This window comes from Cherax quadricarinatus, chromosome 1 (genome assembly GCF_038502225.1).
Source record: "Cherax quadricarinatus isolate ZL_2023a chromosome 1, ASM3850222v1, whole genome shotgun sequence".
Lineage (NCBI taxonomy): Eukaryota > Metazoa > Arthropoda > Malacostraca > Decapoda > Parastacidae > Cherax > Cherax quadricarinatus.
Genome location: NC_091292.1, coordinates 95,728,460 through 95,789,407, shown reverse-complemented (window position 1 = coordinate 95,789,407; position 60,948 = coordinate 95,728,460). Strand labels below are relative to the sequence as shown.

Below are 60,948 nucleotides of genomic sequence, written 5' to 3'. Positions count from 1 at the left end.
TTTTCTCATTATGCACTGTGTGCTGCAGGATTTTTTTTATACTGTGCACACTGACCACATAGACCCATTCTTTCATATGTAGGCCTACCAGCTTTCTCCCACTAGATCTGAGGGCGCTAGAATTTAGGCGTACTAGTACATCAAAAACCCTGGGTCGTAAGCCGTACTAGTACGGCCGAAACCCTCAAAGGGTTAATTAACATTTCCATGCTAATATAAAAGTGATTAGCATTTAAAATAATACATAACATTTGATTCTGACAAGACTGATGGCAGGAACATTCATTCAGAGGATAGTGATTTGCTCAGTTAAGTGCTTGTATATTGTATTTGTGACAGGAATTTGAAAACCTTTTTCTCTACATTACTCATAAATTAAAGCCCACATGGGTTCAGCACATTTTAATGTAAAAAAGCATATATTTAAAAAAAAGTGATTGGTCAAAGGTAGAGTCCAGGAGCTGTAGCTGGGCTGTTGAGTACATGTAGCTGCATTCATATATTAAGCTTCTCTGGCTTTAAACTTCATTTTGTAGAGGGATGTCATTCTAGAAAACAAAAATTTAATTACTATGTATACAAAATTCTTCTATAGGTGATAGGATTGTTTTGTTTATCCCTCAAGGAAGATTCAATTGAGGGGGCTCTTGATCCAAGGAATTGGACTTATCTTCCCTTGAACTGATCTAGGAAATTAGACCTGTCCTCCCCTTCCTTGAACCAAACAAACATCTCACATTCCCAGGTACTGTTGACCCATTTGGGCTTAGTGCATGGTTCTGAATATAATAATATATGACCCTATAGGTTTAGTCCTTTCTGAATGTAATAAAATTTCCCTTCAAGCAACACATGCATAGAGGTATGTGACTGTCATTAAGTGTAATATATAAAACTTCTTTCTTTCAACACACCGGCCGTATCCCACCGAGGCGGGGTGGCCTCTTACAACACTCATGGCTTACAGAGGAAGAATTCTGTTCCACTTTCCCATGGAGGTAAGAGGAAATAAACAAGAACTAGAAAGAAAATAGAAGAAAACCCAAAGGGGTGTGTATATGCTTGTACATGTATGTGTACTGTGACCTAAGTGTAAGTAGAAGTAGCAAGACGTACCTGAAATCTTGCATGTGTATGAGAAAAAAAAAGACCCCAGCAATCCTACCATCATGTAGAACAATTACAGGCTTCAGTTTTACACTCACTTGGCAGGACGGTAGTACCTCCCTGGGCGGTTGCTGTCTACCAACCTACCACCTAGGAATATATAAAACGTGCTTTTAAATGCAGTTAACAAAGTATTACCGTTCAATGGAGGTTCCTTGATGCTTAATCCAAGGAATAGGACTTTTTCCTTCCCTTAGATTGAACCTGTTTGCCTCCCATTCCACTGGTGCTGCATGACCATTATAATAATTTCCCTGGACATTGCTGTCAAGTTTGGGAGAATGCACTCTCCCACTTACTTATCGGATATGCACATCTCTCTCGGGCACCGCTCTGTATGAACTGCACTCTGCCATATCTTAGATTGTCCAGCCGATCAGTGAGCGTGCACAATTCACTTCTGTAATCAGCCATCCCAACACACTATCCCTGACCTTGCTAAAAGTGCCACCTTTAATTGTGTGCATGTGCACGCTCACTTTTTTTCTCACTCTCTCACTTTTTAATAGAAACTAACTACACCAACTGTGATTTTACTTTTCCTCTCGCACTCTCCCGTACCCTGACTAACCCCTACCCTTGAACACTTCTGCGCTTCACTCCCTCATCCCCTTTGCACATACCTTTCTGCAGCAATATATGACTCTCGGTTTACCTCTTAATTTTTATTCTTATTTCCTCTTGAACTTTTGCCTACCCTCACAAACCACCACTGCCCTCTCACTCCTAACTTCAACATATTTCTCCTATAGGACATCCCTCCCAGTAACACTATGATCCTTATGGGTTCAGTGCTTAATTTGATTTTATTTATGTAATCAAGCTACTGTTTATTTTATTACACACATTAAATGTTTGGAAACTTACACTGATCATGAGGGTGTCAGCATGTATGATAGTGAGAGCATAGGAGCGGACCACCAGCAGGAAGTAGATCTGTAGAGCTGACATCACAAACAAAATGAAGGCAGCAATGATGGAGGCGGTGATGAAAATGAAGACTATGCCCATCGTGATGTTGAGGGCGATACTAAGGGCCATGAGCCACACCCATACCATCACTAGTTTTGCACTTTTCTGTTGGTAGCAACACAAGAGAATCGGTTAGTAGGAGAAATAGCCAAAAGTGTACTATATATTCTCAGTAATACTGTGAAAATCTCATTAATATTACATTATACAAGATTACAAGTGCAACTAATAAACACTACTGGTGTGTGAGAGATTGTTTATGACTCTACCCTTTAAGGTGGTTTACTGGCAACAACAATGGTCTGAGTCTGACCACAGCAAATTTTCTATCAAACCACATTTAGGTTTCTGGTCATTTTCTCATTGCTGCTGTGTGGAAAACTGCTCTCCTACCTATGTATTGGACACTCAATACTCTCAGATACCACAAATGGAGAAATGCCCAGCACTGCTTTGCACGGACTTAGGCCACCATATCTAAATATATTGTCATGTTTATCAGAAGGCCCACCCAAACTGCCCCAACACATTGACATCTTTATTTTAAGTACCACCTTTGACACAAGCTCACTCTGGTAACTTGGCCTGGATACAAACTTTAAATTTTAGTATTGCATTGTCCCCCTACTTCCACACCCCTGCCCCTCCTACCATTCACACTTCCCTACCCAGTGTTGTATGAACCCTTCGGGTTTTGTGCTTAACTTGATTATGATGGTTTCCTTTGAGGCAAGGAAGTTCCTTGATCCAAGGAACTGGAACTAACCAACTTTGAATCAAACCCAATTGCCTTGCATTCCCAAATTCCTATGAGTTTAGTGCTCCCCTCATGCAATAGTAATACTTAAGACTGGGTGGATCATTGGGCTAACCTGGGGGGGAAGACATGGACCTGCTCCGCATGGGTCAGTAGGCCTGTTGCAGTGTTCCTTCTTTATGTTCTTAAATAGGTAAACAACCCTTCAGGTGAGGGGTGCCTTAATTTTGGTAAAGGGCTCTTAATCCAAGGAAGTGATTTTACTTCCCATTCTCAAGATACTGTATGATCCCCTCAGGGTCTAATGCCTGAATAAAATTAAGTCCACAATGATCCATACAGATTTAGTGCATGCTCTGAACATAACTGCCTCTTTGCTGAAAGCCCAACCTCTGATGCAGAATCTGACATTTTAATTTTAGCACTTGGTTTTGATTATAATCTGACTTTTTAAGTGGAAACTAACCTACTGCACTAACTTTGTTTAAAATTTTTCCTCTTGTACTAACCTTATTACTACTACCTTATCAAGCCCCTCCATCCTTGCTCCTAACCACTGCACATCCCTCTCTTCAGCACTATGACCCTCAGAGTTTAGTGCTTTAATTTTTTTAATATAATTATGTACACTCGTTAATAAAACTAATTTTTAGTGCGTTTTGGTGTGCAAAATGTTAATAGCCCAAGATATGCAAAGTAAAATGTGCTGTATAACCCCTATGGGTTGAATGCTTTCCTCTGCATATAATAATTTAAGCTTCAGCAAATACAGTCAAGATGCCACACAGCTAAACAAAAATAAAATGTTAGTGTATAAAGTCTCAATCCCAAGCTATTACAGGAACACCCAACAATTAAGCTTGGTCTCAAAGATAAAGACCAGTCAGACCCAGGCCTATGTTGTTAAAAGGAGAACATATCAAGTATGTCTCAGAGGAATTATTTTTCCATTGCTCCTCTGAACTGGATATATAGGTAGCTGTTCAAATCATTGGCTATTTCATAAAAAAGGTTCATATTATGGAATTGACCATCCTTACTTATGCATACATACTATATCCACCTTGTAAGCAGTGGTGATACATCACAGAAACAACAGTTCTAAAACCTAGACCCCAATGCCATTTTTTGCCTTAGTTTAAAAAATTAAATTAGTGATGAGTTACATTTTTTTTTTCAACAAGTCAGCCATGTCCCACCGAGGCAGGGTGACCCAAAAAAGAAAGAAAATCCCCAAAAAGAAAATACTTTCATCATCATTCAACACTTTCACCACACTCACACATTATCACTTTTTGCAGAGGTGCTCAGAATACAACAGTTTAGAAGCATATACATATAAAGATACACAACATATCCTTCCAAACTGCCAATATCCCAAACCCCTCCTTTAAAGTGCAGGCATTGTACTTCCCATTTCCAGGACTCAATTCCGACTATAAGAAAATAACCGGTTTCCCTGAATCCCTTCACTAAATATTACCCTGCTCACACTCCAACAGATCGTCAGGTACATATTTAGAGTAAATGAAATTGGGATATTTGGCTATAATTTTTTGATAAGATATGAGTGATTATATATTTTGACATTTTTGAACATCTGTAAAGTGAATTTGTGGGTTTAGCACTTATTATTTTATTATCACACTGGCCGATTCCCACCAAGGCAGGGTGGCCCGAAAAAGAAAAACTTTCACCATCATTCACTCCATCACTGTCTTGCCAGAAGGGTGCTTTACACTACAGTTTTTAAACTGCAACATTAACACCCCTCCTTCAGAGTGCAGGCACTGTACTTCCCATCTCCAGGACTCAAGTCCGGCCTGCCGGTTTCCCTGAATCCCTTCATAAATGTTACTTTGCTCACACTCCAACAGCACGTCAAGTATTAAAAACCATTTGTCTCCATTCACTCCTATCAAACACGCTCACGCATGCCTGCTGGAAGTCCAAGCCCCTCGCACACAAAACCTCCTTTACCCCCTCCCTCCAACCTTTCCTAGGCCGACCCCTACCCCGCCTTCCTTCCACTACAGACTGATATACTCTTGAAGTCATTCTGTTTCGCTCCATTCTCTCTACATGTCCGAACCACCTCAACAACCCTTCCTCAGCCCTCTGGACAACAGTTTTGGTAATCCCGCACCTCCTTCTAACTTCCAAACTACGAATTCTCTGCATTATATTCACACCACACTTATTTATGATTATATTATTTATTACTTGTAAAATGAATTATTTCAATAGGAGAATGTGTTGGGATATAAGCTCACACTAATAACATAACCTGTTAGTCTGTCAAATATTAAAGAGAGAAAAAAAAGGCTCGAACTGTACTGGTGTAAAGTAGGACTCCCGAAGGCCAAATACTCACCAAGGTTAATACGTATACGTTTATGAAGGCGGACATCTTTGGGTACTTAACTTGTGAATTAGGTCACATCAGGAGGCAGATACCATGCACATGAGGTTGGTTAGTTAAGTGGGCTTAAACCCTATCAGTTACACGAAGGCCAATAAGGCTGCATGTCATCTGCTCTCCACCCATCAAGAATACTTTAATTCCTAAAATAGGGATTAAACTAATTGTGTATATACTAAAACACACTACTTGGTGTACATATATTGAAGATGAGGTCACCACCGGAAGCAAGTATACTCACTATGCGGATGCCATGGATGAGAGCGATGGCCAGGATGACCGTGGCAACATTGATGACCAGATCAACCCACCCTTCAGAAGCACCTGCTGAAAAACAAGGGGAAGAGTAATACATACCTGTCTGTTTTCTATTTTATAACTTTTCAAGGGAGGTTCCTTGATAGTAATGAGGGGATCATGATCTAAGGAACCAGGCCAATGATCCAATTCCTTGAATCAAGATTGAATGCCTTCTATTTCCTCAGGCTGTGCATGATCCTTACAGATTTAGCACTCCCCCATGAATGCCATAATAATAACTATAAATTTTATAACACAATATCTGCCATTCACAGTCATATCTGCTATTATTCTAATTATCAATTATCTTTTTTACATTACTGTTTTTATTTGCCACATTCTCAAGGAAGGTTCCTTGATGCCAGTGTGGGGCTCTTGATCTAAGGAATTAGACCAACATTCTATGTGGATCAAAACTGAATGCCTCCAATTCCAGGTTCTCTATGACCCCTATGGGTTTAGAGTTATCCCATGAATATAAAACTTTTGGTGATTTTCTCCTATCCTTATCTCCACACAATATATATATATATATATATATATATATATATATATATATATATATATATATATATATATATATATATATATATATATATATATATATATATATATATATATATATATATATGCAAAACAACCACTATGATACTGAAACCTATTCTAAACTTAGGAAAAATCCCCTAGAAACCGTTAACAGCAATTTCAATAAAACAATAAAACTTCTACTGAAAGGCAAAGATGAATTAGTCAAACAATTTACTTCCACTAATCCATCTTTGCCTTACATGTATGGACTAATAAAAACACACAAACCAGGGAATCCAGTCAGACCAATTATTAGCTCCATAGGGTCAGTTTCATATAAATTATCCAAATGGCTTGTTGATATTTTGAGCCCTATTGTTGGCAAAATTTCTAACTTTAATGTTAAAAACAACATAGACTTGGTTGATAAATTAAGCTCCTTGACTGACCTAAATGATTTTAACATGGTTAGTTTTGATGTTACTTCCTTGTTTACGAAAGTTCCTGTTGATGATTTATTAAGTTTCTTATCTGAAGAACTCGTTAACTATGATTTACCATTGCCAGTTCCTACTATCATTAAACTTATTAAATTTTGCATTGTTGATGCAAAATTTGTATTTAATGATAAATTTTACACTCAGAAGTTTGGTATGGCAATGGGAAATCCTCTTTCACCTGTTCTTAGTAACCTATACATGGAATTTTTTGAAACAAGGTTACTTAACACAATCCTCCCTAATAGAGCTAAATGGTTCAGATATGTTGATGATATTTTGTGTCTTATGCCCAAAAATGTAGATATACACCATTTCCTTGGAAAATTAAATAGCTTAGCCCATTCAATAAACTTTACTGTTGAGTTTGAAGAAAATAACTCATTGCCTTTTCTAGATGTTTTAATTATTAAGGGCAATAATGAATTCAAATTTAAAATTTACAGAAAACCTACTAATAACTGTTCCTATGTCCACTATTATTCCTCGCATCAAGATAGAGTCAAACTGTCTGTTTTCTCATCAATGTTTCTGAGAGCTTTACGAATTTGTAGTCCTGAGTTCATAGATGAGGAAATATCCAAAATTTATGAAATAGGTAATGATTTAAAATACCCAAGAAATGTAATTGATAAATCTTTTAAAGTTGCCAGAAATACTTTTTACAATCCAAAAAGGGACAACCAGCCTTATTCAAATAAAAATATGTTGGTTCTCCCTTACCATGAAAACTTGGTTGATATGCCTTCTCTTCTTAAGACTTTTAATATTAAAGTTGTATTCAAAAATCTCGATACAGTAAAAAAACTTTTGATAAAGAATTCCCCCCAAAATGCTGATGGATGTGTCTATAAGATTCCTTGTAAAATTTGCGATAAAGTTTATTACGGTCAAACTGGTAAAAATCTCGAACTAAGATTAAAACAACATAAATATAGCATTAGAACTGGACAAGATTCCAATGCTCTATTTATTCATGTAAGAGATTTTAACCATCCAATTGATTTTCAAAAAGTTGAGAAAGTAGTATCAAGCAAGTCCATGGTCGACAGGAATATAATTGAATCTTGTTTCATAAAAAGCAGTTTTGACAATAATATGAATATTTCCTTTGGTTTATATAAATTAGATCCATTTATAATTAATAGAATTTGGGAAGAATTTAATAATACACTGGACAAATAATCTTTAAAATTTCTTATTTCTTGGGTAGAATAGTTTGTGGGGTGAGTTGTGCCAAGGACCTTTCCAAGTTGGCTCGCCGCGCGTCACGTGTTTAAACCGTTGTGGGATCTGATAGTGAGGTGCCGACCAGACCCCTTATATAGCTTCCTTGGATGCTTTACTTTCATAGTTCCTTGATAATGTGAGTAGTCACGAAAGCGCTTGGAATTTTTCTATTCTTTCAGAGTGGTTGTTTTGCATATTCTGAAATCACCTGTTTACTGTGATCTTATTGCATATATATATATATATATATATATATATATATATATATATATATATATATATATATATATATATATATATATATATATATATATATATATATATATATATATATATATATATATATATATATTCTTTCTTTCTTTCAACACACCGGCCGTATCCCACCGAGGCGGGGTGGCCCAAAAGGAAAAACGAAAGTTCCTTTCAAATTTAGTAATATATACAGGAGAAGGGGTTACTAGCCCCTTGCTCCCGGCATTTTAGTCGCCTCTTACAACACGCATGGCTTACGGAGGAAGAATTTTGTTCCACTTCCCCATGGACATAAGAGGAAAAAAACAAGAACTACAAAGAAAATAGAAGAAAACCCAGAGGGATGTGTATATATACGCTTGTACACGTATGTGTAGTGTGACCTAAGTGTAAGTAGAAGTAACAAGACGTACCTGAAATCTTGCATTTCCATGAGACAGAAAAAAGGACACCAGCAATCCTACCATCATGTAAAACAATTACAGGCTTTCGTTTTACACTCACTTGGCAGGACGGTAGTACCTCCCTGGGCGGTTGCTGTCTACCAACCTACTACCTAGGATATATATATATATATATATATATATGTTTATAAATTTATATATATATATATATATATATATATATATATATATATATATATATATATATATATATATATATATATATATGTATATATAGATATAGGTAGTATATATAGGTAGTAGGTTGGTAGACAGCAACCACCCAGGGAGGTACTACCGTCCTGCCAAGTGAGTGTAAAACGAAGCCTGTGATTGTTTTACATGATGGTAGGATTGCTGATGTCTTTTGTCTGTCTCATAAATATGCAAGATTACAGGCATGTCTTGCTACTTTCTACTTACACTTAGGTCACACTACACATACATGTACACATTTATTTATACACACTCATCTGAGTTTTCTTTGATTTTATCTTAATAGTTCTTGGTCTTATTAATTTTCCTTTTATATCCATGGGGAAGTGGAATAAGAATCTTTCCTCCGTAAGCCATGCGTGTTGTAAAAGTCAACTAAAATGCCGGGAACAATGGGCTAGTAACCCCTTTTCCTGTAAAGATTACTAAAAAGAATAAGAAGAAGAAAATTGTCAAAGTGGGAAGTCTGAATGTGCGTGGATGTTGTGCAGATGATAAGAAAGATGATTGTGGATGTTATGAATGAGAAGAAGCTGGATGTCCTGGCTTTAAGTGAAACAAAGCTGAAGGGGGTGGGAGAGTTTCAGTGGAGAGGAATAAATGGGATTAGGTCAGGGGTTTCAAATAGAGTTAGAGCTAAAGAAGGAGTAGCAATAATGTTGAAGGATAAGCTATGGCAGGAAAAGAGGGACTATAAATGTATTAATTCAAGGATTATGTGGAGTAAAATAAAGATTGGATGTGAAAAGTGGGTTATAATAAGCGTGTATGCACCTGGAGAAGAGAGAAGTGTAGAGGAGAGAGAGAGATTTTGGGAAATGTTGAGTGAATGCGTAGGGAGTTTTGAATCAAGTGTGAGAGTAATGGTGGTTGGGGATTTCAATGCTAAAGTGGGTAAAAATGTTATGGAAGGAGTAGTAGGTAAATTTGGGGTGCCAGGGGTAAATGTAAATGGGGAGCCTTTAATTGAGCTATGTGTAGAAAGAAATTTGGTAATAAGTAATACATATTTTATGAAAAAGAGGATAAATAAATATACAAGGTATGATGTAGCAAGTAATGAAAGTAATTTATTAGATTATGTATTGGTGGATAAAAGGTTGATGGGTAGGCTCCAGGATGTACATGTTTATAGAGGGGCAACTGATATATCGGATCATTATTTAGTTGTAGCTACAGTTAGAGTAAGAGGTAGATGGGAAAAGAGAAAGGTGGCAACAACAAGTAAAAGGGAGGTGAAAGTGTATAAACTAAGGGAGGAGGAAGTTCGGGTGAGATATAAGCGACTACTGGCAGAAAGGTGGGCTAGTGCAAAGATGAGTAGTGGGGGGGTTGAAGAGGGTTGGAATAGTTTTAAAAATGCAGTTTTAGAATGTGGGGCAGAAGTTTGTGGTTATAGGAGGGTGGGGGCAGGAGGAAAGAGGAGTGATTGGTGGAATGATGAAGTAAAGGGTGTGATAAAAGAGAAAAAGGTAGCTTATGAGAGGTTTTTACAAAGCAGAAGTGTTATAAGAAGAGCAGAGTATATGGAGAGTAAAAGAAAGGTAAAGAGAGTGGTGAGAGAGTGCAAAAGGAGAGCAGATGATAGAGTGGGAGAGGCACTGTCAAGAAATTTTAATGAAAATAAGAAAAAATTTTGGAGTGAGTTAAACAAGTTAAGAAAGCCTAGGGAAAATATGGATTTGTCAGTTAAAAACAGAGTAGGGGAGTTAGTAGATGGGGAGATGGAGGTATTGGGTAGATGGCGAGAATATTTTGAGGAACTTTTAAATGTTAAGGAAGAAACAGAGGCAGTAATTTCATGCACTGGTCAGGGAGGTATACCATCTTTTAGGAGTGAAGAAGAGCAGAATGTAAGTGTGGGGGAGGTACGTGAGGCATTACGTAAAATGAAAGGGGGTAAAGCAACTGGAACTGATGGGATCATGACAGAAATGTTAAAAGCAGGGGGGGATATAGTGTTGGAGTGGTTGGTACTTTTGTTTAATAAATGTATGAAAGAGGGGAAGGTACCTAGGGATTGGCAGAGAGCATGTATAGTCCCTTTATATAAAGGGAAAGGAGACAAAAGAGACTGTAAAAATTATAGAGGAATAAGCTTACTGAGTATACCAGGAAAAGTGTACGGTAGGGTTATAATTGAAAGAATTAGAGGTAAGACAGAATGTAGGATTGCGGATGAGCAAGGAGGTTTTAGAGTGGGTAGGGGATGTGTAGATCAGGTGTTTACATTGAAGCATATATGTGAACAGTATTTAGATAAAGATAGGGAAGTTTTTATTGCATTTATGGATTTAGAAAAGGCATATGATAGAGTGGATAGAGGAGCAATGTGGCAGATGTTGCAAGTATATGGAATAGGTGGTAAGTTATTAAATGCTGTAAAGAGTTTTTATGAGGATAGTGAGGCTCAGGTTAGGGTGTGTAGAAGAGAGGGAGACTACTTCCCGGTAAAAGTAGGTCTTAGACAGGGATGTGTAATGTCACCATGGTTGTTTAATATATTTATAGATGGGGTTGTTAAGGAAGTAAATGCTAGGGTGTTTGGGAGAGGGGTGGGATTAAATTATGGGGAATCAAATTCAAAATGGGAATTGACACAGTTACTTTTTGCTGATGATACTGTGCTTATGGGAGATTCTAAAGAAAAATTGCAAAGGTTAGTGGATGAGTTTGGGAATGTGTGTAAAGGTAGAAAGTTGAAAGTGAACATAGAAAAGAGTAAGGTGATGAGGGTGTCAAATGATTTAGATAAAGAAAAATTGGATATCAAATTGGGGAGGAGGAGTATGGAAGAAGTGAATGTTTTCAGATACTTGGGAGTTGACGTGTCGGCGGATGGATTTATGAAGGATGAGGTTAATCATAGAATTGATGAGGGAAAAAAGGTGAGTGGTGCGTTGAGGTATATGTGGAGTCAAAAAACGTTATCTATGGAGGCAAAGAAGGGAATGTATGAAAGTATAGTAGTACCAACACTCTTATATGGGTGTGAAGCTTGGGTGGTAAATGCAGCAGCGAGGAGACGGTTGGAGGCAGTGGAGATGTCCTGTTTAAGGGCAATGTGTGGTGTAAATATTATGCAGAAAATTCGGAGTGTGGAAATTAGGAGAAGGTGTGGAGTTAATAAAAGTATTAGTCAGAGGGCAGAAGAGGGGTTGTTGAGGTGGTTTGGTCATTTAGAGAGAATGGATCAAAGTAGAATGACATGGAAAGCATATAAATCTATAGGGAAAGGAAGGCGGGGTAGGGGTCGTCCTCGAAAGGGTTGGAGAGAGGGGGTAAAGGAGGTTTTGTGGGTAAGGGGCTTGGACTTCCAGCAAGCGTGCGTGAGCGTGTTAGATAGGAGTGAATGGAGACGAATGGTACTTGGGACCTGACGATCTGTTGGAGTGTGAGCAGGGTAATATTTAGTGAAGGGATTCAGGGAAACCGGTTATTTTCATATAGTCGGACTTGAGTCCTGGAAATGGGAAGTACAATGCCTGCACTTTAAAGGAGGGGTTTGGGATATTGGCAGTTTGGAGGGATATGTTGTGTATCTTTATATGTGTATGCTTCTAGACTGTTGTATTCTGAGCACCTCTGCAAAAACAGTGATAATGTGCGAGTGTGGTGAAAGTGTTGAATGATGATGAAAGTATTTTCTTTTTGGGGATTTTCTTTCTTTTTTGGGTCACCCTGCCTCGGTGGGAGACGGCCAACTTGTTGAAAAAAAAAAAAAAATATATATATATACATATATATATATATATATATATATATATATATATATATATATATATATATATATATATATATATATATATATATATATATGTATATATATATATATAAGTATATATATATATATGTATATATATATATATAAGTATATATATATATATGTATATATATATATATATAAGTATATATATATATGTATATATATATATATATATAAGTATATATATATATATATGTATATATATATATATGTATATATATATATATTACCTGGAGTTTACCTGGAGAGAGTTTCGGGGGTCAACGCCCCCGCGGCCCGGTCTGTGACCAGGCCTCCTGGTGGATCAGCGCCTGATCAACCAGGCTGTTGCTGCTGGCTGCACGCAAACCAACGTACGAGCCGCAGCCCGGCTGATCAGGAACTGTCTTTAGGTGCTTGTCCAGTGCCAGCTTGAAGACTGCCAGGGGTCTGTTGGTAATCCCCCTTATGTGTGCTGGGAGGCAGTTGAACAGTCTCGGGCCCCTGACACTTATTGTATGGTCTCTTAACGTGCTAGTGACACCCCTGCTTTTCATTGGGGGGATGGTGCATCGTCTGCCATCGTCTGCTTTCGTAGTGAGTGATTTTCGTGTGCAAGTTCGGTACTAGTCCCTCTAGGATTTTCCAGGTGTATATAATCATGTATCTCTCCCTCCTGCGTTCCAGGGAATACAGGTTTAGAAACCTCAAGCGCTCCCAGTAATTGAGGTGTTTTATCTCCGTTATGCACGCCGTGAAAGTTCTCTGTACATTTTCTAGGTCGGCAATTTCACCTGCCTTGAAAGGTGCTGTTAGAGTGCAGCAATATTCCAGCCTAGATAGAACAAGTGACCTGAAGAGTGTCATCATGGGCTTGGCCTCCCTAGTTTTGAAGGTTCTCATTATCCATCCTGTCATTTTTCTAGCAGATGCGATTGATACAATGTTATGGTCCTTGAAGGTGAGATCCTCCGACATAATCACTCCCAGGTCTTTGACGTTGGTGTTTCGCTCTATTTTGTGGCCAGAATTTGTTTTGTACTCTGATGAAGATTTAATTTCCTCATGTTTACCATATCTGAGTAATTGAAATTTCTCATCGTTGAACTTCATATTGTTTTCTGCAGCCCACTGAAAGATTTGGTTGATGTCCGCCTGGAGCCTTTAAGTGTCTGCAATGGAAGACACTGTCATGCAGATTCGGGTGTCATCTGCAAAGGAAGACACGGTGCTGTGGCTGACATCCTTGTCTATGTCGGATATGAGGATGAGGAACAAGATGGGAGCTAGTACTGTGCCTTGTGGAACAGAGCTTTTCACCGTAGCTGCCTCGGACTTTACTCTGTTGACGACTACTCTCTGTGTTCTGTTAGTGAGGAAATTATAGATCCATCGACCGACTTTTCCTGTTATTCCTTTAGCACGCATTTTGTGCGCTATTACGCCATGGTCACACTTGTCGAAGGCTTTTGCAAAGTCGGTATATATTACATCTGCATTCTTTTTGTCTTCTAGTGCATTTATATATATATATATATATATATATATATATATATATATATATATATATATATATATATATATATATATATATATATATATATATATATTCCCTGGAACGCAGGAGGGAGAGATACATGATTATATACACCTGGAAAATCCTAGAGGGACTAGTACCGAACTTGCACACGAAAATCACTCACTACGAAAGCAAAAGACTTGGCAGACGATGCACCATCCCCCCAATGAAAAGCAGGGGTGTCACTAGCACGTTAAGAGACCATACAATAAGTGTCAGGGGCCCGAGACTGTTCAACTGCCTCCCAGCACACATAAGGGGGATTACCAACAGTCCCCTGGCAGTCTTCAAGCTGGCACTGGACAAGCACTTAAAGTCAGTTCCTGATCAGCCGGGCTGTGGCTCGTACGTTGGTTTGCGTGCAGCCAGCAGCAACAGCCTGGTTGATCAGGCGCTGATCCACCAGGAGGCCTGGTCACAGACCGGGCCGCGGGGGCGGTGACCCCCGAAACTCTCTCCAGGTAAACTCCAGGTAAACACTGGCCGATTCCCACCAAGGCAGGGTGGCCCGAAAAAGAAAAACTTTCACCATCATTCACTTCATCACTGTCTTGCCAGAAGGGTGCTTTACACTACAGTTTTTAAACTGCAACATTAACACCCCTCCTTCAGAGTGCAGGCACTGTACTTCCCATCTCCAGGACTCAAGTCCGGCCTGCCAGTTTCCCTGAGCCCCGTCATAAATGTTACTTTGCTCACACTCCAACAGCACGTCAAGTATTAAAAATAATTTGTCTCCATTCACTCCTACCAAACACGCTCACGCATGCCTGCTGGAAGTCCAAGCCCCTCGCACACAAAGCCTCCTTTACCCCCTCCCTCCAACCTTTCCTAGGCCGACCCCTACCCCGCCTTCCTTCCACTACAGATACACTCTTGAAGTTATTCTGTTTCGCTCCATTCTCTCCACATGTCCGAACCACCTCAACAACCCTTTCTCAGCCCTCTGGACAACAGTTTTGGTAATCCCGCACCTCCTCCTAACTTCCAAACTACGAATTCTCTGCATTATATTCACACCACACATTGCTCTCAGACATGACATCTCCACTGCCTCCAGCCTTCTCCTCGCTGCAACATTCATCACCCATGCTTCACACCCATATAAGAGCGTTGGTAAAACTATACTCTCATACATTCCCCTCTTTGCCTCCAAGGACAAAGTTCTTTGTCTCCACAGACTCCTAAGTGCACCACTCACCCTTTTCCCCTCATCAATTCTATGATTCACCTCATCTTTCATAGACCCATCCGCTGACACGTCCACTCCCAAATACATGTATCTGAATACCTTCACCTCCTCCATACTCTCTCCCTCCAATCTGATATCCAATCTTTCATCACCTAATCTTTCTGTTATCCTCATAACCTTACTCTTTCCTGTATTCAATTCTCTTCTTTTGCACACCCTACCAAATTCATCCACCAATCTCTGCAACTTCTCTTCAGAATCTCCCAAGAGCACAGTGTCATCAGCAAAGAGCAACTGTGATAACTCCCACTTTATGTGTGATTCTTTATCTTTTAACTCCACGCCTCTTGCCAAGACCCTCACATTTACTTCTCTTACAACCCCATCTATAAATATATTAAACAACCACGGTGACATCACACATCCTTGTCTAAGGCCTACTTTTACTGGGAAAAAATTTCCCTCTTTCCTACATACTCTAACTTGAGCCTCACTATCCTCGTAAAAACTCTTCACTGCTTTCAGTAACCTACCTCCTACACCATACACCTGCAACATCTGTCACATTGCCCCCCTATCCACCCTGTCATACGCCTTTTCCAAATCCATAAATGCCACAAAGACCTCTTTAGCCTTATCTAAATACTGTTCACTTATATGTTTCACTGTAAACACCTGGTCCACACACCCCCTACCTTTCCTAAAGCCTCCTTGTTCATCTGCTATCCTATTCTCCATCTTACTCTTAATTCTTTCAATAATAACTCTACCATACACTTTGCCAGGTATACTCAACAGACTTATCCCCCTATAATTTTTGCACTCTCTTTTATCCCCTTTGCCTTTATACAAAGGAACTATGCATGCTCTCTGCCAATCCCTAGGTACCTTACCCTCTTCCATACATTTATTAAATAATTGCACCAACCACTCCAAAACTATATCCCCACCTGCTTTTAACATTTCTATCTTTATCCCATCAATCCCGGCTGCCTTACCCCCTTTCATTTTACCTACTGCCTCACGAACTTCCCCCACACTCACAACTGGCTCTTCCTCACTCCTACAAGATGTTGTTCCTCCTTGCCCTATACACGAAATCACAGCTTCCCTATCTTCATCAACATTTAACAATTCTATATATATATACGTATATATATATATATATATATATATATATATATATATATATATATATATATATATATATATATATATATATATATATATACGTATATACTATATATATATACATATATATACATATATATATATATATATATATATATATATATATATATATATATATATATATATATATATATATATATATATATATATATATATATATATATATATATATATATATATATATGTTTTGGTAATCCCGCACCTCCTCCTAATTTCCAAACTATGAATTCTCTGCATTATATTCACACTGCACATTGCCCTTAGACATGACATCTTCATTGCCTCCAGCTTTCTCTTTGTTGCAACATTCACCACCTATGCTTCACAACCATATATAAGTGTTGGTATAACTATACTCTCATACATTCTCATCTTTGCTTCTACGGACAAAGTTCTTTGTCTCCACAGACTCCTAAGTACACCACTCACCCTTTTCCCCTCATCAATTCTATCATTCACCTCATCCTTCATAGACCCATCTGCTGACATGCCCACTCGTATCTGAATACACTCACCTCCTCCATACTCTCTCCCTCCAATCTGATATCCAGTCTTTCATCACCTAATTTTTTTGATATACTCATCACCTTACTCCTTCCTATATTCACTTTTAATATTCTTCTTTTACATATCCTACCAAACTCATCCACCAAACTCTGCAACTTCTATTCAGAATCTCCCAAAAGAACAGTGTCATCACTAGCCCCTCTATCCTCCCTGCATCCCTTCACAATATATTACCCTGCTCACACTCCAACAGTTCATTAAGTCCCAAAAACCATTCGTCTCCATTCACTCCTATCTAACACTCATGCACGCTTGCTGGAAGTCCAAGCCCTTCGCCCACAAAACCTCCTTTACTCCCTCCAACCTTTCTGGGGGACTACCCCTACTTTACCTCCCTTCGCATAGAGATTTATAAACTTTCCAAGTCATGCTACTTTGTTCCATTCTCTCTAAATGAACAAACTACCTCAACATCCCCTCTTTAGACCTCTGACTAATACTTTCAATAACTCCACGCCTCCTAATTTCCACACTATAAATTCTCTGCAAAATATTTACACCACAAATTGGCCTTAAACAGGATATCTACACTGTTTCCATCCACCTCACTGCAGCATTTACAACCCATGCTTCACACCCACATAAGAGAGTTAGTACCACTATACTCTCGTACATTCCCTTCTTTGCCTCCATGGATAACATTTTTTGTCTCCACAGATACCTCTGTCACGCAGGAGACCGGGGTTCGATTCCCCACCGGGGAGGATAGTGTTTGGCCCGGTGGCCTGGTGGCTAAAGCTCCCGCTTCACACACGGAGGGCCAGGGTTCGATTCCCGGCGGGTGGAAACATTTCGACACGTTTCCTTACACCTGTTGTCCTGTTCACCTAGCAGCAAATAGGTACCTGGGTGTTAGTCGACTGGTGTGGGTCGCATCCTGGGGGACAAGATTAAGGACCCCAATGGAAATAAGTTTGACAGTCCTCGATGACGCACTGACTTTCTTGGGTTATCCTGGGTGGCTAACCCTCCGGGGTTAAAAATCCGAACGAAATCTTATCTTATCTTATCTTACCTCAACGCTCCAATCGCCTTTTTCCTTCATCAATTCTATGGTTAACATCATCCTTCATAAACCCATCTGCTGACAAGTCAACTCCCAAAAGTATGAAAACATTCACTTCTTTCATACTCCCTCTCTCCAATGTGATATCCAATTTTTCTTTATCTTATTCGTGTGATACCCTTATCACCTTACTCTTATCTATGTTCACATTCAACTTTCTACCTTCACACACCCTCCCAAACTCATCGATTAACCTTTGCAACTTTTATTTAGAATCCCCCAAGAGCACAGTATTATCAGCAAAAAGTAACTGTGTCAATTCCCATTTTGTATTTGATTCTCCATAATTTAATCCCACTCCTCTCCCCAACACCTCAACATTTACTTCTTTTACAACCCCATCTATAAATATGTTAAACAACCATGGTGACATTACACATCCCTGTCTAAGACCAACTTTTACCGGGAAGTAATCGCCCTCTCTCCTACACACCCTAACCTGAACCTCACTATCCTTATAAAAACTTTTTACAGCATTAAGTAACTTACTACCTATTCCATACTCTTGCAACATCTGCCACATCGCTCCCCTATCCACTCTATCATATGCCTTTTCTAAATCCATAAATGCAATGAAAACTTCCCCAGATTTATCTAAATACTGTTCACATATATGCTTCAATGTAAACTTGATCTACACATCCCCTACCAATTCTAAAGCCTCCTTGCTCATCTGCAATCCTGCTCTCTGTCTAACCTCTAATTTTTTTCAACAATAACCCTACCAAACACTTTACCTGGTATACTCAGTAAACTTATTCCCCTATAATTTTTAGTCTCTTCTGTCCCCCTTCAGTTTATATAAAGGAACTATACATGCTCTCTGCCAATCCCTAGGTACCTTCCCCTCTTTTATACATTTATTAAACAAAAATACCAACCACTTCAACACTATATCCTTCCCCTGTTTGTAACATTTCCATCATGATCCCAGCTCTTCTTCACTCTTAAAAGATGTTATACCTCCCTGGCCAGTGCATGAAATTACCACCTCCCTTCATTGACATTTAAAAGTTCCTCAAAATATTCCCGCCATCTACCCAATACCACCAGCTCCCCATCTACTAACTCCCCTGACAAATCCATTCATTCCCTAGGCTTTCTTAACTTGTTTATCTCGAAAAAATTTTCTTATTCTTAGCAAAATTTCCAGTGCTTCTCCCACTCTATCATTTGCTCTCCTTTTGCACTCTCTCATTACTCTTCACCTTTCTTTTGCTCTCCATATACTCTGCCCTTCTTATATCACTTCTGCTTTGTAAAAACCTCTCCTAAGCTACCTTTTTCTCTTTTACTACACCCTTTACCTCATCATTCCACCAATCACTCCTCTTTCCTCCTGCACCCACCCTCCTATAGCCACAAACTTCTGCCCCACATTCTAATACAGCATTTTTAAAACTATCCCATCCCTCTTCAACCACCCGCACCCCCCACTACCCATACTTGCACTATATTTCAATATGACGGCCATCTGCCACCAAAGAGATGCATATAAATCTACATGGTAACATGTACAGTACTCACCCTCCACCACCAGGTAGATGCTAAAGCCAACATTACCCAGACCAAACAACTGAAACAAAAAGGCAAAACACATGATAGTATATTATAACTTACGTCCCAATTTTATGGACGTACTTTTATTTCCTTAGATAAAAACTTAATTGCTATTTATTCCCGGGGCACTATATGACCTCTGCGAGTTTATTGCTTCTCATAATAATAATAATAATAATAATAATAATAATAATAATAATATTATTATTATTATTATTATAATCAAGGGGGAAGCGCTAAACCCGGAGGATTATACAGCGCCTGGGGGGGGGGATGTGGAAGGCATTCAGGCTTAATTCGGGGAACTGGAGCACAGATCCAATTCCCTAAATCAAGAGCCCCTCACCAACATCAAGGAACCTTCCTTGAGGGGAATAATAATAATAATAATAATAATAATAATAATAATGTATGCGAAGCTCTAAACCCATTTGCAGCATTAAAAATGTATGATAACCTTATTAAAGCAGTTAAATTATACAGTGGTTCCCAAACTGGGGGTAAATTACCCCCTGGGGGTAATTTAACCATTTTTGGGGGGTAATGGAGGGGTGACAGAAAAAAGTTATGAATTCTGAAAATCAAGAAAACAATGCGGTACCCGGTATGAGGATTATTGTTAACTTTGTCTTAGTATATAAAGTTGTAAAGTAAACCTATTATAAGTAAGTAATAAAGTTAAACCAAATAACAATAAACATCAAAAACTAATATACAGTATTAGAAAAGAAGAAATACATAGCTAAGTGTGTGGAAACCCAAAAGTATTTTGACAAGTATGCTTCAGGACAAAAGTCACTCAGTAGCCCAGATCGACCTGTCCAGTACGCGTCACTCACTTCCTGAGGCTGCCTCTATTTCACACTGTCAGTTTATCTGTGAGCATCAGCCGAGGTAGACATAAGCTGGTATGTATGTGTACTGCCCTGTGCAGTATATAGTTAGTATTTACCCACTGTTACTGTGAATTTGTAGCTATTATTAATTTTATATATAATGTATGTGTGGTTCTTACGTTTTCAATGGTTTTGCTAGGATTAGCAGAGTATGCGAGGCTGTATACGTTCACGTTTAGCCATATATATCAATAATAACAACATTTTGTCAGTTTTTAGCAAGCCGCTAACAAGACTGAGAGTCGAAGATCAAAATGAATTTTTTATGAGAGAGCCACAATTAACACAAGCCTATCCGATGTTATCCTGACGCCAAATGACTTCGAACAGGCGATAAATGACATGCCCATGCACTCTGCCCCAGGGCCAGACTCATGGAACTCTGTGTTCATCAAGAACTGCAAGAAGCCCCTATCACGAGCCTTTTCCATCCTATGGAGAGGGAGCATGGACACGGGGGTCGTCCCTCAGTTACTAAAAACAACAGACATAGCCCCACTCCACAAAGGGGGCAGTAAAGCAACAGCAAAGAACTACAGACCAATAGCACTAACATCCCATATCATAAAAATCTTTGAAAGGGTCCTAAGAAGCAAGATCACCACCCATCTAGAAACCCATCAGTTACACAACCCAGGGCAACATGGGTTTAGAACAGGTCGCTCCTGTCTGTCTCAACTACTGGATCACTACGACAAGGTCCTAAATGCACTAGAAGACAAAAAGAATGCAGATGTAATATATACAGACTTTGCAAAAGCCTTCGACAAGTGTGACCATGGCGTAATAGCGCACAAAATGCGCGCTAAAGGAATAACAGGAAAAGTCGGTCGATGGATCTATAATTTCCTCACTAACAGAACACAGAGAGTAGTCGTCAACAGAGTAAAGTCCGAGGCAGCTACGGTGAAAAGCTCTGTTCCACAAGGCACAGTACTAGCTCCCATCTTGTTCCTCATCCTCATATCCGACATAGACAAGGATGTCAGCCACAGCACCGTGTCTTCCTTTGCAGATGACACCCGAATCTGCATGACAGTGTCTTCCATTGCAGACACTGCAAGGCTCCAGGCGGACATCAACCAAATCTTTCAGTGGGCTGCAGAAAACAATATGAAGTTCAACGATGAGAAATTTCAATTACTCAGATATGGTAAACATGAGGAAATTAAATCTTCATCAGAGTACAAAACAAATTCTGGCCACGAAATAGAGCGAAACACCAACGTCAAAGACCTGGGAGTGATTATGTCGGAGGATCTCACCTTCAAGGACCATAACATTGTATCAATCGCATCTGCTAGAAAAATGACAGGATGGATAATGAGAACCTTCAAAACTAGGGAGGCCAAGCCCATGATGACACTCTTCAGGTCACTTGTTCTATCTAGGCTGGAATATTGCTGCACTCTAACAGCACCTTTCAAGGCAGGTGAAATTGCCGACCTAGAAAATGTACAGAGAACTTTCACGGCGCGCATAACGGAGATAAAACACCTCAATTACTGGGAGCGCTTGAGGTTTCTAAACCTGTATTCCCTGGAACGCAGGAGGGAGAGATACATGATTATATACACCTGGAAAATCCTAGAGGGACTAGTACCGAACTTGCACACGAAAATCACTCACTACGAAAGCAAAAGACTTGGCAGACGATGCACCATCCCCCCAATGAAAAGCAGGGGTGTCACTAGCACGTTAAGAGACCATACAATAAGTGTCAGGGGCCCGAGACTGTTCAACTGCCTCCCAGCACACATAAGGGGGATTACCAACAGACCCCTGGCAGTCTTCAAGCTGGCACTGGACAAGCACCTAAAGTCAGTTCCTGATCAGCCGGGCTGTGGCTCGTACGTTGGTTTGCGTGCAGCCAGCAGCAACAGCCTGGTTGATCAGGCGCTGATCCACCAGGAGGCCTGGTCACAGACCGGGCCGCGGGGGCGTTGACCCCCGAAACTCTCTCCAGGTAAACTCCATGTTAAATTGGGTAACAAGCTGAAAAAGTTTGGGAACCACTGAGTTAAAAGATAGTTCAGAAATTTTAAGAAAAACTCTAGAAAAATGTTATTTAAGGTTGGAGAAGGAGAGTACACAGACACACTATCGACAAGTGCCTTTTACAAGCAGTAACTATCACAACAGGCTAAGTAATGAGTATAATGATATTATCGTCTCAAAAAAAATAAGTTATTTAATAACTATCTTGTGTTATTTAATACCAATAAAGCAGTAAGCATTCCCTTATACAGTAGGGCCCCGCTTTACGGCATTCTGCTAATAAAGACATTTCAAATTATGACTAAAACTCACTTGGTGGCCCGGTGGCCAAAGCTCCCGCTTCACACACGGAGGGCCCGGGTTCGATTCCCAGCGGGTGGAAACATTTCGACACGTTTCCTTACACCTGTTGTCCTATTCACCTAGCAGCAAAATAGGTACCTGGGTGTTAGTCGACTGGTGTGGGTCGCATCCTGGGGGACAGGATTAAGGACCCCAATGGAAATAAGTTAGACAGTCCTCGATGACGCACTGTGACTCTCTTGGGTTATCCTGGGTGGCTAACCCTCCGGGGTTAAAAATCCGAACGAAATCTTATCTTATCTTATATGGCTCCCCCACCTGACTTTAATATGGTCACCGCACACCACCCGGTTTGTTTACCTTCTCCGTATATTGAACAAGGTATCAGTATAGGCCGAAAATTGGGTATCAGTATCAGCCAAAAATTTGTGAAGGGATTCAATTCAATTCAATTCAAAGTTTATTTTCTATAAAGATTACAATGTTAAATTTACAGAATTTGGCTGTTGTGTGGTTTACATGTAGTTAAATAATGATTACAGAGTGTACCACTAGAACGCCTAGCATGGCTAGGCATTTCGGGCAGACTTAGTTTAATTCAGGGAAAATGGTTAGCCGGACTAAGTCCTGGAGGCGAGAAGTACAATGCCTGCACTTTAAAAGAGGGGTTTGGGACATTGGCTGTTTCGAGTGACGTCCAAACATACATACATACATATATATATATATATATATATATATATATATATATATATATATATATATATATATATATATATATATATATATATATATATATATATATATATATATATATATATATGTCGTGCCGAATAGGCAGAACTTGCGATTTTGGCTTAAATAGCATCGCTCATCTTGCCATATAGGACAAGTGAAAATTTGTGTATGCAATAATTTCGCCAAAATCATTCTGAACCTAACGAAAAAAATATATTTCACTGTGTTTGTTTAGTATTAAATTATTGTAAACAAATCTAAAATATATTTAGTTGGGTTAGGCTAAAATAAATTACTCTTGTTATAATAAGGTTAGGTAAGTTTTCTAAGATTCTTTTGGTGCAAAATTAAAAATTTTTACATTAGCATTAATGAAAAAAATATATCTTCAAACATATAAAAGAAAATTTCAGAAAGGACTTAATTTTATATGAGTTCTTGCTAATTGACCAGTTTTACATATTCGGCACGACATATATATATATATATATATATATATATATATATATATATATATATATATATATATATATATATATATATATATATATATAAGTTTAGACGTCACTCGAAACAGCCAATGTCCCAAACCCCTCTTTTAAAGTGCAGGCATTGTACTTCTCACCTCCAGGACTTAGTCCGGCTAACCAGTTTCCCTGAATTATATATATATATATATATATATATATATATATATATATATATATATATATATATATATATATATATATATATATATATATATATATATATATGGAATTCGCGAGAGCATGCGAAATATATAAACACTGATCTCTGGCTGAAGGAGACTTGAACCTACGAACCTTAGGACAAGGTACGCAGTGCTTTACCAATCTACCCACACTGGACAATACCTTGGCGTGTAGCATGCGCTACACGTTTGATCCAAGGCAGCCAGCTTTCAGGGAGAAGGCTTACAGCTTTTCATCTCATCCCCTGCATGCATCAGCCTTACTAGAGGTTTGAACAATGCAAGGAATTCGCGAGAGCATGCGAAATATACACAAACACTGATCTCTGGCTGAAGGAGACTCGAACCTATGAACCTTAGGAAAAGGTACGCAGTGCTTTACCAATCTACCCCACACTGGACAATACCTTGGCGTGTAGCATGCGCTACACGTTTGATCCAAGGCAGCCAGCTTTCAGGGAGAAGGCTTACAGCTTTTTATCTCATCCCCTGCATGCATCAGTCTTATTAGAGATTTGAACAATGCAAGGAATTCGCGAGAGCATGCGAAATATACACAAACACTGATCTCTGGCTGAAGGAGACTCGAACCTACGAACCTTAGGACAAGGTACGCAGTGCTTGACCAATCTACCCACACTGGACAATACCTTGGTGTGTAGCATGCGCTACACGTTTGATCCAAGGCAGCAGCTTTCAGGGAGAAGGCTTACAGCTTTTCATCTCATCCCCTGCATGCATCAGCCTTACTAGAGATTTGAACAATGCAAGGAATTCGCGAGAGCATGCGAAATATACACAAACACTGATCTCTGGCTGAAGGAGACTCGAACCTACGAACCTTAGGACAAGGTACGCAGTGCTTTACCAATCTACCCACACTGGACAATACCTTGGCGTGTAGCATGTGCTACACGTTTGATCCAAGGCAGCCAGCTTTCAGGGAGAAGGCTTACAGCTTTTTATCTCATCCCCTGCATGCATCAGTCTTACTAGAGATTTGAACAATGCAAGGAATTCGCGAGAGCATGCGAAATATACACAAACACTGATCTCTGGCTGAAGGAGACTCGAACCTACGAACCTAAGGACAAGGTACGCAGTGCTTTACCAATCTACCCACACTCAGGGCCGGTTTACCACATAGGCAAACTAGGCATTTGCCTAGGGCCCCGTGCATTTGGGGGCCCCACGGTCCAAGGGGTTCAGGGGCTCATAATTTGTAATATTTTAAAATAAAGAATTAAACTAAGTCTGCCCGAAATGCCTAGCCATGCTAGGCATTCTAGTGGTACACTCTGTAATCATTATTTAACTACATATAAACCACACAACAACCAATTCTGTAAATTCAACATTGTAATCTTTATAGAGAATAAACTTTGAAAAAAGACTGCGCACATGGTGCAAGTGCAAAGGGGTCCTTACCTAAAAAGTTCAAGTGTTTGGAGAGTAAAATTGATTTTTAAAAATTAATCAAAACAAAAATAAATAATGAAATAAAATAAAATAAAAATAAATAAACCTAACCATAGATGGCAACACTCAACACGCCTTTGTTTACATCAGAACAGCTGTGTTTTCCCGCTAATGGGTGAGTATGGGAGATTCCTCTCCAATTTTCTGTAGTAATTACACGTTATCTAGACTTGTACTGTGACAAATTAACTGAAGTGTTGTTGATAAACATTGATGTGTATGGATAAATGTTTGTTTTCGCCTCTAAATGTTAAGGGAGGTACCTGATAGGGCTACTTGACCAGTAAAGACGCATGGGCCAGTAAAGACGCATTTTTGGTAAAAATACTATAAAGAAAAACCTAAAAACGCAAACTGACTTCCGTTTGTAGGTTTTAAAAGCACTTTGTCCTGTCTTTAAGTCTTTATCATTTCAATAACAGATCTCAATTGATTGATGTTCTACATCACTTCCGTCGCAAATGCTTAGTTTTCAAGTTGCGACGGAAGTGATGTAGAACATCAGTTAATTTACTACATATTTCCCCAGAAACACATAAGCCACACCAGAAAGTCGTTGGTTGGGTGAAACTGAAAATTGTCCCTGCATTCTTTAATTCTCATGTCCTTATCTATGGTGGTAGGCCATATATCATGCAAAACATAATGATTAGTTTAGTTATGAAAATGGTAATATAAATACCATTGTGCATTGTTCTTGGACTCAGTATGATTTCTGTTTAAGTAAATTGGAGATCAAGGAGGATGAATTAGTAAAATATTCGTAGCCCAAATCACTAACCTAATCTATGGTAAAAGTTCTGTATATGGCTACAAGGGCCATATCCCCCAATTGACAGAAAAAAAAATTAATAATAATTAAAAAATTAATAATAATTGATAATGAAAAATTTGTATTTGCATGATTACAGACAGTGATACATCCTCATTATGGCATCTCGTGAACGTGATGTTGGACGTTCTTATGCGAGTAGGTCACAGAAAAGAAAGAAGAAAATTCAAGAAGAACAGAGAAAGAAAGATGTAGGAAGCTGCAGAAAGATCACAGACATGCTCACGAAAACAGTTTCTGATGTTACCAGTACAGTTGAATCTGCAGATACGTCAGATCATACAGGAAGCCCTCCCTCCATTATTTCTCAGCCAGCATCTACTTCGTTTGTGTCTCCTCTCAATGTCTCAACTTCTTTTGTGTCTCCTCTCAATGTCTCAACGGACATTTCATCCACAGGATTTGTCTTAAAAGATCCTGCCTCATGGCCAAATGTAATCCCAGATTCTCTACGTAATGCTTTCACTGCAGAAAACTTTAGGAAATCAGCAAGGATTTATGATGATGGAAGTCGTCGTTGTTTAAAGTCATCTATGTTTTATAGGAAGCTTGCAAATTCAGAAACTGTGAAAAGATCATGGATGGTATACTCTGAAAGCTCAGGAAAAGTGTACTGTTCAGCATGCAAGCTATTTTCTACCAAAGAAAATACCTTCACACAGGGGTTCAATGACTGGAAAAATTCCAAGCGTTTCGAGGAACATGAAAACAGCACCACTCACAGGAGCTGCATTTTAGCCAGTGTATTTCGTGCACAGAAAAAAGGCTTATTGGATTCTCATTTGGAAAATCAAACTGAAAAAGAGCGCACTTATTGGAGAAAAGTTCTAGAAAGAGTTGTTGCTGTTGTAAAATTCTTAGCTCTAAGAGGACTTGCTTTCCGTGGAGAAAATGAGGTTTTTGGTTCGGAAAACAATGGCAATTTCCTAGGGATCATAGAACTGTTAGCACAATTCGATCCATTCTTAGCAAATAATGTGTCACGCCTTGGGAATGCAGGAAGAGGCACTGTAACTTACATGTCATCTACTATATGCAATGAATTTATTGAACTGATGACTAAGAAGGTCCTCAATAACATCATAGCAGCTGTGAAAACTGCAAAATACTTTGCAATAAGTGTAGATTCAACACCAGATATTTCACATACAGATCAATTGACATTCATTGTTCGCTTTGTCGACTCCAGTGGTAAGCCTGTAGAGCGCTTTATAAAATTCATTCCTCTTTCAGGCCATGATGGAGAAACAATGATGAATGTAGTACTGAATACTCTGCTTGAACATGATCTCTCTATTATGGATTGCCGTGGCCAGAGTTACGACAATGCAAGTAACATGTCGGGTAAATATAATGGATTGCAAGCCCGTATCAAGCAAATCAACCCACTTGCTGAATATGTGCCCTGCTCAGCACATTCTCTTAAATCTTGTTGGGTCATGTGCTGCGGAGTGTTGTGTCGCTGCAGTTTCATTTTTTGGACTTTCACAAGCACTCTTTAATTTTTTTTCTGCTTCAACGCATCGGTGGAGTATACTCAAGTCAACCATTCATGGAGATGTCATCAAATCATTATCAACAACAAGGTGGTCAGCGCAGCATGATGCAACACATGCTTTGAAAGACAGCTTTGCTGAAATACGTTCTGCTTTGATCCAAATAGCAGAGGATGAAGACCAGACAGCAACTACAAGAAGCGAAGCAGCCAGCTTAGCATCAAAACTGGAAGATTTTGAATTGGCCTTACTCTGTGTGCTTTGGGACTGTATACTGGAACGGTTAAATGCCACGAACAAGACACTTCAGAAAATTGAAATTTAAATGGCTACTTGTGCTAACCTCTATGCAGGCTTAGTGGAATTTGTAAGCTCACTTCGCAATGATGAAGTTTTTGAAATGTTTGAAGAGAAAGCTAAACTGCTGGTGAAAGACTACAGTTACCGGGCTGATCATCAGCGGTCAAGGAAGAGGAAACGCAATTTTGAAGAGCCAGACAATGAAACTGTGTTGCTACCAAGGCAGAAATGTAAGACAGCTACATACTTCGTCATTACCTGGAGTTTACCTGGAGAGAGTTTCGGGGGTCAACGCCCCCGCGGCCCGGTCTGTGACCAGGCCTCCTGGTGGATCAGCGCCTGATCAACCAGGCTGTTGCTGCTGGCTGCACGCAAACCAACGTACGAGCCACAGCCCGGCTGATCAGGAACTGACTTTAGGTGCTTGTCCAGTGCCAGCTTGAAGACTGCCAGGGGTCTGTTGGTAATCCCCCTTATGTGTGCTGGGAGGCAGTTGAACAGTCTCGGGCCCCTGACACTTATTGTATGGTCTCTTAACGTGCTAGTGACACCCCTGCTTTTCATTGGGGGGATGGTGCATCGTCTGCCAAGTCTTTTGCTTTCGTAGTGAGTGATTTTCGTGTGCAAGTTCGGTACTAGTCCCTCTAGGATTTTCCAGGTGTATATAATCATGTATCTCTCCCTCCTGCGTTCCAGGGAATACAGGTTTAGAAACCTCAAGCGCTCCCAGTAATTGAGGTGTTTTATCTCCGTTATGCGCGCCGTGAAAGTTCTCTGTACATTTTCTAGGTCGGCAATTTCACCTGCCTTGAAAGGTGCTGTTAGAGTGCAGCAATATTCCAGCCTAGATAGAACAAGTGACCTGAAGAGTGTCATCATGGGCTTGGCCTCCCTAGTTTTGAAGGTTCTCATTATCCATCCTGTCATTTTTCTAGCAGATGCAATTGATACAATGTTATGGTCCTTGAAGGTGAGATCCTCCGACATAATCACTCCCAGGTCTTTGACGTTGGTGTTTCGCTCTATTTTGTGGCCAGAATTTGTTTTGTACTCTGATGAAGATTTAATTTCCTCATGTTTACCATATCTGAGTAATTGAAATTTCTCATCGTTGAACTTCATATTGTTTTCTGCAGCCCACTGAAAGATTTGGTTGATGTCCGCCTGGAGCCTTGCAGTGTCTGCAATGGAAGACACTGTCATGCAGATTCGGGTGTCATCTGCAAAGGAAGACACGGTGCTGTGGCTGACATCCTTGTCTATGTCGGATATGAGGATGAGGAACAAGATGGGAGCTAGTACTGTGCCTTGTGGAACAGAGCTTTTCACCGTAGCTGCCTCGGACTTTACTCTGTTGACGACTACTCTCTGTGTTCTGTTAGTGAGGAAATTATAGATCCATCGACCGACTTTTCCTGTTATTCCTTTAGCGCGCATTTTGTGCGCTATTACGCCATGGTCACACTTGTCGAAGGCTTTTGCAAAGTCTGTATATATTCTGGATTCACTGATTACAGAATTGGTGAAAAGAAAAGAAATCTACCAGAATCTCAATGACAAGTTTGGATTTCTGTTCAAAATTACTACTATGCCAGATGCAGAATTGAGAGAAGCTGCATTAAAGTTGCAACACCTTTCAGCAGATGTTCAGGACACATTTGTTGAAGAAATAGTTCATTTTTCTGGGTATATGAATCAGATTAAAGCTCCACCTGAAAAATGTGCGCCCTCAGCTGCTTTGAAACATTTAAGAAATGCAGGTATCTCAGAAACCTTCCCTAATGTTGACATAGTGTATCGCCTTTACCTAACACTTCCAGCTACTAACTGTGAAGGAGAACGTTCATTTTCTGTTTTGAAAAGAGTGAAAAACCAGCTCCGTTCAACAATGAGCCAAGACAAATTGTGAAACCTAGCCTTGTTGACCATTGAGTCTGATCTAACAAGAAATATTGATTTTCAGAATATAATTGATGATTTTGCCAATATGAAATCCAGAAAAAAGTTTATTTAAGAAGTGCCTGTGAATATAAACAATTCTTTACTTTCTTGAGTTTATATGATTTGATAGTCTTATGCATGATGCAATGATAACAATAATGGTCAGTGATTTATAAAGGGAATAATAGTGCTGTAGTGGTTATGCTGAATATAATAGGTACATGATGTCACTACTTTAATAGCCTAATCTAGTAATACTATGCTGTCTTGAGTTTATTCTCTTTAAAATGCATGATTTAACAAGATAGTTATAATGGCTGTTGGTAAATGGTTTTGGTTGTCTTGATGTACTTTCCCTATTAAATTTAACCTAAATAGCCAGAATGTATTTAATTAGACCTTAAACAGGCTCACACCGACCCCCCCCCCAAGCTGGAAGGGGTCGCTTCGCTTACCCGTAACTCAAAGGGGCCCCGCCAATCTGAATAGCCTAGGGCCCGTAAACTTCTTAATCCGGTCCTGCCCACACTGGACAATACCTTGGCGTGTAGCATGCGCTACACGTTTGATCCAAGGCAGCCAGCTTTCAGGGAGAAGGCTTACAGCTTTTCATCTCATCCCCTGCATGCATCAGCCTTACTAGAGATTTGAACAATGCAAGGAATTCGCGAGAGCATGCGAAATATATATATATATATATATATATATATATATATATATATATATATATATATATATATATATATATATATATATCTATATATATATATGTATATTATATATATATATATATATATATATATATATATATATATATATATATATATATATATATATATATATTTTTATTATTTTATTATCGCACTGGCCGATTCCCACCAAGGCAGGGTGGCCCGAAAAAGAAAAACTTTCACCATCATTCACTCCATCACTGTCTTGCCAGAAGGGTGCTTTACACTACAGTTTTTAAACTGCAACATTAACACCCCTCCTTCAGAGTGCAAGCACTGTACTTCCCATCTCCAGGACTCAAGTCCGGCCTGCCGGTTTCCCTGAATCCCTTCATAAATGTTACTTTGCTCACACTCCAACAGCACGTCAAGTATTAAAAACCATTTGTCTCCATTCACTCCTATCAAACACGCTCACGCATGCCTGCTGGAAGTCCAAGCCCCTCGCACACAAAACCTCCTTTACCCCCTCCCTCCAACCTTTCCTAGGCCGACCCCTACCCCGCCTTCCTTCCACTACAGACTGATACACTCTTGAAGTCATTCTGTTTCGCTCCATTCTCTCTACATGTCCGAACCACCTCAACAACCCTTCCTCAGCCCTCTGGACAACAGTTTTGGTAATCCCGCACCTCCTCCTAACTTCCAAACTACGAATTCTCTGCATTATATTCACACCACACATTGCCCTCAGACATGACATCTCCACTGCCTCCAGCCTTCTCCTCGCTGCAACATTCATCACCCACGCTTCACACCCATATAAGAGCGTTGGTAAAACTATACTCTCATACATTCCCCTCTTTGCCTCCAAGGACAAAGTTCTTTGTCTCCACAGACTCCTAAGTGCACCACTCATTCTTTTTCCCTCATCAATTCTATGATTCACCTCATCTTTCATAGACCCATCCGCTGACACGTCCACTCCCAAATATCTGAATACGTTCACCTCCTCCATACTCTCTCCCTCCAATCTGATATCCAATCTTTCATCACCTAATCTTTTTGTTATCCTCATAACCTTACTCTTTCCTGTATTCACCTTTAATTTTCTTCTTTTGCACACCCTACCAAATTCATCCACCAATCTCTGCAACTTCTCTTCAGAATCTCCCAAGAGCACAGTGTCATCAGCAAAGAGCAGCTGTGACAACTCCCACTTTGTGTGTGATTCTTTATCTTTTAACTCCACGCCTCTTGCCAAGACCCTCGCATTTACTTCTCTTACAACCCCATCTATAAATATATTAAACAACCATGGTGACATCACACATCCTTGTCTAAGGCCTACTTTTACTGGGAAAAAATTTCCCTCTTTCCTACATACTCTAACTTGAGCCTCACTATCCTCGTAAAAACTCTTCACTGCTTTCAGTAACCTACCTCCTACACCATACACTTGCAACATCTGCCACATTGCCCCCCTATCCACCCTGTCATACGCCTTTTCCAAATCCATAAATGCCACAAAGACCTCTTTAGCCTTATCTAAATACTGTTCACTTATATGTTTCACTGTAAACACCTGGTCCACACACCCCCTACCTTTCCTAAAGCCTCCTTGTTCATCTGCTATCCTATTCTCCGTCTTACTCTTAATTCTTTCAATTATAACTCTACCATACACTTTACCAGGTATACTCAACAGACTTATCCCCCTATAATTTTTGCACTCTCTTTTATCCCCTTTGCCTTTATACAAAGGAACTATGCATGCTCTCTGCCAATCCCTAGGTACCTTACCCTCTTCCATACATTTATTAAATAATTGCACCAACCACTCCAAAACTATATCCCCACCTGCTTTTAACATTTCTATCTTTATCCCATCAATCCCGGCTGCCTTACCCCCTTTCATTTTACCTACTGCCTCACGAACTTCCCCCACACTCACAACTGGCTCTTCCTCACTCCTACAAGATGTTATTCCTCCTTGCCCTATACACGAAATCACAGCTTCCCTATCTTCATCAACATTTAACAATTCCTCAAAATATTCCCTCCATCTTCCCAATACCTCTAACTCTCCATTTAATAACTCTCCTCTCCTATTTTTAACTGACAAATCCATTTGTTCTCTAGGCTTTCTTAACTTGTTAATCTCACTCCAAAACTTTTTCTTATTTTCAACAAAATTTGTTGATAACATCTCACCCACTCTCTCATTTGCTCTCTTTTTACATTGCTTCACCACTCTCTTAACCTCTCTCTTTTTCTCCATATACTCTTCCCTCCTTGCATCACTTCTACTTTGTAAAAACTTCTCATATGCTAACTTTTTCTCCCTTACTACTCTCTTCATATCATCATTCCACCAATCGCTCCTCTTCCCTCCTGCACCCACTTTCCTGTAACCACAAACTTCTGCTGAACACTCTAACACTACATTTTTAAACCTACCCCATACCTCTTCGACCCCATTGCCTATGCTCTCATTAGCCCATCTATCCTCCAATAGCTGTTTATATCTTACCCTAACTGCCTCCTCTTTTAGTTTATAAACCTTCACCTCTCTCTTCCCTGATGCTTCTATTCTCCTTGTATCCCATCTACCTTTTACTCTCAGTGTAGCTACAACTAGAAAGTGATCTGATATATCTGTGGCCCCTCTATAAACATGTACATCCTGAAGTCTACTCAACAGTCTTTTATCTACCAATACATAATCCAACAAACTACTGTCATTTCGCCCTACATCATATCTTGTATACTTATTTATCCTCTTATATATATATATATATATATATATATATATATATATATATATATATATATATATATATATATATATATATATATATATATATATATATATATATATATATATATATATATATATATATATATATATATATATATATATATATATATATATCAGTTTAGACGTCACTCCAAACAGCCAATGTCCCAAACCCCTCTTTTAAAGTGCAGGCATTGTACTTCTCACCTCCAGGACTTATTCCGGCTATATATATATATATATATATATATATATATATATATATATATATATATATATATATATATATATATATATATATATATATATATATATATATATATATACATATATATATATATATATATATATATATATATATATATATATATATATATATAATATATATATATATATATATATATATATATATATATATATATATATATATATATATATATATATATATATATATATAGGAGGAGGAATAACATCTTCTAGGAGTGAGGAAGAGCCAGTTGTGAGTGTGGGGGAAGTTCGTGAGGCAGTAGGTAAAATGAAAGGGGGTAAGGCAGCCGGGTTTGATGGGATAAAGATAGAAATGTTAAAAGCAGGTGGGGATATAGTTTTGGAGTGGTTGGTGCAATTATTTAATAAATGTATGGAAGAGGGTAAGGTACCTAGGGATTGGCAGAGAGCATGCATAGTTCCTTTGTATAAAGGCAAAGGGGACAAAAGAGAGTGCAGAAATTATAGGGGGATAAGTCTGTTGAGTATACCTGGTAAAGTGTATGGTAGAGTTATTATTGAAAGAATTAAGAGTAAGACGGAGAATAGGATAGCAGATGAACAAGGAGGCTTTAGGAAAGGTGGGGGGTGTGTGGACCAGGTGTTTACAGTGAAACATATAAGTGAACAGTATTTAGATAAGGCTAAAGAGGTCTTTGTGGCATTTATGGATTTGGAAAAGGCGTATGACAGGGTGGATAGGGGGGCAATGTGGCAGATGTTGCAGGTGTATGGTGTAGGAGGTAGGTTATTGAAAGCAGTGAAGAGTTTTTACGAGGATAGTGAGGCTCATGTTAGAGTATGTAGGAAAGAGGGAAATTATTTCCCAGTAAAAGTAGGCCTTAGACAAGGATGTGTGATGTCACCGTGGTTGTTTGATATATTTATAGATGGGGTTGTAAGAGAAGTAAATGCGAGGGTCTTGGCAAGAGGCGTGGAGTTAAAAGATAAAGAATCACACATAAAGTGGGAGTTGTCACAGTTGCTCTTTGTTGATGACACTGTGCTCTTGGGAGATTCTGAAGAGAAGTTGCAGAGATTAGTGGATGAATTTGGTAGGGTGTGCAAAAGAAGAAAATTAAAAGTGAATACAGGAAAAAGTAAGGTTATGAGGATAACAAAAAGATTAGGTGATGAAATATTGGATATCAGACTGGAGGGAGAGAGTATGGAGGAGGAGAATGTATTCAGATATTTGGGAGTGGACGTGTCAGCGGATGGGTCTATGAAAGATGAGGTGAATCATAGAATTGATGAGGGGAAAATGGTGAGTGGTGCACTTAGGAGTCTGTGGAGACAAAGAACTTTGTCCTTGGAGGCAAAGAGGGGAATGTATGAGAGTATAGTTTTACCAACGCTCTTATATGGGTGTGAAGCATGGGTGATGAATGTTGCAGCGAGGAGAAGGCTGGAGGTAGTGGAGATGTCATGTCTGAGGGCAATGTGTGGTGTGAATATAATGCAGAGAATTCGTAGTTTGGAAGTTAGGAGGAGGTGCGGGATTACCAAAACTGTTGTCCAGAGGGCTGAGGAAGGGTTGTTGAGATGGTTCGGACATGTAGAGAGAATGGAGCGAAACAGAGTGACTTCAAGAGTGTATCAGTCTGTAGTGGAAGGAAGGCGGGGTAGGGGTCGGCCTAGGAAAAGTTGGAGGGAGGGGGTAAAGGTGGTTTTGTGTGCGAGGGGCTTGGACTTCCAGCAGACATGCGTGAGCGTGTTTGATAGGAGTGAATGGAGACAAATGGTTTTTAATATTTGACGTGCTGTTGGAGTGTGAGCAAAGTAACATTTATGAAGGGGTTCAGGGAAACCGGCAGGCCGGACTTGAGTCCTGGAGATGGGAAGTACAGTGCCTGCACTCTGAAGGAGGGGTGTTAATGTTGCAGTTTAAAAACTGTAGTGTAAAGCACCCTTCTGGCAAGACAGTGATGGAGTGAATGATGGTGAAAGTTTTTCTTTTTCGGGCCACCCTGCCTTGGTGGGAATCGGCCAGTGTGATAATAATAATAATAATATATATATATATATATATACATATATATATATATATATATATATATATATATATATATATATATATATATATATATATATATATATATATATATATATCCACACTGGACAATACCCTGGCGTGTGGCATGCGCTACACGTTTGATCCAAGGGAGCCAGCTTTCAGGGAGAAGGCCTTCTCCCTGAAAGCTGGCTGCCTTGGATCAAACGTGTAGCGCATGCTACACGCTAAGGTATTGTCCAGTGTGGGTAGATTGGTAAAGCACTGCATACCTTGTCCTAAGGTTCGTAGGTTCGAGTCTCCTTCAGCCAGAGATCAGTGTTTGTGTATATTTCGCCTGCTCTCGCGAATTCCTTGTATATATAATATATATAATATATATATATATATATATATATATATATATATATATATATATATATATATATATATATATATATATACACACACACATGAACCAGCAAGACTGGACCTCGTGTTCACCCTGAGCAGTTAAGACATTGAGGAGATCACATATGAGAGGCCCCTTGGAGCTAGTGGTCACGTGGTTCTGAGCTTTGAATACATAATAGAGTTACAAGTGGAGAGGGTAACAGGAGTTGAATGGGAAAAGCCAGACTACAAAAGCGGGGGACTACACAGGTATGAGGAACTTCCTGCAGGAGGTTCAGTGGAACAGAGAATTGGTAGAAAAGACAGTAAACGAAATTATGGAATACATAACAAAATGCAAGGAGGCAGAGGAAAGGTTTGTTCCCAAGGGCAACAGAAATAATGGAAAGACCAGAACGAGCCCTTGGTTTACCCGAAGGTATAGGGAGGCATAAACTAAGTGCACTAGAGAATGGAAAAAAACATAAGGCAAAGGACCCAGGAAAATAAGGAGATTAGTCAAAGAGCACACTCGTAGAGCATAATGATGTCAACGAGATCAAACCAGTTGATCAAATGAAAATGCTGGCCCACAGATGGCTCCAACTTCATCCTGTTCCCTACTTGTATGTCTCATAACAATAAAAATGCTTTAAAATGAGCTGATGTAGGTAACAGCTCTTAGCTTGCCAATAAAGTTAGGAATCCTTAACCTGTAAATAACTTGTCAATAAAGCTAGGGATCCTTAACCTTGTCAAACCCTGTGTAAAAAAAAAAGAAAAAAAAAACGAGTATGTACAGATAAGGAGGGAGGCCCAGCGACAGTACGAAAACAACAAAGCATCGAAAGTCAAGTCTGACCCGAAACTGCTGTATAGCCACATTAGGAGGAATACAACAGTCCAAGACCCGGTGATCAGGCTGAGGAAGGACGGTGGGGAACTCACAATAAACGATCAAGAGGCATGTGAGGAGCTCAACATGAGATTTAAAGTATTTAGAGTGGAGACAGGAAGGGCTCTGGGAAGACAGCACAAAGGGGGACACCAACAAGGACTATACCAACAAGTGTTGGATGACATACACACAACCGAGGAGGAGGTGAAGAAGCTGCTAAATGACCCTGATACCTCAGAGGCAATGGGACCTGAAAACATCTCCCCCTGGGTCCTTAGAAAAGGAGCAGAGATGCTGTGTGCCACTAATCACAATCTTCAACACATCCCTTGAAACTGGGCAACTACCTGAGGTATGGAAGACGGCAAATGTAGTCCCCATTTTGAAGAAAGGAGACAGAAACGAGGCAATAAACTATAGACCAGTGTCACTGACGTGTATAGTATGCAAAGTCATGGAGAAGATTATCAGGAGGAGAGTGGCAGAGCACCTGGACGGAACAAGACTATAAACGACAACCAGCATGGATTCGTGGAAGGCAAATCCTGTGTCACAAACCTACTGGAGGTTTATAACAAGGTAACAGAAGTAAGACACGAGAGAGAGGGGTGGGTTGACTGCAGTTTCTTGGACTACATGGCCTTCAACACAGTTCCTCACATGAGATTAGTGCAGAAGCTAGAGGATCAGGCACATGATAACAGAAAGGACACTGCAATGGATCAGAGAATACCTGACAGGGAGGCAACAACGAATCATGGTACGTGATGAGGTATCACAGTGGACGCCTGTGACAAGCGGGGTCCCACAGGGGTCAGTCCTAGGACCAGTGCTGTTCTTGGTATATGTGAATGATATGACAAAAGGGATAGACCCAGAAGTGTCCCTCTTTGCAGATGATGTGAAGGTAATGAGAAGAATCAAATCAGATGAGGGTCAGGCAGGACTACAAAGTGACCTGGACAGGCTGGACACATGGTCCAGCACATGGCTACTCGAATTTAACCCCACTAAATGCAAAGTCATGAAGATTGGGGAAAGGCAAAGAAGACCGCAGACAGAGTATAGGCTAGGTGGCCAAAGACTGCAGACTTCGCTCAAGGAGAAAGATTTCGGGGTGAGTATAATGCTGAGCACGTCTCCGGAAGCACACATCAACCAGATAACTGCTTCAGCATATGGCCGCCTGGCAAACCTGAGAATAGCGTTCCGATACCTTAGTAAGGAATCGTTCAAGACTATGTACACCGTACAAGGCTAGTACCAAAGCTAAGGGGAATGTCCTATGAAGAAAGGTAAAGGGATATCCGTCTGACGACACTGGAGGACAGGACGGTTAGGGGAGACATGATAACGACATACAAAATACTGTGTGGAATAGATAAGGTGGACAGAGACAGGATGTTCCAGAGATGGGACAAAGAAACAAGAGGTCACAATTGGAAGTTGAAGATTCAGATGAGTCAAAGGAATGTTAGGAAGTATTTCTTCAGCCAGAGTTGTTAGAAGCGGAATAGTCTGGCAAGTGATGTAGTGGAGGCAGGAACCATACATAGTTTTAAGACGAGGTATGATAAAGCTCATGGAGCAGGGACAGGGAGGACCCAGTCGCAGTCACTGAAGAGGGAGAGCCAGGAGCTGAGTATCGGCCCCTGCAACCACAATTAGGTGAGTACAATTAGATGAGTACACACCCACACACACAGATAGGATGTTCCAGAGAGGGGACAGAGAAACAAGGGGTCACAACTGGAAGCTGAAGACTCAGACGAGTCACAGGGACGTTAGGAAGTATTTCTTCAGTCAGAGTCGTCAGGAAGTGGAATAGCCTAGCAAGTGAAGTAGTGGAGGCAGGAACCATACATAGTTTTAAGAAGAGGTATGACAAAGCTCAGGAAGCAGAGAGGGAGAAGACCTAGTAGCGATCAGTGAAGAGGCGGGGCCAGGAGCTGAGTCTCGACACCTGCAACTACAATTAGGTGAGTACACACACACACACACACACACACACACACACACACACACACACACACACACACACACACACACACACACACACATATATACACACACACACACACATACACACACACACACACACACACATACACACACACACACACACACACACACACACGGTGAAAGTGCAAAGGTTTGCGACAAGGTTAGTTCCAGAGCTAAGGGGAATGTCCTATGAACAAAGGTTAAAGGAAATCGGCCTGACGACACTGGAGAACAGGAGGATTAGGGGAGACATGATAACGACATACAAGATACTGCGTGGAATAGATAAGGTGGACAGAGACAGGATGTTCCAGAGAGGGGATACAGAAACAAGGGGTCACAATCGGAAGCTGAAGACTCAGACGGGTCACAGGGATGTTAGGAAGTATTTCTTCAGTCATAGGGTCGTCAGGAAGTGGAATAGCCTAACAAGTGATGTAGTGGAGGCAGGAACCATACATAGCTTTAAGACGAGGTATGACAAAGCTCAGGGAGCAGAGAAAGAACCTAGTAGCGATCAGTGAAGAGGCGGGGCCAGGAGCTGAGTCTCGACCCCTGCAACCACAAACAGGCGAGTATATATATATATATATATATATATATATATATATATATATATATATATATATATATATATATATATATATATATATATATATATATATATATATATATATTATATATATATATATATATATATATATATATATATATATATATATATATATATATATATATAATATAAAGATATATATATATATATATATATATATATATATATATATATATATATATATATATATATGTATATGTATATATATATATATATATATATATATATATATATATATATATATATATATATATATATATATATATATATATATAAAATGATGAGAAAACTGTCATCATTCAACACTTTCACCATCATTCATGCATAATCACTGTTATTGGAAAGGCGCTCACGACAGTTTAGATGCCATTCCAAACAGCCAATATCCCAAACACCTACTTTAAAGTGCCGGCACTGCACTTCCCACCTCCAGGATTCAAGTCCGGCTAACCGGTTTCGCTGAATCCCTTTACAAAATATTACCCTGTTCACACTCCATCAGCTTGTCAGGTCCCAAAATCCATTCGTCTCCATTCACTCCTAACACGCTCACGCACGCTGGCTGGAAGTCCAAGCTCCTCCCCATCACTTCCCAGACTATTCCACTTCCTGACAACTGTGACTGAAACAATACTTCCTAACATCCCTGTGATTCATCCAAGTCTTCAACTTCCAATTGTGCCCCCTTGTTGCTGTGTCCCATCTCTGCAACATCCTGTCTCTGCCCACTTTGTCGATTCCTCTCTGTATTTTATATGTCGCTATCATATCCCCCTATCTCTCCTGTCCTCCAGTGTCGTCACGTCGATTTCCCTTAACCTCTCCTCATAGGACATACCCCTTAGCTCTGGGACTAGTCTTGTTGCAAACCTTTGCACTTTCTCTAGTTTCCTTAAGTGGTTGGCTAGGTGTGGGTTCCAAACTGGTGCTGCATACTCCAATATGGGCCTAACGTACATAGTGTACAGGGTCCTGAACAATTCCTTATTAAGATGTCAGAATGCTGTTCTTAGGTTTGCTAGAGGCCTGTGTGCTGCAGCAGTTATTTGGTTATGTGCACCTCAGGAGATGTGCCTGGTGTTATACTCACCCCAAGATCCTTTTCCTTGCGTGAGGTTTGTAGTCTCTGGACCCCCAAGACTGTACCCCATATGCAGTCTTCTCTGCCCTTCCCCGAACTTCATGACTTGACACTTGGTGGAGCCGAACTCCAGGAGCCAGTTTCTGGAGCAGGCCTGCAGCCTGTCTAGATCCCTTTGTAGTTCTGCCTGTGTGTGTGTACTCACCTAGTTTTGGTTGTGGTGGTTGTGTGTGTGTGTGTGTGTGTGTGTGTGTGTGTGTGTGTGTGTGTGTGTGTGTGTGTGTGTGTGTGTGTGTGTGTGTGTGTGTGTGTGTGTGTGTGTGTATGTGTGTGTGTGTTTAATTACTCGTAAACATGCGAAATTATTTACAAACAATATCTTTAAGACCACAAAAGAATTCGAACCTGTGCAATCTGCATGAAAGTATGCAGTACTTTTGCACTTCCGGGGGCCTGACTGTAGCAAAATTACTGTGTACTTTGACTCAGAGTGCACAGGTTTGAATCCTGCCAAAGAAAAACCACGGGGGGTGGTAATCTTTAGCTCAAGTACTTTCACACTTCTCAGTGCGTCATCAGGCACTACGCAATGCTGCATATATATATATATATATATATATATATATATATATATTATATATATATATATATATATATATATATATATATATATATATATATATATATATATATATATATATATATATATATATATATATATATATATATATATATATATATATATATATATATATATATATATATATATATATATATATATATATATATATATATATATATATATATATATATATATATATATATATATATATATATATATATATATAGAGAGAGAGAGAGAGAGAGAGAGAGAGAGAGAGAGAGAGAGAGAGAGAGAGAGAGAGAGAGAGAGAATGCGATTAATATAGTGTATTTTGACACAGTAGGCTACCTATTAACAAATAATACATATTTGCCACGTATAAGTGTATCAACATATTACAATACGAACTGAATGAAAAATAAATTGAATGACATATCCATACGCCTATTGTGAAAATATTATAAAATATTGAAAATTTGAGTTAAGCGACAATGTTTATTCAGTGATTGTGAACACAGGAAGGTTATGAGAGCACTTAACAACATAGTAATTATGTCACAATATCCGAACACTTGTATGTTGTTCATTATACCGTTGATTAAAGTATCCTTAATGTTATCTAGGCGGACTGATTCCTGAAAGGTGCAGTCGTCACACCATAAATTAAAAAAAAATCAAGGTAAATACATTTATTTATAACTTTTGTTAGATTACGGCCTTTTAATACTGGCTGTCCGTATTTCTTTAAAAGTTTGCATTTCAACCTAGCACAAAAAAAGCTGCAGTTTTATAGCATTTAAACAGTGGTAGCCATGAAAAAGAAACAATTGCATCAAAAGGATAACTAGAAAGCCTACTGACCAGGCTGAGTACAGCAATGATGATGGTGCCGGTGCGGAGAGAAATGCAACCGCAAAACCTCTTCGGCACAAATTTCTTGTTCTCCATTCTGCAGGTGAAAAATATATATACGCATTAATAAGACTGAATATCCCTGATAACATTAATAACCAGTGTAACAATAAATGATGTAAAGGTCTACCTCTCAAGGAATGTTCCCTGATGCCTGTTAGATACTTTTGATCCAAGGAACTGGACCTATTCTTCCTTGCCTTCAAGGAAGGTTCCTTGATACAGTTGAGGGGCTCTTGATCTAAGAAACTGAGCCTGTGTTTCAATTCTTTGAAAAGTTATATTGCGCCCAAGATAACTGTACTCCTAACATTAAAAGTTACTTTAGACTGGTAACTAAAACAATGCCAGTTCGAGTATTCATTAGCTTGAATATGTGCTGTATTATACAAGTTGAAGCATGAGACATATGCACAACACATATCTTTATTACAGAGACATTTTGACAACCAGTGGCTTTATCAATCCATAAACTTACATAAGTATAGATGGTTGAAAGAAATATTTCAGAAGTACACCGAGTTACTGATAACATACGTAGTCATTTACATGACATTGAATAAAACATTGTGGAGGTAGGTCTACCTTACACAGATTCATGGTACGGCTACATTATTATTTATAATCATGAGAAAACGCTAAACCCACAGGAGGTCACAGTGCCAGGGAAATAGCTTCTATGCAAGGAACGTTTGAGTAGCTTCAATTCCTTGGATCTAGTCCTCAACGTAAATCAACCCGTTCTTCCCCCTGAAGACTCTACAAACTTTTACAACTAGTTTAAGGTGTTGTGTAATCTAGTGTGCTATATACATGCGTTTCAACAACTTAGAAAAAATAAGAGTAGGCCTACCTTTCGGCTGGTACGTAGACTTCGGAGCTGCAACACACACGTCACCCTTGATCCTCCGACGACACTGCTCACTTTCCGTCATACGTCTCCCTTATATACAGCATTTTTGGTCATGCTTATAATACTCCTTACCTGGTCTTTCCTGATTTAATGAGTGACCTCATTTTCCAAAGAATACGATAAAGAGGTCGCCGCGGCCAATTACATCTTACCTCACATCCTTCCTGACAATAAGAACCAGGGTTTTGCAAGTACTTCCGATTCTTCCATAATTATGGAAAAATCTCCAGAGGATTTGCGTTTCAACAGATGTTAAAAACTGGTAATTTCTAGTTTATTCTATATTTACTGTGCACTAGTTCAATTAAAAATTAAATTAATAACATTAATAAAATATTAACAAATTAATAAGAACTATAATAAAGAATAAATCTAAACGTACTACAACTACTAGTACTACTATTATGATTGTTTTATTATTAATAAAACAAATGTATATCGTAATAGAATATAATTATATTTTATGACAAAATTTTTATGCAATTATAGGGTGGTTAGTGTGTTGACATTAGAATTCAAATTCAAATTCAAATTCAAAGTTTATTCTCTATAAAGATTACAATGTTGAATTTACAGAATTTGGTTGTTGTGTGGTTTACATGTAGTTAAATAATGATTACAGAGTGTACCACTAGAAGTGTTTTATTTCCAATATTATCTCCAATAAATGCTCAGAACAGGAATCATTTACATGATGACACTTCATTGTCTTGTGGTGTGTAGTTACTCAGTCCTCGGAAAAGCTATATAATATCTGCAACAATAAGAAAATCTAAAATAAATTAATATTTTTACTATCAGAACGGAATTTGGAAACAGCCCATACATACAAACACACACACACACACACACACACACACACACACACACACACACACACACACACACACACACACACACACACACACACACACACACACACACACACACACATAGTAGGAAGTATTTCTTCAGTCATAGAGTTGTAAGGCAGTGGAATAGCCTAGAAAATGACGTAGTGGAGGCAGGAACCATACACAATTTTAAGACGAGGTTTGATAAAGCTCATGGAGCGGGGAGAGAGAGGGCCTAGTAGCAACCGGTGAAGAGGCGGGGCCAGGAGCTAGGACTCGACCCCTGCAACCACAAATAGGTGAGTACAAATAGGTGAGTACACACACATTAACCAGATAACTGTTGCGGCATTTGGGCACCTGGCAAACCTGATAATAGCGTTCCGATACCTCAGTAAGGAATCGTTCAAGAGTGTGTACACCAGGCCCATACTGGAGTACGTAGCACCAGTTTGGAACCCACACCCGGTCAAACACGTCAAGAAATTAAAGAAAGTGCAAAGGTTTGCAACAAGGCTAGTGTGGAAAAAACTGTATATATTTTCCAGAAATTCAGTATTTATATGTATATAGATGGCCATACTGTATTTAATAACATTTATGTCATAGAAAATGGGAAACTGAGCCTGGGGAGAAGAGTCAGTGTCCATTTTTTTTTAATTTGGATTAGAAACGTTGGTGTAATGGGAAGAATTTTTCGTGCTCTAGAAGTTAAAATTGGGCTGATACCTCTCAAATAGGAGACGAAATTGTTGGATGTGCATTACTGCATAACTTGCGTGCAGCCAGCAGTAACAGCCTGGTTGATCAGGCTCTGATCCACCAGGAGGCCTGGTCACAGACCGGGCCGCGGAGGCGTTGACCCCCGGAACTCTCTCCAGGTAACTTGAGATATCAGGCGACAGAACAGGACAACTCCAGGAACCTCAGATAAGCTGTCTAATTTATTTTTAATTTCTGGCCAGTAAAATTTTCATAAATGTAATCAAAAGGGGGGGTCCTGTACATGACACATTAATCTCCAGTCAAATTGGTGAGTGTTATGATTAAGATATTTTCTTTCTGTTATACGTGTATTTATATATAATCATTTTTTAATTTAATATACAGTCCACAATTCATATATTTACCAGCATTCCTGGTGTATATATATTTCATTTAATTAATAGGTCCAGAGCAACTTGTGGATATGACAGTGGTAGGTATCGAAGGGGGACATTTTTTGCGACCTAGGTGTCCCAAATTCCTACTTGTCTAACTGATAAATAATAATTATCTATGTTCATTTATTGTTATGTAAATAATGATACATTCAGATAAATGCAATTTTCCACAGCTAGTTTCAAAGCTAAGGGGATTTTTAGATTTTTAGATTTTGCCACCGAAGTGGCTAGTTTATTGTGCACCCCATATCCATCCTGTGGACGGTAGCGCGAGAGCATATGGATACACAAAAGGCCTAGGAACTAGGCCCCAAAGGGTTAACAGGAATACATATGGATTTATATCTACATATCTATAGTTCACTTATCTGTTACAAGCAAATTTAGGAAATTTGCTTAGTATATCTGGTATCTTATTTTCATTAATAAGATATCTTGACATGTCACATAGGTTATTATACTGTCTGTCTCTGTATTCCTCAATGTGTGGACAATTAAGCACATAGTGTTCAAGAGAGTGACCATATGCCTGATCACATAATTTACATTTAGTTTGATCATCATCTGTGTGTCTCCCAAACTGCCAAAAGTACTTGTAACCAAGCCTAAGCCTGGCCACTACAACATCAGTCAGTCTGTTCACATTGCAAGTTGCTCCATAAACATACTTATCTACGTTCATGTTATCATAGTGGGTTATAGATCTACTCAGGCTTCTAACTGCATTCCTATAACAATCATTTTCATTATTTACTTCTCTCCTAATATTATTCCTAATGCTAGACACAGTTATACCAAAGTTATATTCTACATTCTCCTTCTGGGTACTCTTCTTGGCTAACATATCAACTTTATCATGAAGGAGTAATCCAATGTGTGATGGGATCCATAGCAATTGTACATTAATTCCTTTGTCCCTAATTTTTGAGTATCTATACCTGGCTTCTCCAATGAGCATGTTGTTGGAGTCATTATATGAGTCAAGAGCCTTCAATGATGACATAGAATCAGTAATGATGACAGAGTCAAGCTCAGTGTCATAGGTTAGCTTTAGCGCCATTAGGATTGCAAACAATTCAGTTTGCAGTGTAGACGCCCAGTTGTTAATTCTTATGTCTAACTCAACAAATTTATTATCGTTCTTAACTAGGGAGGTGGCAACAAGAGCAGATGCAGCCCTGCCAGAAGACTCCTGTTTAGATCCATCAGTGTATATAACTTGTGATAACTTATTACTACCAGCTAGGTGAGAAATTTCTTCTTGAGCAGTTGCTCTAACAAGAGATTTAAGGAAGGGATTACTAGCAATGAGCTTCTTGGGAGGGACTTGTAGGTATGTGATATTAAATGAACACATCTTCCATGGAGGGGTGAAATGCTCTTGTTGCCTACAGTGATACAGTTCATGTAGGTTATAAAACTTAATGCAATTGCACGTTTTCACAATCCATTTAGATCTGTGTGTATTTACCTCTAGACACTTGGTAAGATTCACTGTGACAGTGTCTGGTTCGTTTAGGGCAGTGGTTCCCAAACTGGGGGTAAATTACCCCCTGGGGGTAATTTAACCATTTTTGGGGGTAATGGAGGGTGACAGAAAAAAAGTTATGAATTCTGAAAATCAAGAAAACAATGCGGTACCCGGTATGAGGATTATTGTTAACTTTGTCTTAGTATATAAAGTTGTAAAGTAAACCTATTATAAGTAAGTAATAAAGTTAAACCAAATAACAATAAACATCAAAAACTAATATACAGTATTAGAAAAGAAGAAATATATAGCTAAGTGTGTGGAAACCCAAAAGTATTTTGATAAGTATGCTTCAGGACAAAAGTCACTCCTCAGTAGCCCAGATCGACCTGTCCAGTACGCGTCACTCACTTCCTGAGGCTGCCTCTATTTCACACTGTCAGTTTATCTGTGAGCATCAGCCGAGGTAGACATAAGCTGGTATGTATGTGTACTGCCCTGTGCAGTATATAGTTAGTATTTACCCACTGTTACAGTGAATTTGTAGCTATTATTAATTTTATATATAATGTATGTGTGGTTCTTACGTTTTCAATGGTTTTGCTAGGATTAGCAGAGTATGCGAGGCTGTATACGTTCACGTTTAGCCATATATATCAATAATAACAACATTTTGTGAAAGGGGTATCATGCTTTATGTGGCATGTTAAATTGGGTAACAAGCTGAAAAAGTTTGGGAACCACTGGATGTCCTAAGAAGAAAGGTTAAGGGAAATCGGCCTGACGACACTGGAGGAGAGGAGAGTCAGGGAAGACATAATAACGACATACAAAATACTGCGTGGAATAGATAAGGTGGACAGAGACAGGATGTTCCAGAGATGGGACACAGAAACAAGGTGTCACAATTGGAAGTTGAAGACTCAGATGAGTCAAAGGGTTGTTAGGAAGTATTTCTTCAGCCACAGAGTTGTTAGGAAGTGGAGTAGTCTGGTAAGTGATGTAGTGGAGGCAGGAACCATACATAGTTTTAAGAAGAGGTATGGCAAAGCTCAGGAAGCAGAGGGAGAGGACCCAGTAGCGATCAGTGAAGAGGCGGGGCCAGGAGCTGAGTCTCGACCCCTGCAACCACAATTAGGTGAGCACATGAGCGTACGTTTGAAAATAACATAGCCTGACCTAAACTAATATAACTGAAGTATACTTGATGTAGTAGAATATCCAAGACATGACGCATTCTCGAGCATAGGAAAACAATTTAAACAAACAAGTGCCGTCCATGGATAGGTTGCTGCCACAGCCTCATCCGGTGTAACTCGAGAAATACGGTTTTTACCGCTTAGAAAGTAGAAAAGTGTATAAATAGCCAAGGTCAAGAGAAAGTGGAGGGACAGGGAAAGAGAAAATATTGAGAGTAAGTCAACTTCCTTTTGAGTGCAATATCCTGGCCCATTGACCTCATTTACAGTTACATATATCCCTTGTGGTCCCTGGTCAGCTGTGGTAGGAAGTACCTAGTAGATAGTCGAGGTAACGACATTGGTGAAAAGGCGAAAGAAAAAAAAACAGTTTAACATTGTTATTGTTTTTATATTGTTGTATTATTCACCTAATCAATATTCCTATATTATTAAATTCGTGGGTGAAGCGGTAAACCGGTAGGGGGTCATACATCCCTTGGGTGAATGGAAAGCATTCAGGTTCGATTCAAGATTATTATAATCATGGGGAGTGATAAACTCAGAGGATTATACAGCGCATGTGGGGGGGAGGGGATGGAAGGCATTCAGGGAACTGGAGCACAGAGCCAGTTCCCTAGATCAAGAACCCCTCACCAGAATCAAGGAACCTCCCTTGAGGGGTTCGATTCAAGAAACTGGAGCACAGAACCAGTTCTTTAGATCAAGAACCCCTCACCAGCATCAAGGAACCTCCCTTGAGGGGTTTTATTCAGTAGCTATTGGGCGTCATAAAGTTGTAAACAAAATAAAAGTATTATGCCATACAGATGCCAGTTTACTTGTCTGTGACTATCCTTATTACTTGCTCTACATAGGCTGAAGTCTGAATGTAACATGCCTATGTACGAGGCCAAACACACCTGAACAAATTATTGACAAGGGAATTAAGGATTGTGGATTCCCTCTCACATAGGCCTACCGGAGAATTGCCGAGTTAATGCTTTGGCTAAACTACCATTAAAAGATGGGTTATGTTGAATATAATTTAGATTGCTCAATTATTATTACATTCGTGGGGTAACGCCAAACCCGCTGGTCAAACAGCTCTTGGAGGAATGGGAGGCATTTATGTTCGAGCCAAGGAAGAGGAGCACGGACCCAATTTCTTCGATCAAGAGCCCCTCGTTGGCATCAAGGAACCTCTCTCGAGAAGCTTGATTTCTCAAAAAGTTTAAAAGCCATTATTAGAAAATTATTACAAGTTCAAAGAAGCAAAATAGAGCTAGGAGGTAGCAGATCAATTGCCCATTATAATGAAATGCGGCAAGTTTATTTATTTATTTATTTATTTATTAATTTGAACATGATACAGTGAAGTACATAGTTATTACAGTGCAACATGCCAAAGCCCCTTGTATGCAGAGCATTATGGGCAGGCTTAAAATTAACTTAAGATTAACTAAGCAATGATATATTCAGTGGCAAATACATTATTGTAAACAGATAACAATTTAGCACAAATGAGTATTACAAAGACAGGTCATATGGTCATTTACTGTGTTGCTGAGCATTCAGTAGATTGGAGTATTCTGTTAGGTAATGTAATTAAAAAATAAAGTTTGATTGGGTCACAGGTTAGACATTTATGAGATACAATAATGAGAAACATTTACGAGATACAATTTATGAGATACAGTTATTCAGTATTTATTTAGTTGTGGGTGAGTAAGTGATTTTTGAGAAGAGACTTGAATTTATAAACAGACAGTGCTTTTATAATCGCAGGTAATGAATTCCAGATTTTAGGGCCTTTTATGTGCATTGAGTTTTTACATAGCGTGAGATGGACTCGAGGAACATCAAAGAGTGATCTGTGTCTTGTGTTATGGTCGTGTGTTCTGTTGAGGTTGGTAAGGAGACGTTTGAGGGGAGGGTTTATATCAGAATTAAGTGTTCTATGAATGTAGTAGGTGCAGTAATAAGTATGGATGTTTTGAATGGTGAGTAGGTTTAGAGTTTTGAATATTGGTGGAGTGTGCTGCCTGTAGTAGGAATTTGTTATTCTGACTGCAGCCTTTTGTTGGGTAATTAATGGTCTGAGATGGTTTATTGTTGTTGAGCCCCATGCACAAATTTCATAGGTGAGATAGGGGTAAATAAGTGAGTGATATAGGGCCAGGAGGGCCGACTGTGGAACATAGTACCGTATCTTCGATAGTATGCCTACGGTCTTGGAATTTATTTTTGGAAATTTGTTGTATATGTGTTTGAAATTTGAGTCTATTATCAAGGTGGATTCCTAAGAATTTTCCCTCTGTGAGTTTTGTGATAGGTGATCAGTTTATCTTTATGTTAAGAGGGACGTCTGTAGTTCTGTTACCAAATTGAATGAAGTAGGTTTTGTCAATGTTTAGAGTAAGTTTGTTAGTACTCATCCAGGTAGATATTTTCTGTAATTCGGTATTTACAGTATTGGCTAGCGTAACTGGGCTCGGGTGAGAGAAGACGTATGTAGTGTCATCTGCAAATAGTGTGGGTTTGAGCAGTTGCGATGCATTTGGTAGGTCATTTATGTATATGAGAAAGAGAAGAAGGCCTAGGACACTTCCCTGTGGGACACCAACTGTAATTGGCTGTGCTGAAGAGTTTGCCCCGTTTGTGTACATATATTGGCTTCTGTTATTGAGGAAAGACTTTGGGTAGTTGAGGGAGTGCCCTCTTATACCAGAGTGCGACAATTTTATATGGAGCAAGTCATGGTCAACTGTATCAAAAGCTTTACGTAAGTCTATGAAGATCCCCAGTGGGACTTCTTTTTTCTCTATTGCAGTGTATATGTGTTCTAGCATGTGTATAATAGCATCATTAGTATTTTTATTAGGCCTGAACCCAAATTGACAGGGGTTGAGTACGTTGTGGAAGTTGAGGTAGGAATAGATTCGCTTATGAATTAATTTTTCGAAGATTTTAGAGAGAGGGTGTAACTTGGATATTGGCCTATAGTTATTCAAGTCTGTTTGGTCTCCTCCTTTATGGATCGGTGTGACCCTTGCTATATTGAGAACTGTAGGGAAGGTAGAGGATTCTATGGATTTGTTAAAGAGTGTTGCAATGATTGGTGATAGTACTTGTGACGCTTTTTTGTATATAAAGGGTGGTAAGGTATTTAAATCTCCTGTCTTGTTTTTTAGTGTGTTGATAATAAAGGAGACTTCAGTAGGGTTAGTCGGAGCTAGGAACAGTGTATTCGGGTAGTTGCCAGTGAGGTAGTCATTGGGTGGAGTATCTGAGCTTGGGATTTTATTGGCAAGGTTTTTTTTCCTATAGTGAGAAGAAATTATTGAGTCTGTTCGCTGTTTCAGTTGGTGGGAGTTGGGGTTCATCTGGTTTTGTTAATTCAATTTCGCTATTTCGTGATATCTTTTTTGTTCCTAGAATTGCTTATAGGGTTTTCCAGGTCCTTTTTATATCACCTCCTAAGTTGGATAATCTGTTCCCATAATACAGTTCTTTAGCCCTTCTTATCAGGTTGGTTAGGACTGACGAGTAACGTTTTGTTTGGTCTCTGGTTATGTGACCCATTCTGTACTGTTTTTCGTATAGGTGCTTCGTATTTACGGATTTGAGGATACTGGGTGTTAGCCAGGGACTGTTCAGTCTCTTAGCTGTCATCTGTTTACTTTTTTGGGGCAGTACTTGTTATAAATTATCATAATCAAGGGGGAAGCACTAAACCCGGAGGATTATACAGCTGCTTATTATAAAGGTATTGGATATTTTTTTAGAAAATTATTAATACATTCGTCAATATTTGTATGGATTTCTAGCTCAGTGTGTCAGTCAATGTTTGTCACTGCTGCTGTGAAGTTATTAATGGCTGCCTCATTGTGAAGTCTGAAAGTGACTTTAGTAGTGTCTTGGGGAAATTTGCCAAGGTTTGTGATGAGGAAGGTAGGGTAGTGATCTGTGGTATTATATGTGATTATGCCTGATTTTAATGGGGATATGGTGTTGGTCCAGATGTGGTCTAGTAGGGAAACACTAGTCTCTGTAACTCTTGTAGGTTTTGTTACTGCTGGTAGCAACATGCAGTTACTCATAGTGTGTGTGAATTCAGTAACGTGTGGGTCTTGGTCTTGCAGGAGATTTATATTGAAGTCACCTGAGAGTAGTAAGTGATCTTTGTTCATGCGTGCATCAGTTATCATACTTCCTAGGTTGTCACTAAAATGGCTAATGTTTGACTGTGGTACTCTGTAGATGTTTTAATGAGGAAAGTTAAAAGATAAGTAGACCACAAGATCTCACTGCTAGACTAAGGCTGAAGTTGTATCTATGACAGTTCAGTTCATATAGTCGTGTCAGTCCCATAAAACATAGACAGGGGCGACACACTTGAACATTAGTTTAAGTGTCCAAACATCCTAGTATTTAAAGACACATCAAAACAAAACCTACAGGAAACTGCAAATCACTTTGTTGTTAATGATAACATATCTGAAGGCCTGAAATTTTATCCACACTGTACAGTCTAGACTAGATTAATAAAATTATTTGATAACATTATATCCTGCTAAGTGACCAACGTTTATAGTGGTAATGATAAGCTTTTTATGACTGCATTTACATATTCCATTGAGTAGATGATTATTTATATTATTAAACAGGCCACGGTGCCCCGTGGCATGATCGCTAAAGCTCTTGCTTCACACGGCGAGGGTAGAAACATTGGACGTTTCTTTACACCGGTTGTCTATGTTCGCCCTTGAGCAAAATGGGTACCTGGGTGTTAGAGAATGATGTGGGTCGCATCCTGGGACAAGGACCTAGTTTGTCCGAAATGCTCTTCATTATATATATATATATATATATATATATATATATATATATATATATATATATATATATATATATATATATATATATATATATATATATATATATATATATATATATATATATATATATATATATATATATATATATATATATATATATATATATTATATATATATATATATATTATCACACTGGCCGATTCCCACCAAGGCAGGGTGGCCCGAAAAAGAAAACCTTTCACCATCATTCACTCCATCACTGTCTTGCCAGAAGGGTGCTTTACACTACAGTTTTTAAACTGCAACATTAACACCCCTCCTTCAGATATATATATATATATATATATATATATATATATATATATATATATATATATATATATATATATATATATATATATATATATATATATATATATATATATATATATGCAATAAGATCACAGTAAACAGGTGATTTCAGAGTATGCAAAACAACCACTCTGAAAGAATAGAGAAATTCCAAGCGCTTTCGTGACTACTCACATTATCAAGGAACTATGAAAGTAAAGCATCCAAGGAAGCTATATAAGGGGTCTGGCCAGCACCTCACTATCAGATCCCACAACGGTTAAACACCTGACGCGCGCCGACCCAACTTGGATAGGTCCTTTGCACAACTCACCCACAAACTATTCTACCCAAGAAAATTTAAAAATTGGAAATATAAACACATATGCAGTATAATGTGATCCTTTATTGACTACGTTTCGCCCACACAGTGGGCTTTTTCAAGTCACTGTGTGGGCGAAACGTAGTCAATAAAGGATCACATTATACTGCATATGTGTTTATATTTCCATTGTGTCGGTATTTTATACCATTTATTTCCAAAATTTAAAAATTATTATTTGTCCAGTGTATTATTAAATTCTTCCCAAATTCTATTAATTATAAATGGATCTAATTTATATAAACCAAAGGAAATATTCATATTATTGTCAAAACTGCTTTTTATGAAACAAGATTCAATTATATTCCTGTCGACCATGGACTTGCTTGATACTACTTTCTCAACTTTTTAAAAATCAATTGGATGGTTAAAATCTCTTTCATGAATAAATAGAGCATTGGAATCTTGTCCAGTTCTAATGCTATATTTATGTTATTTTAATCTTAGTTCGAGATTTTTACCAGTTTGACCGTAATAAACTTTATCGCAAATTTTACAAGGAATCTTATAGACACATCCATCAGCATTTTGGGGGGAATTCTTTATCAAAAGTTTTTTTACTGTATCAAGATTTTTGAGTACAACTTTAATATTAAAAGTCTTAAGAAGAGAAGGCATATCAACCAAGTTTTCATGGTAAGGGAGAACCAACATATTTTTAGTTGAATAAGGCTGGTTGTCCCTTTTTGGATTGTAAAAAGTATTTCTAGCAACTTTAAAAGATTTATCAATTACATTTCTTGGGTATTTTAAATCATTACCTATTACTCGGCGGTCAGTGACGTCACGTGATGACCTCACACACAGGCTGAATCTTGTCGAGCAGACATTAACTTAAAATGCAGGATAACACTATTTATTATACAACCAATGCATTTCATATACAACATAGGGAAAACATTTTCACTCTTAACCCAGGATAACCCAAATAATTTCACATTTTTTTCGTTAATACCCACAAAAATCCACAATTTCTTTACAAAATACAACACAAGTCTAGACATTTTTCTCGTTTTAACTATTTCATCAGAAAAAGTCACCACAACACTTATAACCACTTTTCGATTAATTCACTAGTCACAATTTTACATATTACGAAGTTAATACGCACACACACCTCACTTTACTTTGAACACCTTCAAAACACTCTTATAAATCATTTGAATACTCACAAAAATACCTTTGAACATTTCCAAACAACACTGAAACACTTCCAAAATATCATTTTGAGTACTCCCAAATACACCACTGAATACTACTAAAACACCACTGAATACAGTCAAAACACCAACAAAATCACCATAAACTAAGATCAACATAACAGACTAACACCCATCTCAAATCCACTAAAATCACTGTAACCAAGATATTCACAAAATTCTATGACCACCTAGCCCACACATACACACACACACTTTTCTCAATATCTCTTAAGAAATATTCTCTCATCGAAAACCTTTATCATCTCACTACAGAACAACCCCAGGATTACTTCAAACACTCTCATAAATCATTTGTATACTCACATAAACACCTTTGAACATTTCCAAACAACACTAAAACATTTCCAAGACAACATTTTGAATACTCCCAAATAAGATTTATCATCTCTAATTTATCTACACTTTCATATTTCATTAAATTACAACTCATCCCCCAAAACTCCTCCCTCATTCTCCAGATTTTTACAACAGTATCACAAAAACTAACTCAGACACCTTACTTTGAACAACACCAAAAACACCATCATTTACCTTTGAATACTCCAAAAACATCATTCGAATACCCCCAAATCACCACTGAATACCCCCAAATCACCACTGAATACTCCCAGAACACCTTCATAAATACTCTTGCACATCATTTGAACACCTTCAAAAACACCTTTGAATAGTCTCAAACACCATTTGAGTACTCCCAAATACACCACTGAATACTACTAAAACACTTTTTTCTCGTTTTAACTAATTTCATCAGAAAAAGTCACAACAACCCACAACATATAATCACTTTTCAGCAACTCTAGTTCGTCAACAACACCCACAACCCACAAACACCCACAACCCACAACCCCCAACACCCACAACCCACAAATTTATACGGAATGAATAAGAAAGGATGTTTCAGGGATGATGTGGATGAGGAATGTGATATGCAACATAGGTGAGAAATGATAAATGCGGTAATAATATTCATACCGCAATATGTCAAGTATAGGTTTTGGTGTATGTTTTAGTTAAGATGTGTATGTCTTAGTTGGAGGTTAATGACTTAGATTTGGTGAATATGTCTCATGTCTTAAATTTGTGATTGAAATGTGTAAGTTGTGGGTGTCTGTGTATTATTTTTTTTTTTTGTGATGGTGATATGTTATAGTGCTCATGTTATGTTATAGATGTTGGTGGAAGTGTCGTGGTATTTTTGTGTATGTCTTATTTTTTGTGCGAATGTTTAAAAATAAGTGTTTTCAGTGATCATAGTAGTTTTGAGATGCATGATCTTAGATTTTTGGTGATCTTGGTGATGAGTGTTGATAGATGATGGTAAACATGATATGGATTTGGTGGTCATGATTTTTGTGTGAATAATTATAAAAATGAGTGTTTTCTGTGATATTAGTGGTGGGGTCATAAAATCTGGTAATCGTCTTGGTTATAGTGTTCTTAGATAATGTAGGGTACAACAGGTTGAAACAAGGTGGGTTGGGTGTGATGTTACCAACCACCAAGTAACACAGATGGGAGTGTGACGTCACTGGAGGTGAGCTCGTCGGTCCTGTGAGGTGTGACATCGTGTGTTGGTGGTAGTGAGGTGAGTGCGCTTAGATATTGTCAAATATGATTTTTTGTGTGAAATGTTTATAAAAATGAGTGTTTTCTGTGATATTAGTGATTTTTGAGGTAAGTGAACATGGGTGATTGTTGTTGGTGGTTGTCTTAGATTAAGTGTGTGTACAAGATATGTTTTCAGTTGATGGTGATCATGTACTAAGTGTTTGCGTATTAGGTTTGTGTTCATGCTTTTTTTTTTTTTTATGCGCCAATGGGGAGGGAGTTCTTGGTTATAGTGATTTGAGGGGATTTCTATAAAAAGGGTGTTAGATGGTGATGCTAAACTTAGTTTCTGGTGATTTTGATGTTGATTTGGAAGTATTCAGTGGTGATTTGGTAGTAATCAGTAGTGTTTTGGGAGTATTCGGAGGTGTTTGATGGTGTTTTTTGAAGGTGTTCAAATGATGTGCAGAGTATTTTTTTTGAAGATGATCAGTGGTGTTCAGAGTTGGTTCAAAGTTAGTCAGTGTGTTAGATATGGTAATGTCTCATGTCATAAGTGTATGAGTTAGTTTTTTTTTTTTGTGCTAATGTTGTAAAGTCTGGAGAATGAGGGAGGAATTTGGTGGATGAGATGTAATTTCGGTTAATGAAATGTGTAAGTGTGAATGTAAATTGGTGAGTGAGTTAGAGAAGACAAAATGTTATGTGATCTTAGTAAAAGTATAGATAGTTTTAGTGATCTTCGTTATGATGATGTTTTACCTGGAGTTTACCTGGAGAGAGTTCCGGGGGTCAACGCCCCCGCGGCCCGGTCTGAGACCAGGCCTCCTGGTGGATCAGAGCCTGATCAACCAGGCTGTTGCTGCTGGCTGCACGCAAACCAACATACGAGCCACAGCCCGGCTGATCCGGAACTGACTTTAGGTGCTTGTCCAGTGCCAGCTTGAAGACTGCCAGGGGTCTGTTGGTAATCCCCCTTATGTGTGCTGGGAGGCAGTTGAACAGTCTCGGGCCCCTGACACTTATTGTATGGTCTCTTAACGTGCTAGTGACACCCCTGCTTTTCATTGGGGGGATGGTGCATCGTCTGCCAAGTCTTTTGCTTTCGTAGTGGGTGATTTTCGTGTGCAAGTTCGGTACTAGTCCCTCTAGGATTTTCCAGGTGTATATAATCATGTATCTCTCCCTCCTGCGTTCCAGGGAATACAGGTTTAGGAACCTCAAGCGCTCCCAATAATTGAGGTGTTTTATCTCCGTTATGCGCGCCGTGAAAGTTCTCTGTACATTTTCTAGGTCGGCAATTTCACCTGCCTTGAAAGGTGCTGTTAGTGTGCAGCAATATTCCAGCCTAGATAGAACAAGTGACCTGAAGAGTGTCATCATGGGCTTGGCCTCCCTAGTTTTGAAGGTTCTCATTATCCATCCTGTCATTTTTCTAGCAGATGCGATTGATACAATGTTATGGTCCTTGAAGGTGAGATCCTCCGACATGATCACTCCCAGGTCTTTGACGTTGGTGTTTCGCTCTATTTTGTGGCCAGAATTTGTTTTGTACTCTGATGAAGATTTAATTTCCTCATGTTTACCATATCTGAGTAATTGAAATTTCTCATCGTTGAACTTCATATTGTTTTCTGCAGCCCACTGAAAGATTTGGTTGATGTCTGCCTGGAGCTTTGCAGTGTCTGCAATGGAAGACACTGTCATGCAGATTCGGGTGTCATCTGCAAAGGAAGACACGGTGCTGTGGCTGACATCCTTGTCTATGTCGGATATAAGGATGAGGAACAAGATGGGAGCGAGTACTGTGCCTTGTGGAACAGAGCTTTTCACCGTAGCTGCCTCGGACTTTACTCTGTTGACGACTACTCTCTGTGTTCTGTTAGTGAGGAAATTATAGATCCATCGACCGACTTTTCCTGTTATTCCTTTAGCACGCATTTTGTGCGCTATTACGCCATGGTCACACTTGTCGAAGGCTTTTGCAAAGTCTGTATATATTACATCTGCATTCTTTTTGTCTTCTAGTGCATTTAGGACCTTGTCGTAGTGGTCCAATAGTTGAGACAGACAGGAGCGACCTGTTCTAAACCCATGTTGCCCTGGGTTGTGTAACTGATGGGTTTCTAGATGCGTGGTGATCTTGCTTCTTAGGACCCTTTCAAAGATTTTTATGATATGGGATGTTAGTGCTATTGGTCTGTAGTTCTTTGCTGTTGCTTTACTGCCCCCTTTGTGGAGTGGGGCTATGTCTGTTGTTTTTAGTAACTGTGGGACGACCCCCGTGTCCATGCTCCCTCTCCATAGGATGGAAAAGGCTCGTGATAGGGGCTTCTTGCAGTTCTTGATGAACACAGAGTTCCATGAGTCTGGCCCTGGGGCAGAGTGCATGGGCATGTCATTTATCGCCTGTTCGAAGTCATTTGGCGTCAGGATAACATCGGATAGGCTTGTGTTAATCAAATTTTGTGGCTCTCTCATAAAAAAATTCATTTTGATCTTCGACTCTCAGTCTGGTTAGCGGCTTGCTAAAAACTGAGTCATATTGGGACTTGAGTAGCTCACTCATTTCCTTGTTGTCATCTGTGTAGGACCCATCTTGTTTAAGTAGGGGCCCAATACTGGACGTTGTTCTCGATTTTGATTTGGCATAGGAGAAGAAATACTTTGGGTTTCTTTCGATTTCATTTATGGCTTTTAGTTCTTCCCGCGATTCCTGACTCCTAAAGGATTCTTTTAGCTTAAGTTCGATGCTTGCTATTTCTCTGACCAGTGTCTCCCTACGCATTTCAGATATATTGACCTCTTTTAGCCGCTCTGTTATTCTTTTCCGTCGCCTGTAAAGGGAGCGCCTGTCTCTTTCTGTTTTACATCTACTCCTCCTTTTTCTTAGAGGAATAAGCCTTGTGCATACATCGAGTGCTACCGAGTTAATCTGTTCTAGGCATAAGTTGGGGTCTGTGTTGCTTAGTATATCTTCCCAGCTTATATCGGTTAGGACTTGGTTTACTTGGTCCCACTTTATGTTTTTGTTATTGAAGTTGAATTTGGTGAATGCTCCCTCGTGACTAATCTCATTATGTCGGTCTGGGGCTCCGCGCATACATGACTGAACCTCAATTATGTTGTGATCTGAGTATATTGTTTTTGATATGGTGATATTTCTTATCAGATCATCATTGTTAGTGAAGATGAGGTCTAGTGTATTCTCCAGTCTAGTAGGCTCTATTATTTGCTGGTTTAAATTGAATTTTGTGCAGAGATTTAAAAGCTCGCGTGAGTGTGAGTTTTCATCAGAGCTGCCTCCTGGTGTTATTACTGCAACAATATTATTTGCTATATTCCTCCATTTTAGGTGCCTTAAGTTGAAATCCCCCAGGAGCAAGATGTTGGGTGCAGGAGCTGGAAGGTTTTCCAGACAGTGGTCAATTTTTAACAGCTGTTCCTGGAATTGCTGGGATGTTGCATCCGGAGGCTTGTAGACTATCACAATGACTAGGTTTTGGTTCTCGACCTTTACTGCTAAAACTTCCACTACATCATTTGAGGCATTTAGCAGTTCTGTGCAAACAAGTGACTCTGCAATGTACAGGCCAACCCCCCCCTTTTGCCTGTTCACTCTGTCACATCTGTATAGGTTGTAACCTGGGATCCATATTTCGTTGTCCAAGTGATCCTTTATGTGGGTCTCAGTGAAAGCCGCGAACATTGCCTTTGCCTCTGCAAGCAGTCCACGGATGAAAGGTATTTTGTTGTTTGTTGCTGGCTTTAGACCCTGTATATTTGCAAAGAAGAATGTTATCGGACTGGTGGTATTGTTGGTACTGGGGGGGGATTTTTTTTCCGGCATTAGTATCTGTATCTGTTGGTTTGGAGTGGAGGCCATCGACTGTGGTTCCACTCCAGGAATGACTGGATTTGGTGTACGATTTCTGCCATTTCCTGCCAGTTTTTTTTCCTTCCTGGCACTAAAAAACCTCTCCCTCTTGAGTGGCTGTGGCTACCCAGGTTTTCCCATGGCCTGGATGTTTTGTATCTTTTTGTCCCCTTTAGATGGTATGCCTGGCAATTTAAGTTATAGCACAGTCTTTCCTGTACTGAAGAGGTACACAGTTCAGGGTGAAAAAGCTTACAGGAAGGGAGTTTGCATTTTCCTGTTGTCATATGGGCATGGCATTTCCTAGGGTGGTCATAGTTGCACGTCCCATCTGTTTTTCCAGATTTCCCATGCCAGCAGATACCGAGTGCATAGTATGTGCACAGGCTTGGTTTCCGTTTGCCTTGGGTTTCTGTGACTGTATTCCCTGTTGGTGCATGTTTCCCTGTCTTACTTCTATCCTCCCTAGCACCAACAATGGAGCTCCCACCATTTGTTTTTGGTAATATATCCTCACTATTGCTAGTGGAGTCCTCTTGTTTGCTATTTCCTGCGGTATTTCTAGTTT

The 60,948-nt window shown here is 39.1% G+C and overlaps 1 protein-coding gene across 1 annotated transcript; it reads right to left on the bottom strand.

Annotated features, from left to right (window-relative positions):
* Positions 1-309: 309 nt before the first annotated feature.
* On the bottom strand, positions 310-43,748 carry LOC138852664 (uncharacterized). Its single transcript, XM_070084756.1, has 6 exons — positions 43,684-43,748; positions 42,568-42,655; positions 19,655-19,703; positions 5,560-5,645; positions 2,035-2,244; positions 310-548 (listed from the first exon to the last, which is right to left on the bottom strand). The coding sequence occupies exons 2-6, from the start codon at positions 42,652-42,654 to the stop codon at positions 519-521; spliced, it is 462 nt and encodes a 153-aa protein (XP_069940857.1). The 5' UTR covers position 42,655; positions 43,684-43,748; the 3' UTR covers positions 310-518.
* Between the last annotated feature and the right edge of the window lie 17,200 nt (positions 43,749-60,948).

Coding starts and splice junctions, on each gene's coding strand:
- LOC138852664 (XM_070084756.1), bottom strand. CDS start 42,654: ATGGAGAACAAGAAATTTGTGCCGAAGAGGTTTTGCGGTTGCATTTCT. Junction 5,646..19,654: donor CATCTACCTGGTGGTGGAGG/GTGAGTACTGTA, acceptor CTTGTTTTTCAG/CAGGTGCTTCTGAAGGGTGG. Junction 549..2,034: donor CTGACACCCTCATGATCAGT/GTAAGTTTCCAA, acceptor TTTGTTTTCTAG/AATGACATCCCTCTACAAAA.